At 40.8% G+C, this 68,231-nt stretch overlaps 1 pseudogene; it reads right to left on the reverse strand.

Annotated features, from left to right (window-relative positions):
* Positions 1–32,231: 32,231 nt before the first annotated feature.
* LOC147905362 (cytochrome P450 71AU50 pseudogene) lies at positions 32,232–48,496 on the reverse strand (annotated as a pseudogene).
* Positions 48,497–68,231: the final 19,735 nt, after the last annotated feature.

Below are 68,231 nucleotides of genomic sequence, written 5' to 3' on the forward strand. Positions count from 1 at the left end.
TTATAGGAAAAAAAAGAGAGTTAGATTTCTTAGAGTTGGGAAACAAAAGAAGAGAGAAAAATTCGAGCTTGTGCATATAGATGGATGGGGTCCTGCTGATGTATCATGTCTTGGTAGTTCTTACTATTATGTCACTTTTATTGACAATGAAACTAGAAAACTTGAGTTTATTGCATTCAAAGAAAATGTACTGTCTTTGAAACTTTTAAGAAATGGAAATCTTTGGCTAAGAATGAGGCAGAAAAGAAGTTGAAGGGTCTCATATTAGATAATGGAGGTCATCAATGATCCAAGTCCCATAGAGGTCGCCTAGGAGGGAAGGAAGAGCTCCCTTTGTGACTTGGGAAATAGATAAACCATGTATGCACAATGAGCAGCCGAATAGACAACACTTCTGAGCACTTTGGAAGAGAAAGCAATAGAAAAAAGGAAAGAGACACTCAAGAGAGAGAACCTGAAGTGACCTTCATTACCAATAGAGTGAGGCTCCACTCTAATGCAACTCAAAATACTACAAACACAAGGGAGAAGAAGAGATTTCATATGTACAAACAGGGAGTGGAATCTCCAAGACTACTCATAGAGAGAGAATGAACTAGAGAGAGATGGACTCAAGAGTCTACATAAGAGAATATCTACAAGAGGGAGAGAAGGCTCATGGAAGAGGCTTGAGGAGACTAGAGCTACAACAACATGAGGCCTAATGGTGGAAGAGATGATGAACAAGGGAGAGGAGGGCTCCTTTTATAGAGATTTTGTCACCCTCCACCCATTTACAATTGTTGCCTGTAGATTCCTTTCCCCATCAATCACATAAGTTTGTATGTCAACATCCATGTCCTTTTTGGCTACTCTTGCCATGTGTCCCATCAAAAGATGCTCAAGACTCTTAAAATATTGAGAAAGTCAAGAGTCTCCCCACATGGAGCCCATATGGACCCTCTCTTTTCCATATGTCCACATCCTCCTTATTCCACATGGGAATTCTAGAAGGATTCCTCTTGACTCCACACTCCTCCACATGCCTTCCACATGCTTGGCATGTGATCTCTGTTATATTATTGGAACACATGGACATGAGTGAGAGTGCTCTCAATGAAAGCAAGAATGGAAGAGGGAGAGAGAGAAACAGAGAGCCACACAAGTTTTGGTGGGTGCAAAACCACCCTAATCTTCTTTTTCATTCATTTATATATGTGTTTGAGTATTTTACATAAACGGGGTAAAGGCACAGTGACCTTTAACCCCCACAACCTCCCACTTAAAGGACAATGTGCCTTTAAGGGAGAACAACTAGTGAGCATACTATCCAATGCCAATACACGACAATACTCAAACTGTTGGCTAGGTAGACTCTTCGTGAGCATATCTGTAGGGTTATCATCTGTATGAACCTTGACAAGCTCTATGCGCTTGTCCTCAAGTACCTCCCTGATGAAATGGTACCTGACCTCAATGTGTTTGGTCTTTGCATGAAAGACCGGATTCGGTGCTAGCTAAATAGCACTCATGGAATCACTATGCAATGTCGGTACACCTATATGAATCCCCAAATCTCCCACTAGCCGATCAAGCCATATAGCCTCCTTACAACCCTCTGTGGCTGCAACATACTCAGCCTTTGTGGTAGACAAAGCAACACACTTCTATGCACAAGACATCCACGACACTGCACCACCTGCAAAGGTGAACCTACTATCCACATGCCCTTATCCACATGCCCTGCATAGTCTGAATCTGTGTACCCAAGTACATGCATGTCTCCTTTACCAAAGCAGATGCACATCTCCTTGGTACCCTTCATGTACCTCATGATGCACTTAACTGCCTCCCAATGCCTCTTTCCTGGATTAGCCATATACCGGCTAACAACTCCCACTGCAAATGCAATGTCTGGTCTAGTAGCTATCATAGCATACATAAGACTCCCAACTGCTGATGCATAAGGAACCTTGGCCATCATGGCCCTTTCCTCATCTGATTTGGGACTATCTGTATGACTCAGTTCCACATATGGAGGCAATGGAGTACTCACTACCTTCCCCCCCTCCATATTGAAACGCTGCAATACTTTTGTAACATACTCTTTCTGTGAAAGCCAAAGGAGTTTCCTACTCCGATCACGCGTGATGCGCATACCAAGAATATGACCTGCAAGTCCCAAATCCTTCATATTAAAGGCCTCGTGCAACTTGGCCTTCAATGCATCTAGCTCATAAGTATTCTTGCTACCCAATAGCATATCATCCACGTATAGTGCCAGGATTATTAGGCTATTATCCTTAGCCCTTTTATTGTAGAGACAGTGATCAATTTCACTCCTTCTAAAACCCTGGGACCGAATGAAAGCATCAAACTTTTGATACCATTCTCTAGGCGCATGCTTAAGACCATAGAGACTCTTCTTCAGCTTGCAAACTAAATGTTCTTTGCCCTTTTCTTCAAAGCCTTCCGGCTACACCATGGAAATTTTCTCATGCAAATCCCCCCATGCAAGAAAGCTATCTTGACATCCATCTGCATAAGCTCCATATCCTCTGCTGCCACTAGTCCAAGCATGCATCTAAGTGTGGTCATCTTCACAACCGGAGAGAATATCTCATCAAAGTCCACACCCTTCCCTTGCTTGAACACTTTAGCGACTAAATTGGCCTTGTACCTAGGCACATCATCACCTATGACCTTCATCTTGTAGACCCATTTACATGGCAATGCTTTCTTTCCATGTGGCAAAGAAACCAAGTCCCAAGTCTTATTCTTCATAAGTGAACTCATCTCTAATTGCATAGCATACTCCCACTTGCATTGATCCTCATCATAGCCTCTCTGTAGCAAGAAGGCTCCCTGCAATCAGTAAGCATCACACAGTCTACCCCTGGAACAAACCTATCAGGCGGTCTAGACACTCTAGATGATCTTCTCAAGGGCATTTCAGCTTGCTGTCCCACCTTCATATCAGCCACATTTGGCTTATCATTTCCACCAATAGATGATCCATCATCTACCCTTGATTGTATACCTGTGGGAGTATTTGGTGGTACCATTTCTTGCACATTAAGTGCATGGACAGCTTGCTGTCTATCAACATATGCAGATGGATTCACATCCTGGAAAGTGATTCTCCTCATTTCCACATCCCTCATGGGTGCCTTATGCATCTTCTTCTCATTGAAGACTACATCATGGCTGCATATGATTTTCTTTGCTTCTGGATCCCAGAGACGATAGCCCATCTCTCCACTTTCACCATAACCCAGAAAGATGCATTTCCTAGACTTAGGATATAGCTTCTTTCGAAGCTCTTCTGGCACATGTGCATATGCCTTACACCCAAATATATGCAAATGAGAGTAAGAGGGCTTCTTGCCACTCCATGCCTCTTCAGGAATACCACCATCCAAACTCTTACTAGGTGATCTATTGATCACATGCACTGTAGTCTTCATTACCTTAGCCCAAAAACCACTAGAAAGACTTGCATTGGAAAGCATGCATTGCAACCTTTCTTGAATGGTACGATTCATCTTTTCTGCAACTGGATTTTGCTCTGGAGTACGAGGGGATGTGAGCTCCCTCTTAATCCCACATGTATCACAGAAATGCTGAAAGTCATGAGAGAGATACTCTCCACCATTGTCAGTCCATAGGCATTTAAGCGTTCCACCTGACTGATTCTCAACCAAGGCCAGCCATTTCTGAAATACTTGGAACACATCACTGTTCTGAGCTACAGCATAAGCCCACACTTTCCTAGTTGCATCATCAATGAATGTCACATAGTATTCAGCCCCACCTAATGACCGTGTAGGCATGGGACCACATACGTATGAATGCACCAAATCAAGCTTTTCAAACTCTTTCTTTCCCCTTCTTTTATGGGCTGATTTAGTCTGCTTCCCATAGAGACAGGCTCACAAAATTCAAAATCAGAGAAACTCAAATGCGGTACATAACCCAAACGGCATAAGAGTTTCATTCCATTTTGGCTCATGTGCCCCAACCTACAATGCCATAAAGAAGTGCTTGGCTGCTCGGTTATTGCAACAACATGATCAAATACCCCTGATACATGTAAGGGATACAAAGTCCCACACTTGGCACCTCTGGCCAAAAGCATAGAGCCCTTCTGAATTTTCCAACTCTGAAAGCCAAAAGTGGTGTGAAAACCAGCATCATCTAGCTGACCCACTAAAATAAGGCTCTTGGTCAACTTAGGCACATGTCTCACATGTTTCAAAACAAATGCAGACCCATTTGCAAAAGAAAACTTTATGTCACCTACTCCCACTATGTCACATGCATAGTCATTTCCAAGATGCACACAACCTGTCTTTCCACTGTCATAAGTGGAGAACCATTCCCTATGGGGAGTAACATGGAATGAAGCAGCAAAATCCAAAATCCAATCCTGGGAATATGCATCATATGAAGTGGTAAGCAACTCTGCAGATAAACTAGACATGAAGAGAACGTCAGTCACTATCATGTGTGACTGCATTGATCTCCTCGATCTTCACTTTTCCTTTGTCCTCCCTTGTACTCTCTTCCTTCTGATTTGCACCCTAATTTGCATTATTTTTCTTATCCTTTTGCTCTCTTTTCAGCTTGTAGCAATCCTTTTTCATATGGCCCTTCTTGCCACAGTGGTAACACTCAATGTTTCATGCTTTGGATTTGCTATGAGACTTCCCTCTTTCTTAAGGCTTCCCCCTGAACTGTGATCTACCCCTTTGCACATTTAAGGCTGCATCCTGCTTGTTGCCATTCATAGACTTTCGTCTAATCTCCTCGGCCAACAAGCTACCCACAACATCATCAAATTTCAGTACTCCACCAGGTGGAGAGTTACTGACAGCTGTACAAAAGGTATCCCATGAGGATGGCAATGAACATAAGAGAAATATTACCTTAGTCTCGGCATCAAAATTCATCTTCTGAGCCTGAAGCTGGCTGAAAATAATATTGAATTCATTCAAGTGAGAAGCAATGGAGACCCCTTCCTTCATCTGCAGCTCAAACAACCTCGTCATGAGGTAAACTTTATTAGAGGCAGTTTCATTCTCATAAGTGGCACACAATTTCTTCCACAAATCTTTCGTAGTCTGCTCATTTACTACTGTGAAATAAACTGACTCTGCAAGATGAAGTCTAATAGTAGACTTTGCTAATGCATCCGACTCATTCCAATCATCCTCAGACATATTTGCAAGCTTAGCTTCAATCCCTACCAAGGGTTTAATCTGCTTCTTTTGAATAAGCACATCCCTTATCTGTTCTTTCAATAAAGAAAAGTTTGTCCCATCAAACTTTTTAATGTTGAAAAACTCCTTTTCAGACATGGAAGAGAATGCCATCATGCAAATAAAGCAAAATCCCAAATGCTAGTGCCTGTAAGAGAGAATCACACCAAATACCAGGTGTGCCCAAATGTGTATGCCACGATAGACTGAAATATCACCAAAAGTCAAAGCTCAAAGCATCAAAAGATGCAGCTGACTCATGTGCATGTACTATGCATCCATATGAGCAAATCTGGCCCAAAAGAAAATGCCAACTGCAATGGCAATCCAAAATGCCAATAAGAGCCAAATGGCTCAAGCATAAACACCGTCCATGGGCATATGCATCAATAATATCTCATCCAAGAGAGCATAACACTATCAGTGCATCACCTGCAATGTGTCAAAGCTGTCCCTCAGCATAATATAGCATCCATGTGCAAAGCGTCCATAAAAATAGCATCCCACAGGGCAATCTAGGCCTATCAGCGCATCCAATAAGAATTGCAATGCATCCAAATCGCCTATAAATCATCCACTGCAACCCAATGCACACCAGAGTGACCAGAGTGATCTGCATAAGGTATGCTCAAGAAATCATGGTCCCACAGAAAAGACCGCTACTGAAAATAGAACTTAAGATGCCTCAAAACATGGGCGCCATTGCATAATCGGACTCAGCAAGAAAATCTGCAAATATCTCTCTTCTGTCAGAACTCCAAAATCCCAACCGATGAGTGAGAAATGGGAGTCAACACTTATCCACTGCCGTGTGGCATAAATCTAAGGTTTCAAAACCTTAGAATGAAAAATGCATAATAGAGAGATGAAATCGAATACACAGAGATCTATAACTCTAAAAATACTCCACCGAATTATGCAAGAACTGACAGGTAGGGGTTTTTGGGCGTCCGAAACGCAATGGGACAGGCGGTTTTGGAAACCGTGGTCTCAATCACTGGGTCCAACACATGCACTAAAAAACGTTTTTGGAAATAGAGCTATTTGTAAACTTCACTGGAGTGCGAATGGTGAGCAACATAGAAGTTTTAGGACCTCTTGAGTCCACCGACACTGACAGATCTACAAATGGTTGCTCCAAACTTGAGTTCCAACACCTGGGCAGAAAAAACGCAGAAACTGACAGAGTGAGTCAGAAATCCAATGAAATGATCCCAGATTCAAGAATGAAGGTGTTTCCAAGCTCTTGAAGTGAAGTGGACACCAAAAGCAAGCAATAGTTGCCTCTACAAGTCAATACAGAGTCTTTGTCATTGAACGGAATAGGGAAAAGCTCAAAAAATGACTTTTTCTTTGAAAACACTTAACAGGCTCACACAAGTTTTGGTGGGTCCAGAACCACCCTAATCTTCTTTTTCATTCATTTATATATGTGTTTGAGTATTGTACATAACCGGGGTAAAGGCATAGTGATCTTTAACCCCCACAATGAGCCCACCTCTTTATATGACTCACTCTTCCTATTTTCTAAAAACCCCATAATATCCCATACACAAATAACTCTCACCCCATACTAGGGTATTTAACATTCATACACATGGTATTTACGATGATCCATTCCACTCATCCTATCAATCCCATACAATATCTTAGAATATAGAAATAAGTGAGAGCCGCTAGGCTATCACTTGATACTCAAACTCTTATCAAACATAGAAGAAAGCAATACCAATGCCAAATTAAAAATATCAATTTTTGGCATCACACCACCCTGCTCAAGATCACTAGCATCAATTTACTAAGCGTTGAACAAGGTCAAGTAGTGGTAGTGTCCTCGAAGGTCATCACAAGGATGTAGGCAAAGGCCCTAGGAAAGGAAATGAAGAAGCTAGCAAGGAAGGACAGAACTCCCGCATCTCAAATTCCCAAGGCACCCTAGCCCCCATAGACCAAGTCCAAGAAGGTCACCAGGGTGGGTGAAGGAACGAATCAACCAAGACAAGTCAGATGAGGAGACAACCACTATTGCAACCTCCTCTACATTTCAATGAGCGCCTTCCCTTAGACGATCCTAGTTTTCCCACATATTCGGATGTAAACAAGCTAGTGTAGGCCCAAGGCGTCACATCTCCACCTTCTCATAAGGGAGCCTATTTAGACCCAGTCTTAGGGAACAATGCTTAATAAACACTCAAAACTTGGTATAGGAATGCCAAGAGGAATTTGAGCATAGACTCAAGGTCAATAGAGGGTTAGATACCATCCACTATGACCACTTGACCACTCATAGGGGAGCAAAGGCACTTAGGATGCTAGAGAGAGTGGAAGAAGAGGAACCACGCACCTCCAATAACTCAAAGGTTCTGAACTTGATGCAATGGATGTTTCAAGAGGACCCAGTGCTGCAGAACCTAAGAGAGGAGGAAGACCTCTATGGCTTTGAGGATCCATTATTGGTGGGAAGGGATACCTCCTAGAAACCACCTGATATTGCCAAGTTAATGGCCTTCCTTCTCCACAAACCTGTCAAGATGCCCATTGCATCCTTGTTAAGGGGGAATCCTACCCTCTAGTGAGACCTCTCAAGCTAGATGAATGGGCAAATGTTGGCCCAAGGTCCTACCAACCACACAAGGAGAGCCAGAACCTACTACCTAAGATTCCCATCAATAAGTTAGGCCAATACTTTGAAGATGATGACACTAATGCAGCTATCCCCATAACCTACCAAAAGGTTGACGACATCCTAAATGAGGGAGCAGGTGTGAGTGCCTGCACCAAAGAATGTTGGGAATGTAGGGAATAGCTTCTCTCAAGCGAACCCATCTGGTAGTACAACTAGCCAATGGTGAAACTACTGAACCCTTGGGAGTTCTCACAGGTATTTACATGAAAGTTTTGGCTTCACATACCTATGGTTATGGACTTCAACTCTAGCAGCCCAGATATGAATCCATCCTAGGTAGGCCCTTCTTGCGAATGTCCGGACTCATAGTATCCATCATCCTGAAAGATCAACATAAAAATATGCAACGGAATGGGGTGTGTATGCAGCCAAAGTGATTATATTTGGACTCACCAAGGTGCCTGCGACATTTCATTGCAAGTTGATGATCACCACCTTCAAGGAGTACCTAAGGGACTTCGTAGAAGACTTCTTGGACAACTTGTGCATGAATTCAAAATGGGATGATCATCTGAAATACTTGAAGCTAGTCCTTGAGAGGTGCAAGTTGTATCGAATATCCCTAAATATGTCAATTCTGGGTCAAACACGACCTGATTCTTGGTCACATGGTGTCCAAGAATAGCATCTCCATGGATTACAATATCAAGCTCATTCTAGAGTTACCTCCCCCCATGAACATCGAGGAAGTGCAGTGGTCTACAGGCCATACATGTTACTATTGAAGATTCATCTTGTTATATGTAGACATAGCTCGGCCATTGTAAAAGTTGTCAGTAGTATTTCAGAAGACTGAGGAGTGTTAAAGGTCCTTTGAAGCCCTCAAGCTAGCTCTGGCTACATCACCATTATTGCAGGCCCCATACTAAAATCTAATATTCCACGTCCACATAGATGCCTTAAACTTTGTCATCGAATATTTGTTAGCCCAACCAAGGGAGCACAACTTGGACTACCTCGTGTACTTTTCCAGTCAGCAACAATTAAAAAATGCCGAGGTTAATTACACTACAAAAGAGAGGGAAGGTTTAGCCATGGCTTATGTAGTGAACAAGTTTAGGCATTACTTGCTAGCCAACAACTTCAATTTTTTGTTGATCATCATCAGGCCCTACTATATATGATTAACAAGCCCTACACAACGGGATGCATAACAAGGTGGATGCTAATTCTCTTGGAGTTTGACTTCATAGTCACGGTGTGTAAAGGAAAGACCCACATGCTAGTCCACCACCTCTTACAGAGAAGCTCCAATGGGAGTTGGGGATGACCTCCTGGATGCTCCCTTATTTCTCATTGACATAATTCTGGAATGGGCAGTCGAAATAGTCTACTACCTAGCAAATAGGTTACCTATGGATAAAGTCCTCAAGAAGGAAAGATCCCGCAAACTCAAAAGACGCACTGCTATACCAGCTAATTGCAAGGTAACTCTACTACATGAGCAAGGATGTCATCATGCACAAGTGCGTGTGCAAACACGAATATGTGGACGTGCTCGAAGAAGCACATTTTGAGATAGCAGGCGATCACTTTGTCTGTGGACATTATGGCATGTAAGGTGTTATAGGCATGACTCTGGTGGCCAAACCTCTTTGGAGATGCACTTGAGTTTATCAAGCGATGTGATCCTTGCCAAAGAGTGAAAACTCCACATAAAGTGGATATGATGCCCCTAACAAGAATATTAACCAATCAGCCTTTTGAGAAATGGGGCGTAGATTTTATTGGTCCTATAAGCCCAGCAGCTAAAGGAAGAGGGGCTAGATACATTATCTTGGATATAGATTATTTCACCAAATGGGTGGAGGGACGAGCACAAGGAAAGCTGATGCGCTCTCCATAGCTATGTTTTTATATGAACAAGTAATCGCATGGTTTGGGTGTCCCTTGGAACTAGTCAACGATCGAGGAACTCATTTCCTCAATGAAAATAGTGATCTTGACTAGTGAATTCATGATCATACATAGGAAATCTATGCCGTATTATCCAATAGCAAACATCCTAGCCAAAAGCTCAAACCAAACATGATGCACGATTATAACTTGCAGAGTTGAAGCCAATAGTACCAACTAGGAGCACGAGCTCATCGCACCAATGTGGGCCTACTCAACCTCTTACAAGCGATGAACTCCACCCCCTTCAGCTTAGCCTTTGGGGTGGAGGCAGTTATCCTAATGGAGGATGTCGTGCCTAGACTTTACATCATAGTCAAGGAAAGGCTCACTAAAAATGCTTTGGCAGAGCACTTAATTGATCTTGAATGGCTAGATGAGATGAGATTGCATGTAGCCTATTGCCTTCGAGTGGATAAGGCAAGGCATAAAAAATGGTTCTCGATCACAACCTCAAGAATAAGGACCTGAAGGAAGGGGATCTGGCACACCTCTATAGCATCCCCAACACTAAGCACAAACTTAAATAGAGGGGCATGGGTCCCTACCATGTAGTGGAGATTACTCCCCAAGGCGCATGCCGAATAGCCACCCTAGAGGGAGTCGAGATGGATGGCTACATTAATGGTAGCAAATTTAAAAGATACTATAATCCCCTCACTCTATAGACCCTCCAGGCCATACACAAGGTAAAGGAGCTCAAGGTTGAGGTAGTTCGGATGAAATGCTAGGCCATCGAAGAAGCCAAGTTATGTAATGCCAAAATCAAACAATGAATAAATGGCTTTGTTTAAGGCAATAGTAGAACACTAGGCCCGATGATGAACTAATGGTAGATCCAACTAAGTTGAGTGTCCAATTGTAGGGCCTAGGTACAAGCATCGAGGCACTGGTAGATCCAGGAGCATGCCATAATTTCATCTCCCACGAGGTATGGGAAGCGGTAAAGGTAACCCTAACCCTTAATGTTGCTTTAGTTTGGGTTATCAACGGTCAAATATTAAGTACATTGGGGTATGTGGACTTGAAACTAATTGTTGTTTGCTTAGGAGGTAGAGATTCATTTTTATGTTCTTCCCACCACAGAGATGACCGATGAATAGATGATCCTGGGAAGGACCTGGTGCTATACCGTAAGTTGCCCAATCGATTAGAGAGTGAGAACTGCCACTCTCGCGTACCGTTGGAGAACCTTAGTAATTACACTTTGTAAAGACCATTCCACTTCCCCTACAGTATGACCATCTGCAAGAGACAAGGAAATTTTAAATGAAGGCAATTCCAAAGCTCCAGAGACCTCTAGCACCCCTTGGTCCTATCCCCAGAAGGAAATCCATCCCAATGCCACTTGACGTCCCATCCCTAGTCACACGAAAGGAAAACCTTTGCCACAAACTACTCTCCCACCTCTATTTCCCACACCCAATACTATGAGCATGCCCTAGATATTCCATAAAAAATGGGTGCACAAGGCCGTCCTTCGTGTGCAACAATACTCCAAAAGAGGACAATAACCTTGGAGGACCAAAGCCGTGGAAGGGTTTTTGACCCCTCCTTGCCCCATGCCAACATGGGCAATTCCATCAAAAATCTGGGCCCGATGATGCCAATCGCCTCACCAGCAACAAGGACAAATTCCAACACTCCATGGGAAGAAGTTTCACAAGCATCGGGTATTGATAAAGCTCCTGAAAGCCCAAGGCTACTATCACCACAAGCAATACATTTGGGTTCTAAAGCTTCCAACAACAAAGAATATGCTCAAGATTAGTGGGGTTTGTAAGGTAGTAACACAAGAACCTGTGTCAACTCTTGAGGTAGTCCCACAAGAACTTACCCTCGAACCCAGCACGATGGACCATTCTGCAAGCCCAAAGAATATCATGATTCCAAGTATAGTGCAACTCAATGAGAAAGTCACCAAGGTCATTGACGGAGAAACACAAGAATCAATCCCTAAAAGTGGGGTAGCTACACAAGAACCTTCATTAAATATTGCGTACATTGGGGTATGTGGACTTGAAACTAATTGTTGTTCGCCAAGTGGTAGAGATTTGTTTTTATGTTCTTCCCATAGAGACGACTGATCAACAGATGATCCTGGAAAGGACTTGGTGCTATACCATAAATTGCCAAATCGACTGGAGAGTGAGAATTGCCACTCTCGTGTACAGTGGGAGAACCTCAATAATTCTGCTCTATAAAGACCATTCCAATTCCCCTACAGTATGACCACCTGTAAGAGGCAAGGAAATTTTAAATGAAGGCAATTCCAAAGCTCCAAAGGCCTCCAGCATCCCATGGGGTCTAATCCCTAGAAGGAAATCCATCCCGATCAAAATCCCAGCCCTAATTGCTGTTAGGGAAAACCTTTGCCACAAACTACTCTCCCACCTCTACTTTCCATGCCCAATGCTATGAGCATGACCTAGAGATTCTATGAATAATGGGTGCACAAGGCCATTCTTCATGCACAACACTACTATGAAAGAGGACAACAACCTTGGAAGACCAAAGCCGTGGAAGGGTTTTTGACCCCTCCTTGCCCCGTGCCAACACGGGCAATTCCATCAAAAAGCTGGGCCTGACGATGCCAATCACCTTGCCACCAGCAAGGACAAATTCCAACACTCCATGGGAAGAAGTTTCACAAGCATTGGGTTGCGACAAAGCTCCTGAAAGACCAAGGCTACTATCAAGGTGAGCAATACATTTGGGTTCCAAAGCTTCCAACAACAGAAAATACGCAACCTCAACTCACTGGGATTCGTAAGGTAGTAACATAAGAACTCGTGTTAACTCCTACTAGCACGACAATCCATTCTATGAGCCCAAAGAATATCATGATTCCACGTATAGTGCAACTCAATGAGAAAGTCACCAAGGTCATCGAGGGAGCAATACAAGAACGGACTCCTAAAAGCAGGGTAGTTACACAAGAACCTTCATCCAAGCCCATGTGAACATCATCAGAAGTCACCATACTTAGGGTAGCACCCACGGTGTCACCCGAACCTACTCCTATCAAATCAAAGGCCGCAGTACCACAAGAACCTGCCCCTGCTTTGGGTATAGCCACACACGAACACACACCTTGTTTTGAGAGAGGTCCATCAAAGTGAATGCCGCAAAGCCAATACACACCTGACAACCAGGATGATGGACAAACTCAGCACGTGCTATACCTAGTTGATGGCGAGCTATGCTGCTATTCGACATTCAACTCCATAGCATTTCACATAATTGATCCTTCCTTAAGGTGCACAATCATCAAGCCCATGTCTAGGTGAGTTTGCACAATAGGCATATCACACACATGCACCAGCAACTCACAAGTCTTTGGTATTCCACAATGCACCCACCCACATTCATGCTCAGCATTAGGTGAATACGGCCAATACATTTTTGTATTTTTACATTTTTTGCATCCTTGCATGCTTACCTCATGAGTCTATGCATCCCAAGTCTACCCTGTTTCCTCTTCTGGGCAGCACCCTCAGCATCAGCAACCCCCCCTCAACAACTCTGACAATTGTTAACCCAACAACCCGTCGCTATACTTTCTTTTGTCACCGACTCTTCCTCTTCTCCATGGGTAATGCTCACAAAAGTTCTCATTTTTGCAGTGCACCTAAGTACCGAATGCCTAGAGGATACAACGAAATGTCAGTCGAATAGTTATCAGAAGAAGACATGGAGCTCCAAATACTGGATGCCATGGCCCAACTCCCTTAGGTACTATGCACAATTTTGTAGTAGAGGCAAGAGCACGCCTCCCAACTGTCCTCCTCTCTACTACAAGCACAACTCAAGGCACACAAAAGCCACACCCTCATTTACCAAGCAAACCGACCTAGAAGGAGCAAAGACATTGGCCACAGTGGAGGACCTAGAGTTTACTATTACAAAGCTCAAGGATGATCTCTCTGCTGGTGAATCCCTGGTTTAGACCATGATGGACCAGCTGGACAAGGGAGACTCAAGCCTCTGAACCACAAAAGAGTGACAAACACAAGGAAAGGTATGCAAGGCACAGGGAGGGATTTGACCAATAAATCAAGATGCCTCAAGACCTCCTCACACAGGAGCGAGCCCTCACCATTGCATTGCAAGATGCAAATGAGTAGCTTCACACCTCTAGATGCCCAAAGGACTCCATATTGGAAGACAGAGAGTAGCATGAATTCACAATGTATAGGGAGGTCTTTGCACAGCTCACCACCTACACACTATCCCCACACACAATCCCCCAAATCGATCTTACCACCTCTCTCCCACCAAACACACTCTCAACCATCCTTCGCTGAAATTCGGACCAACCCCTATCACCCCATTCTAGCTATGTCCTACTTCTCCCTAGAGCTCAGCCTCCATCCCTTAGATCTTGCCTTAGCCACCCACCCCATTCCTTAAAATTCCAAGTGTGGTGTTGAGTAACCATCAAGTCCACCAATTATCCATAGGATGATGACATGATGTAGCTAGCCAAGCCTGTGACAAATTGAGCCCATGGGTCTGTAACCAAAGCATACAAGACAACATTGATTGGATGCAAACCTATGGCCGGGCTTTCAGTAGTTCAAACTCAAGGGAATTTGGTTGCCTATCACTCCATGACCTTCCATTGCCTCAGCATCATCATTTTATTCAATAGGTTGACTCACACGAGTCCTTGGTGAGCCATTTTGAAATAATTCATGTAGCATACCTCAAAGTTGTCACCAAGGAGGATGGTTAGGAAGCCATCTCTGTTTTTAATGCTACAACCCCCCATAGATATTCCTAACCTAGATCCCACACACCCCACAAATCCCACCCAACCCCTCAACAACCCTCCAATCCCATCCCACCTCCCCTTCCCTGCACAAACCAGCCTGAATACTCCTCTAACACCTCCAACACTAGTACCACATAGCACAGGATAGCCTGAATACTCCTTTGGCACCTCCAACACTAGCACCACACAACATGGGACCTCCTAGTCCATATCCTTGAATGCTCCTATTGATCTCCTTGATACCCATGCTAAATGTGTTGAGATATAAAGCTCCACTCGCGATATGCCAGGGTGACCGTTGTGCATTTATGTCACCGACTTGTTAGCTGGAGATGCGGTTGGTACACTGCCCACGAATAATAGTTGGATGACAGCTATCCTTATCTACTCTAGTTTGTGGCTCAGTTAGTATGCCACCTTAGTTATTTGAGTTTGGTTTGAGACCCACATATAGGGTTCTTCTATTTCTTTGTACTTGAGTTCTTTTGGCTTTCACAACTAAGAAGAGGAAAATTGTTTTCAGCCTCCACCTTTGTGTGTATTCCCCCATTGTGTATGTGAGAAAGCTGCAAGTGAGACTCCTTCCCTCTCTCCCACTATCTTCACATGATATCAGAGCCTTATTCGTGGTAAGGAGCTCAAGAAAGCAAACCAAGTTCGTGGTGTCCTGGTAAGAGGACCAGTGTTGCTTTCCTATTTCGAGGTTGGGAGCAAATCTCTGCAGGTAGCACAGCCAGAAGTGCAAGAGTGGACTGTCTCAGATTGAGACGCCCTTCGCGGTCTGGCGAGAGCACAATATATGCTGCGGGAAAGGGCAAAGCCCTTAGTGACTTTATTTTTCTGATTCAAGGCCATTTCGGGGCCCGTTTTGAAGGCGGAAGTTCTTCGCAGGCACTCAAAAAAAGGCCTTGTTTTTGCTTTGCGACCACTGCTCGGCTAGTCGGTGAAAAGTTGCCACAGAAATTGCGTCGTATGCCTGTGTGCAGAGATATTGGGAGTCGCAGAATCAGGCTTGTTGCCTGTTGATGCAAAATCGTCACTAGGAAGTGACCGTGTGGTCAAATACCACTTTCGTCAGTTTTGCAGATCTGCCCGTGTGAGGCAAAAGCTGTGTTTTTTGTAGTGACAATATTTTGCAGTGTTCTGTAATGGCATCTGATTCTCTTTCACAGATTATCACTGAAAAGCTTGACAAGAATAACTTCCAGGCATGGAAGTTTAGAATGACAAATTTCCTTATGGGAAAAGGCTATTGGGAGTTCATTACAGGAAATGAAGAAGAACCAGTTCTTCCTAATGTTCCCAATCAATAGGAAATGCAGGCATTTAAAGGATGGCATGAGAGAGCTAGAAAAGCTATGTACTGGCTGTCTATCAGTATTTCGGACTCTATGATTGTGCATATTCAGGATGCAAGTACGCCAAAGGAGGCATGGGATACTTTGGCAAAAATGTACAGCACAAATACGCAAGCCAGGAAAATGCAGCTCAAACAGGAGTTGCACAATGTGCAGAGAGAAAATTTGAGCATAAATGACTACCACATGAAGGTGAAGAAAATTGCAGATGCACTTGCTTCCATTGGGTCGCCAGTGGAAGATGATGATCTAGTTTCTGTGACCTTGAATGGTCTAGGAAAGGATTATGCACAGTTCCGGACATCCATTACCGTCCGTGAAAAATTTCCTGATTTTGAAGAGTTGTTTGCTCTTCTAATTTCTGAAGGGCAGAGAAATGGGGGTGCATCTTCTTCAGGAGGAACTTCAAAAAAAACTGTCTTCTACTCAAATGCTGGAAGAGGTAGAGGCAGAGGTAGAGGAGGCCGATCTGCAGGCCATGGTAGAAATCAGAATATGCAGCAAACTCAAGAAAACCAGTCTTATGCAGGAGGACGTGGTAACTCTAGAGGCAGGGGGAGCCAAAGAGGCTGTGGTGGATGGCAGAGAGGCCAAAATGCAAACAGCAATGTTGAATGCTACCACTGTGGTAAAATGGGTCATATGGCTAAGGACTGCTACAAAAAGCAGAATGACATTATGAATGGAAAATTGCAGCAAGGCAATTATGCATCTTCCAGTAGACAGGGTGATGACAGAAATGAGCATCTATTTATGGTGCAGCATATAACCAATTCTGTGACAAGTGCAGAAGAACGAAATGATGTGTCGTATGTTGACTCAGGTGCTTCAAACCACATGACAGGTCATGTAGAATGGATGCAGGATACAAGGAAAATGGAAAAACCAGGATTTGTGGAGACTGGTGATGATACTGCACATCCTATTGTGCAGATTGGTAAAATTCCTTTGTCTATGTAGGATGGGAAAAAGAAATACCTGTCTGATGCATTTCATGTCCCGAACATCACCAAGAACCTGGTTTCTGTTGGTCAAATGGTTGAACAGGGCTTGCAGGTCAGATTTAATCCTCATGGATGCTTTGTTGAGGATATGAAAAATAACGGTTGCTTGATAGCAAAAGGAAAGAAGAAAGGCAGGATGTTTACGTTGGATGCGGACATGTCTGAATTGAGTGCAACAATGTTTGCACATGGGACTGGTGTAGTTGCAAATATTGATATCTGGCATAAACGCATTGGTCATGTTAATATACAGTGACTTAAATCAATGCAAGCCCAAAATATTGTTGCAGGATTGCCTAAATTCAAGGTTGCAGAAATGCATAAGGTTTGTGAAGCCTGTCAATTTGGAAAACAGGCAAGGAATCCATTTCCTAGGCATGTTCAAGAGAGTAAAAAACCATTGGAATTAATCCACTCTGATGTGTGGACTACTAAAGCTGCATCTATTGGAGGCTGTCACTATTTTGTCACATTTATTGATGACTTCAGCAGAAAACTTTGGGTGTATTTTATGAAAAAGAAAAGTGAAGTGTTTGGGCACTTCAAAGCTTTTAAAGCTATGGTTGAAAAAGAAACAGGCCTGCAAATAAAATGCCTAAGGTCAGATGGAGGGGGAGAGTACCTCTCAAATGAGTTTGCAAGGTTCCTACAGGAGCATGGCATAAAGCAGCAATATTCATGCAGTCATACCCCACAGCAAAATGGACTTGCAGAAAGGAAAAACAGGCATATTGGAGAGGTATCTCGGGCCATGCTAAATGAGAAAGATCTACCAGATTATTATTGGGTTGAAGCAGTTGCTACAGCAGTTTACATAATGAACAGGACTCCCACTGCAGCAATACATGGCATGATGCCAGAGGAGATGTATACTGGTAGGAAACCAGACATTTCTCATTTGAAATTTTTTGGTTGCATTGCCTATGTTCATGTGCCAGATGAGTTGAGGTCCAAGTTGGATCCAAAAGCTGAGAAGTGCGTCTTTATTGGTTATTCTCTGCAGCAGAAAGGGTAAAGATGCTATAACCCTTCCACTCGTAAGTTTACAGTGAGCAGAGATGTTGTTTTTGATGAGATGAGCAGCTGGTATAAACCAGTAAATGTGATGATTGATGTAGATGCACAAAATGGTAATGCTGCACAGAATTCACAACAGTAATCACAAAATATCAGTGGACCTACAGTGTCCTCCAACAGTGGTTCACATACTTCACCATGGACAGGCAGATTGAGATCAGGAGAATCTCCTCAAAGCAATGCAGATAGTGGTACGCAAGTATCACGAAAAGGAAAAGAGAAGGTAGATCAGCTCATGTTTGATGTGAATGCAGGTCACTCTTATGTGGATGGTGAATCCAGTGGCTCATAACAGAGCATTGATGATGAGTTGGGTATTCCTTCTGTTGTTACACCTGGAGTAAGTAAGACCAGGGATGTTTTGAGAGCACCTGGAAGTGAGCCTATCTTGTGCAGGTCTACCAGGGTTAGGTATCCTGTGGATAGGCTGAAATATGATGGATTTACAGCCATTCACTATGCCTATATGGTCAAAGTGATACAGGAACCAGAACCCACTTCTTTTGAGCAAGCCATGGGAAATGAAAAATGGGAGAAAGCCATGGATGAAGAAATGGATGTTTTGGAAGCAAATGCTACATGGGAATTGGTGCCTTTGCCTAAAGACAAGAATGCAATTGGCTGTAAGTGGGTTTATAAGATCAAGCACAATGCAGATGGTTCTGTGAATAGATACAAGGCAAGATTAGTTGTCAAGGGGTATGCACAGACATATGGCATTGATTATGAAGAGCAGCCATTGGTATTATGCTGCTTGTCATTTATGTTAATGATTTGATCATCACAGGTGATAGTGATGAAGATATCCTTCATGTGAAAATGCTATTGAGGCAGAAGTTTGAGATGAAGGATTTGGGAGAGCTGCGTTATTTCTTGGGCATTGAGGTGATTAGATCACCAAGTGGGATACAGCTCTTGCAGAGGTAGTATGGACTGGACATGCTGTCCAAATATGGAATGACAGGCTGTAAGCCTATTTCAGTTCCTTTGGAGCATAATGTGAAGCTGAACGCAGATACAGGTGAGCTTCTGGAAGACCCTACTATGTACAGACGCATAGTAGGAAGTTTGATTTACATGACTATTACCAGGCTAGATTTGAGCTATGCTGTTGGGTTGGTAAGTCAGTTTATGCAGGCTCCAAGGAAACCGCATTTGGATGCGGCTAGACGCATACTCAGGTATGTGAAGTCCACATTGCAAATTGGACTATTTTATGAGGCTGGGGTTCAGATACAGTTGCATGGATACACTGATATGCATCAGTCTACAGATGGGCCAGTTGTCATTTATTGTGACAACATGAGCAGTATACACTTGGCAAATAATCCAGTCTTTCATGCTAGAACAAAGCACATTGAGGTGCATTATTACTATGTGCGGGAGAAGGTTTTACTAGCTCTTATTGATCTAGCTTATGTCAGCACAGAGGATCAGGTAGCTGACATATTCACGAAGGCATTGGGTGCAGAGAAGCTGCGCAAGTTCAGAGACTTGCTTGGTGTGCAAGAATTGGGATTGAGCTCCAGGGAGAGTGTTGAGATATCGAGCTCCACTCGCAATATGCCAGGGTGACCGTTGTGCATTTATGTCACCGACTTGTTAGCTGGAGATGCGGTTGGTACACCTCCCATGAATAATAGCTGGATGACAGCTATCCTTATCTACTCTAGTTTGTGGCTCAGTTAGTATGCCACCTTAGTTAGTTGAGTTTGGTTTGAGACCCACATATAGGGTTCTTCTATTTCTTTGTACTTGAGTTCTTTTGGCTTTCACAACTAAGAAGAGGAAAACTATTTTCAGCCTCCACCTTTGTGTGTATTCCCCCATTGTGTATGTGAGAAAGCTGCAAGTGAGACTCCTTCCCTCTCTCCCACTATCTTCACAAAATGTGGATGATGGTGTTCCTCCCAGCACCTCCCTCCTCACCACCATAAGATGTACAATGGTGGCCTAACCTCCAATCCTTCTAGGACTTCCATGACCGCTCGCATGCATCATTGGAAGGCACAAGTCATAGAGTGCACCCCTCGAGCAGTGGATCCATTACAATCTTGGTCTCACTTTTGAGAGCTCCAATAGAAGATCCCAATATCATATACTACTTCCCTAAGTACAATGTCCCCAAGGAAATGACTCAGGAAGGATTTTTCCTTCGCCTTCAATCATTCAATGATACCTATAGCTCAGTAACCAACCCCATGGTGGTAGCAGTGGTGCACTTCAACCGCCTTAGCTTCTTGTTGCTCTGAGATCTCCCCGCCCATAGCCATTCAATTAACAAGACAAACTTGACAATCTCAACAACTAGATTGTCTTCAACCTCAACATTGACCCCTCACAATTCCAAGACTTATGCCTGTACCTTCGGGTCTGAAATCTTCATGGCCATCACATTTGCATGTTCAAGGACATGCATGCCACCCACTTCCGGAAGCACCGGCCTTATTTCACACGGATCAGCCCATGACAATTGGACCACTATGCAGTACTCTAGACGGTCCTCTCCACTCACTTATAGTGGCACGGGTGATCCAAGGATGGCTCAGCAAATGAAAAGGGGGGCATATTAATAGCCATTGAGCATGCTAACAGATCTGGCTTGTCCAACCCCTATGGGTTTTGAGCCACAAATGGCTCAATTCAAGGTAGTCATTGGGATTGCCACAATTGGCAAGGATAACACAAGAGCCATTTGGATCACATGTATGGATAACACAAGAGCCATTTGAAGACAAAGAGAAGGTTGAGAGAATCAGCATATGACTTGGCTCCATATGGGCCCAAGTAAGTGTAATAAAAGAGAGAGAGTGATACAAGGAATAGGGTTGGCCCTCCCTTCAAAAAATGACATGAAATGCCAAATGGTTGATTTTGGTCTTCATTGTTGTATGCAACCTTTGAGAAATACAGGCTCTCTTCTTGCTATGTGTTGATATTGAGGTTTGCTTGCTTTCCTTGTTTGCCTTTGGTGTTTGTCACGGTCCTCCTTCACCTTCTTCTCCTTCTCCATCCCTTTCCCTTCTTCCCCCCCCTCCCCTCTCTCTTTTTTACCCCCTTCTTCTTGGTGGAAACCCCATTGCAATGATCCAATAGACACTCGAGTGACACAATTGAAGGATTTACTACACAATGCTCCCACAAGGAGTAGCGTGGGAGTGAGGAGCTCAGTCGGCACACTTCTAGCATCCCCACGACACATGTTTTTGCCAAACAACACAGTTCTCAATTGTGAGCAAGGCATGTTTAGGCATTGTAGTCAACATGTGCCATGGAGTATTAGATGTCTCAGAAGTAGACATAATGTTGTCAAATATGGTACTTAGCAGTTGTTGATATGTTAGACTTGGGAAGAACTCTAGAAGACACGAGAGAGCATTTATATTCATCGAATTCTGAAGGATAAATTTTGGATTTTATGCTAATTGTTTTTTTTGAAGAAGTTGTTGTATGTCCATGGTGTCTTGTTCTCAAAATGTAAGGAATGAATTCTTTACAAGTTTCAAATGTTTGCTAGCACAAATAAAGCAACTAGTCGAGCAATGAAAGTAGCAAAGAGACATGTTATAAAGATAGGAGAATACATTATGCATTTGACTCAAATGCAATGACAAACCCAAAGCTATTAACTATAAAACTTCCACTAGGTTTGCAAGTCTTAAGTTTCTACGTGCCATCATGAGGTCTTCTTCATAGAGTTGGAGGAAAGGGGTGCCTAAACAAAATACAATGTCAATGTATGGGCCTCTAATGTGAATCGAGACTTGTTTGCCTCCACGTTGGACAATGTCTCCAGTCAAGCAAGGAACCTGGATAATTCTTTGAGGGCCTTTGCATGAGAAGCAGTAAGGACAAAGGGGATCTCGGTGGCTAACACAAACACCTCCACAAGCCTCACATATATGCTCAAGCAAATTTTCATTAACGTTGGTGAAGTGCACAATTCCAAAGACCTACAATTTCAAACAATTTATATGTCAATGTATGCTCTAGACAAAAGAAAGACACATTCCAAGTAGAGGTAGCTACCTTAGTTCCATAGCCTAGATGATTGTTTATTTTTTGCAAGCTTTTCTTGGGGGACTAGACTTTTTTGGTCATTTTTAGAACATTATATAACACAACTTTTGGGGGACTTCACATGATATAAGAGTCACATATCTTGAGCAAACATTATAACACAACCCTTGATCCGTGATCATTAAATTGAGAAGTAACGTAAGTTGGCAAGGTTCTAGGACATGGATTTAGAGGAGTGTAAAAGCTCAAGAAAAGAGGGTAAGGGTTTCAAATGGTAGATTCTTGTGTGGTTCAATGTTCAAAGTATTCTAAACATGCATTAATCTTTGAAGCAATGTAGTTACTAAAAGAATTTGACTAATTGGAAGCTTGCACATCTTCAAAGCAACGCAATGATTGGAATGATACATTTTTAATATTATGAAGGTAATCATTTCAAAATTGCATTCTAAAAAAAACCTTCAAATGACTTTCATGTATCTGTAATCCTCAAACCATGTCACAAGAAAATCATGAAGATACTATTTGGATCTCTTAAAACTGATGAAAGTCTTTATGCCAACAAGATGTCCTAGCCCCACCTAGCTGTTTAGGCTCTCTAAATCATTTCACAAGACAATTATGAACATATTCTTCAAGGTCTCTATGGACAAGAATCTAACCTTTATGCCAATAAGGCCTCCTAGTTCCAGGTAAAAGCTGCCAATTATAAGTGTTCAATAGAAAAGTTAAACTAAAACTGTTTAATTATATAGAATTTTAACAATCTAACAAAAGAAATGGCTTTTTCTTTATATCACTTCGATCGTTTTGACTATATGACCATCTTTGGAGTAATATTATCCAAGTTATGGTGAAATAATACTAGCTGTCCAAGCCTCCCAAGCACTTGAGGGGCTGCGTCGTGCTTGAGGAGCTTGGACAGCAAGTCTTATATTGGCCATACCTTGGTCAATATGACTCCAAACATGTTCATGCTTGTAGTCAAAACGATCGGTGTGACATGAAAGAGCCATTTCTTCTGTTATAGTATCAAATTTCTAAATATTTAAAAACATTTTGTTAAAATTTATTTGTTTCATAAGAGCTTCAACTTATCATGCTACAAAGGAACATAATGTTTTGCCAACTATCACTGTATATCAATAGTTTAAACATATATACTTAGTAGTTATTAATATTCAATAATTTTAATAAGAGAATAATAAATGATAGTAGAAAGGCATCCTTCTTAGCTTCACATGAAGGGGAAAATTGTACTAAGCAAAGACAAAAAAAAGGAGCCCTAGAGCTTGGGCAAGGGCTATGCTAACAATCATTCCTTCATCATTTTGTGTTCGAAATGGATCAATCATATGGATAGCAAAAATTCAGTGAGCTACAGAAACTTGTTTCATGGGCAATTCGATAGAAGGAGCTTTGTGGGTCCCCCGATTTCATTTCATTTTTTTTTCACTACACAAAATTTTTACTGTAAGGCTCAAATAAAGATAGCAAGAAAACCTTAAGCTCACAAAGGTGTATGTTTTTAGTATTTCTTCTCGTGTCTTTTCCATTCACAACTTTAAAAAAGCTCACAAAAAAATATCCCCCTCATGAGACTTGGCTATAACAAAAGCTACTTTCAAGTCGTCCTTGATTGGGCCATCTGGAACCTCTGCCAAAATGGTAAAATCAAAGACACAAATTGTGCCTTTCGCCTTCAAGAACACGTTCGTCAAGATGTACACTACCACACCTTCTTTATTGAACTCTTGTACGAGCTAAGTGAGAGTGGATTTCTTTCATTCATGAACGACAACTGCACCAAAGCAAATCACAAAGCAAAATAAGAAACAATGATTAACCATAGTATGCCAGAAGTAAACAAAGCAAGCAAGGAACAATCTAACGGAATGGACCACATGTGGCTCTATCTTCATCACGTGGACCATCTAGAACAATGATTAAATCTGCCATGCCCTAATGAATTGCAACTTTGATGATCACAATTGCAAGTGTTACCATCATACTATATTGACAATTTTCCAAAGTTGATCATCTCAGAAGCCGAAGGAACATATGTGGATAATGAATGAGTAGGCAGTAGCCAAAGATTTTCCTTGAGAGGTTCCCCCTCTAATCATGCATGTAGTAGCATCAATGAGTAGAGAGAATTTAGAAGTTCCACCTTTAGATGTCCCTCTTGGCATGACACTTGCCCCCTTTACTCTATAGAACTCTCCAATTTGCAAGAAATTAACAAATTGGTGAATGTAAATAGAAGGTATCAGCAATGTCACTATGTGAGGACAAAACCTATCGGTAAAGTCTCCTTTCAAGAATGTGGGGTATTTTGGATTTACGACTCTGTAGTACCATATTTGCAAAGTAATTTTCCTTCAAAAACAAATCTATGAGGTGCACAATCGGATAGCTGAGTTATGCTTAGCGAGACCAATGAATTACCCCCTCCTACAAAGTTCTCTTTGGATAGGATAATTGCTTTTGCAATGGGTCTGAAATTATGGGGTGATGGTTGCAAGTTATTAGCATCATTAGGTCCATTGTAAGAATTAACTTCATCATTTTCTTCCTTGGACATAAGTTTCTTGCTTGCTGCAAATACAAATATGAGAACATATAAGGTTGTAGAGTAGGAAAATGAAGAATTTTGTACGAAGAATTATACTTGTAATTCTCCTACTTTATGTTTCACAATATATTTCTTTGTACCATCAAAATAAATATGTAAGAGCATCATGTTTAATCATTGTTCAAAGCACATGTACATTGGATTTTATTGAAATTAAGATACATTGAGAAGAAGACAAACACGAACTTCACTTCTTCTTAAATGTTCAATAACGGTACATTATCTTCAAATGATACAAGAAGAAGATTCTATGGGAATGCATCAAGACAACATTAATAGTTTATATTGTGGTTTTGGCAGAAACCACAATATAAACAACAAGTTAACAACAACTCCATATTCAATCGTAGACTTAGTCGGAGTCAATATTAATAACATCGGTCATGTCACTCTTAGGTGGGGATGGCTTCTCCTCCAACTGTCTCACATGCTTACACTTACTTGCATGTTGCACATGAGAAGTAATTGTGGACCTAAAATTAACATACTATGGATTTTTGTGTATGAGCTTCTTCATTGAATACCAAAGGAAAGAGGGCGACATATTATAAAATAGCACTTACCAAAAACATAGAACAAGACAAAGTTATTTCTTTACCTTGAGCGTAAGCTTCCTGCGCCATGTCATGGAAAGAGTCCTTCAATGAACGACGTGAAGTCTTTGAGTTCTTGAGCAAATTTGCCTTAGGATGTTTGCTGCAAAAGCATTCACCAACATTAGGCACTTTATAATCAACATCCTCCACCACAGAGGTATCGATTTCCACATCTTCTTGGTCTTCCATTCTTAATCCCACTTCAGCTATAGAGGGTTGCTCCTTATGAAAATTTAGCTCTTCTTTAAAAGCAAGTACCAAGTTAAGCAATTGGTCAAGTGTTATGTGGATCTTTGAGTGCAATAATTCTCTGAAAAACTCCTCTTGCCCTCCTTTACTTTTAGGCTTCACTTTAGATTCTTGTACTTCATCCTTGATCATCAAAATCTACTCCCTTTAGTGCTTCATTTTCTTCTTCCTTACCTTCAGATTTCTCTTTACTACTTCGAACTATTTTTTGGTTCCTGTCCGATCCAATCCAGCTACCTATCAAATTCTCCTTCTTTATAGTTCACGAGATGAAATCATGGAGCGCAGCTCTGGCTAAATCCATGGCAAATAATGATGACTAATGGACTAAGTAACTTTTGAGGGTGGGAGTTTCTATGGCTCTCTAAAAGTGAAAGTGAGAATGTAATGTAAAAATGGATCTTACCCCTTTATATATATCAAAACCCTAAAAAATAAAACTAATCATAAAATCCACAAATTTTTTGAAAAACATTTAACATGAACTCAAAGGAAAAAACATCAAAAGAAATAACATGTCAATTTAATTGTCCACCATCTTTTGAAACAAGAACTAGAATTTTGCAAAAAATTAAATGCTGCACTAGTCAAACACATTGTTAACATTTTCAAAGTTCAAGGAGGAATAAAATTGGCACTATGCATGCATTTCATTAGGGTCTAGCAAAGGTTCCTTGGATCTAAGCTCTAATGTAAGAGGAGGGTTCTTAAGGGTTGGTGGAGGACCTTGAGATTGGAACTTAGGGCCTTTAGAACCAAGCCCTATGGTTAGAGGATGGTGATGCTCGATAGTGATGTCCTCCATGCCTCTTGAGCTTTGTCCCTCTGCTACTATATTAGAGCCTTTCGCTATAGCTTTTGGTTTTGCAATAGAGGAGGAAAAATCTAGAAGGTCCATGATCATCCTTGCTCTGAAGTAAAACACATAATCTTCATCATAGCTAGCTTCAATCATCTGCATAAATAACATTAGAAAATGTATCAAGTTAATGGTTAAGCTTAATGTTATCTATGAAATTTAAATAAATGAATGGAAAGTAATGATGGTACTTACTATTTTATCCTTTACAAAATATGACTCAATTAAAGATATTGAGCATTAAGAAGTACCCTCCACCCACAAGAGTGGGCATCGTATTGTGGTGGTGTCTATAAACCATGCACTAGATTGTTAGTTGGAAGCTATTTGGATTTATTATAAAATAGTCTCAAAATAGTATTGATAGTAGAAAGAAGTTTGAGTTTTACCTCCATGTGCACTGGACTAATTTCCCAAACTGAGTTGTGTTATGTGGGCAAACATCAATTGCAATAGCTAGTCTCGTTAGAGCACTAAAAGTTACATTTATCGATGTTAATAGGTTTCTATAAAATAAATTATTGTTTATTTTCAAAGATCAACTACCTCTATAAGGCAATGTACGAGCACTCACAGATCTATCTCACGATGAGTTTGAGCAACCAAGTTGAAGCAAAAACATGCTTTAGTTGGTAGGTGGATGGAAGCCAAACTCCAATGTTTACTACAGATGACAATCCTTAAAGAGATTAGCCTTTGCGTATTAAAAAGAAGAATTAAACTCTTTCTGCAATGTAGCCCAATAATCACTTTCTCTAAATGGTATTGTATGATAATAAGGTAGACTTCATTAAAGTCGCAAAATGTGAACCACCATGCAACTTGGTCTATTGGATCCCTAGGGTTTCTTAGCTTGAATGAGATAGCGGGGTCAACAATATGTACAAGACTTTGGTTTGACTCATCTAATATTTTCTTCAACAAGCTATAAATGAATTGAGTAATTCAAAAATCTTTAAAAAAGACTCTGATGTATCAAGAGATATATATGAATATAAAATCTTACCTGAGTGCTGCAAGGATAATCATGTCGATAACCTCTCCTTCTCTAACTCTAAGCACCTTAATGCATCTTTTGTTAGGTTGAACTCTTGTATTGAATCTTGATCTTAAAAACTGATATGTACAGTTGGACCCAATACATTTAAACGTTCCAAAATCTTTAGTTCTAATTGTCTAGTCTCATCTTTATAAGAATAGGTAATAGGATCACTCTGCTCCTTCATTTTACTCTTTTGATATGCCTTAAAAGTAGACTTTCCTCTTGTGTCTTTTGAGTGTGTCACTTCCCTTATCTTCAATTCCGTCACTTCCTCTATCTTCAAGGCATCTTCTCTTGGAGTACATGCAGGAGGTATCAACAAAATTTCCCTCATCTTGATGTCACTCATGTTTGTGGCCTTGAGTAGCTTGTCATACCTATATCTCACCATCTTTAAATTGTTGAGAGAGAGAGAGAGAGAGAGAGAGAGAGAGAGAGGAGGCGAATGAAAATACTAGTTTGAAGAAATGTAGAGGTTTGGTAACAAAGCCAACAAGAGAGAAATGGAGTGAGCGGGAGAGGGAGAGTGGGGAGAGAGAGAGAGAGAAAGAGAGAGAGAGAGAGAGAGAGAGAGAGAGAGAGAGAGAGAGAGAGAGAGAGAGAGAGAGAGAGAGAGGGGGGGGGGGGGGGGGATGGAGGGAGTGGGAAATCACATTTCAATATGTGATATTTTTTGAATAAGACATTGTCAGACTGAGAATTTGTTCTATATCTCAAAAAAGACTTTTTTATTTGTACTTGATAGTTGTTTACACATAAAATATTAGTTCTTGGTCTAACATTTTGGAATATTTTTTATTTTTTCTAATTTCCACCATATTACGTTGGCCCTCTTGCCATTGGTTGAGAGCTAATTTTCATTTTCCAGCCAAAGGGACCCAAAATGAGCTCCTTTTTTCCTAATGCAATATTATGTAGTGTAAGGAATACTAAACATAGATTGAAGGATCATGGTATGGGTCCCTATAGGATCGTGAAAATCACTCCACAAGGGATGTGGCAAATTGTGACAATGCGGCTGTAAGCTTAAACGCTACTATGGCTTGCTGACTTAACAAGCCCTCCAAACCATCCATCCCAAAAAGGAAAAAAAGAAGTAGATGATGATCTTGAAGAAACAAGCACAAGAGGAGGCTAAGGCCCAGAATGCCAAGCTTTTCCCAAACCCAATTATGCCCATCTATAAGGCTACTCTGGAAAGTGATAACACCCTAGATAACTAACATTCAATCCATCTAAGTTGTATGTGAACCTATAGATCTCTATTATGTTGATCACTCCGCAACTCATGTGTTGGTGGAGCTAGGGGCTATCCTCACTCAAGAGGTATGGGAACAACTACTAGAGGTACCTCTCACACCTAAGCCTACTACAATTAGAGTTATAAATGGTCAAACTATGCATGCTATGTGTTATGTTAACATAAAAATATGTCCACACCCGTAGGTGAACTACCTTCTTGGCCCAATGCCGAGTCTCTGAAGATGACCCTGAAGCTGATCCTTCCCGAGTGCCTTGGTGAAGATATCTACTCCATTTTGCTCTGTTGGACAGTAGACCAATTCCACTATCCCATCCTCAATCAAATCACACACATAGTGATACTGAATCTCTATGTTTTGTGCGCGTAGCTTTTCCGGTGGTGTAACAACACGTTGGTAACTTATACCTTCATTATCCGATATTTCCTCCTCCTTTATAGCTCCTGGGACAGGTCCATAGTGAATTACCTCTTTGCTTGATGATAAAGTGGAAGAGCTCTTCTCTGCCTCCATTGCATGTGGCTGCTCCCTGAACACCACATCGCGGCTCACTATGATCTTCTTTGCCTCTCTGTCATACAACTTATAGGCTTTCTTCTCATCACAATAGCCTAAAAAGATACATTTGGTGCTTTTTGGTTGTAGCTTATTTCTCTCTTTGTCTGGTACATGCGCATAGCATTCACACCCAAACGTTCTAAAATGGGAGACATATGGCTTCTTACCACTGTAAGCCTCATGTGGTGTTTTACCTTTGAGTGCCTTTGTATAGCTGTGATTAAGGACGTAAACTGCAGTATTGATAGCCTCAGCCCAAAAATAGTTTGGTAGTCCAGCATCTTTCAACCTACACCTCCCCATCTCCACGGTGGTCTGCATTCGGCATCCAACAACTGAATTTTACTGAGACATCTCGTGTTGTCGTTTGTCGCTTAATCCCTTTGCTCTTGCAAAAATCTCCAAACTCTGTAGAAACAAACTCACCACCACCATCCGATCTTATTTTCTTCACTTTTCTCCTTGCTTCATTTTCAACAAGCTGTAGCCATTCTTTTAATTTACCAAAATCTTGAAGCCTTTTCGCAAAGAAAGTACACCCATATCTTCCTATTATAGTCATCGACAATCAATAAAAAATAGGAAGATCCCCCCAAGGCCTGTTTAGGCATCTTACCGCACAAGTCAACATGCACCAACTCTAGATGAGTGTTTGCTCTATTCTTGCCTTCTTGTGGGAATGCCTTTCTCTATTGCTTACCCATCATGCAAGCTTCACACGGTTCTTTGATTTCTACTACTGCAGGTAAGTGAGCAACCATACCTTGCTTCTGCATCTCCTTCAGCACTGCAAATCTGATGTGCTCGAATCTTTCATGCCAAAGTTTGCTTGTGCCCACTCTAGCGGTGGCTGTAAGAGCACTTAGCTCATACAGGTTGTTCCTCCTCACTCCTGCGCCAACAAGATTGCCAGCACTATCCAAAATTTTCGCTCCTGTCTTGTTGAACCTCACCTCATGGTCAAGGTCAGTTATGGAAGCAAATGATAGCAAATTTCTCTTGATTTGTGGAACATATAGCACATTAGATAGTTTCTAACATCTCCATTTATAGAAATAAATGAAACCGTACCTATACCCTTAACAGGGCATTTTGCGTTATTACCAACTGTCACCGTGATGGGTTCCTGTAGAGGCTACATTGAACAATATAGATCTTTCTTGCAAGTCATATGATGGGAGGCACCACTATCCAACACCCATGAATCAGTGATTGAAGCTTCTTGAACTGAGGAACACTCTTCCTCAATGGCCAGAAATAGATCCAACTCTACTTTTGCTGTGTTAGCTATCTCTTTCCCCTTATCTGTCTTCTTCAAGGTACCATTCTTTTCATCTGCTTTCTTGACCCGCCAATCTACAATCACATGGCCCTTCTTCTTGTAGTAGAAGCATTCTCTCTGAAACTTCTTCTTACCACCCTTCTTCTTTTTGTCACCACTAGTAGAGGACTCACCTTTAGTGAAAGAACCACGTTTGTCTTTCGCAATGGGCAAAGAACGCAACATCCCCATTGCCACCTCCATCTCGAGCTTTAAGCCTCAATTCCTCCTCCATAAGTAAAGCACGGAACTCCTCAAATGACAATGGTTGGGGTCTCACCTAAGTGTTAAGCATTGTTACCAGTCCAACAAACCTTGGTGGACATATCCGAAAACACCGCCGAGCTAGCTCTTTGCTAGTTTTTTTAATTCCAGTACTAGCCATCTTGTTACACAAATTTTTGATTCGGGTTATGAATGCCTCTGCTGTCTCTCCTTCATTAAACTTCTCAGCTGCGAGCTAATTCTCTAGGTTCTGGATCCTTTTTTGATTCCGCATCTCATACTGACTCTTCAATATGTTCCAGGCCACTGTTGCCTTAGATGTATGCTGAATCAAGGTCAAAACACTATCAGTAGTACTTGTAACCAGGGCACACAGAGCATTTGTGTTCCTGCATTTCCAAGCTCGTAGAAGGTCGGCATTAGGAGGTATCGTACTCTCCGGATTTGCTGGGTTGGGGATTCCTTGCGGTTCTGGGTCAGTCCTCAGTATTGTCTCTAGAAGCTCATACGAATCCAGAATAGCAGTAATTTCAAACTTCCATAGAGTGTAGTTCATACCAGATGTCTTGCTTGCCTTTAGTGAAGGCTAGTGGGCGAATCCTCAATGCCTGGATTATTGGTGCAGCTGCTGAACTTGAGCCGCTTCTTGTTGCCATCACTCCATATGCTATTGAAGCCTTCGCCTCTCTTCTACTCATCGATCATTAGAGCCGCCTGGGCTCTGATACCATGTTAAATGACACGGTGCAGCGGAACAAAAACTGAACAAAGAATAAAGAGTACACAGCAAACCAAAGAGGAATAGAATTTTCCTTCAATACTGATGCAGTACAGACGATGGCTCCATCCACCCATGTGCTCCCACAGTGGAGCTTAGATGGCAATCTAGACAAATACTAGATGAAGAGCTACTAACTGGAAGATCTGATCTGATCTAAATTGATCTGATACAATGGACTGGGGACGTCGTCTCTTTATAGCTATGAGGGCGATAGTCAGATCAATGTAGTCAGTGGAACTGACCAATCAACCTAGTCGGTGGAGCCGACTAGTCAACCTAGTCGGTGGAACCAACTAATTGTCCATGGAATATTCAGGAAATATTTCCTATACCGTCGCCAGGCCCCAGCAAGAATAAGGGACTTCCACACAATCATCTTTCTACCATCAATGGTCTCATTGATAGACCTCATCTGACATGCAAGTCAAGATCCATTCAGTGTCCCAGGCTCACACATGGCTTCTCCTCATATGGGAGCCTTACAACTTGAGCAGCTTGGACCACTGCTGGTTATCAGGAGGGTGGGGCATTGAGCATATCTAACAATTGTTTCATGTCCACCAATGACAAATTTTGAAATACATCAACAATATTCTCATATCGTTTTTGTCCTTTTTTCACTTTGATCATGCATGTAGTCATACACTAATGATCATCTGAATTATATCCATCAACATCCATAAGCATGTCATCTTGAATTCCACCTACAAGCAATAATAAGCATGAATTTGCAAGCGCAATTGTAATTCTCTTGAATCTAAAAACAAGGTTTAGATTTAGAAAATGATTTTCATCTCAAAAAGAGCTTGATATGATTACCTTATCCTCTTCTTTACGGTGGCTTCATCTTCCACCAAGATGAAAGGAATCCTTAACATGATCCCATGCTTTTCTTTCTCCTTTTTATAAATTTTAGCGAAATATACCCATGTATACTTGGTACAAATTGAGTGGCAAGTCTTTTCGCTTTCTTTGTTGTTGATAAATAAGGTCCATTGAGATTGGAACTCAAGAAGACATGTAATCTTGGGCCTGCCGAGTCCCCACATTCTTGCAGCCTCAAATATTACCTTTGTATTCTCACTGTATCTTTGTCCTGTACTTGACTTGATTATGTTTGTAGCAACATCTTATATAGAAATTACCATAAGGCAAATTTACAACCAAACTTGTCCAACATATGGGCTTCAATTATATTGTTGCAAAACCTTTTTATATCTTTTCAATTGAGAGACTCTATGCTGGCTTCTCTTAGAGTCCAAACTCTTATAGAAAGAATGGCAAGCTGAGAATTTTCCCACCATAGTTGCATAGAAAGGCTATTGCTTGCCTTTTAGTAAAAAAGTTACATTTTTAATCTCACTCTTTGTAAGAAAATCCTCTCTTATTCTCAACCTTGTCTTCTCTATATAATCTCATTCTAAAATCAACAAGTTTAACTATCCCTTTGCAATGGTGGCATGTAAATCCTTCAAGTGGCTTCCGATATTGTGAAATTTTCATGCAACTTATGTGATGAAAGCATCCATCCACATGAAAGTCATTACCTCCATCATGTTAACATGATACTCTATAAAACAATTCTTTCCACCACATTGATAATCTAAGAAAGGCTTTATCTTAACACATTTCTTGCCTACTATACTTTGATATCATGGTTCCAAATGCCCCAATACAACAAGTTGAGATTTACAAAAGAACTTTAATTCTCTTTAGTATGATTTGAATTAGGAGAGAAAGCACATGTACACGTGCTTCCAATTTTTGAAAAAAAATATCTGCATATACCAAATCCACACATTCATATAACTTGCACACAACTTATCGTGCATGATACAAAATGCATGTCCAAGAAAAAGAAATATAAAACCACATCCCTCTTTGAGAGAGCCCAAGAACCTGCCCTCAAGAGTGGTCCCATCTAGTCCCAAAACCTTGAGGGCATAGGGGCCAAGAACCAATCCCTTGGCTAGGCCTTTGATGGAGCTCAGAAGAAGACTAGAAAAAATTGCCTCTCAAGTTTAAGCAATGAGAATGAACTAAAGAACCTTTTATGTAGAAATGAAAAAAGCCGTAAAAGTCTAGGGGCATGTCCTTAGAAGTAGTCCCATGTAGCCCCATTGCCTGATGGGCGTAGGGACCAAGAACCATTTCTATAGCCAAGCTCTAAGTGGGGCTTAGGAGAAGTGAGTAAAATGCATATGAGGAAAGTTGGTATCATTCTTGCAAGAGGCACTACATAGAGTCTAGGCCATTCAAAAGAAACCTAGGCTAATGTATGTGAAATCATACCATATGCAAATTCCATAAATTTATTGGTTATTGTTAATGATATAGAGTATCTATATATAATGGAGTTTAAGTAAATGTTTATCAAGATTTAAATTAAGATTATGACAATCAACAATCATACAACAAAGTGCATATAATGACACTCCCTCTAGCCAAGTCAAAGCATCATATTTTAAAAAAAAATCGATCATGTTTAGTCTAAATAAATAACCATGTGTCTAAGACTAAACAACTATTCCATGCCATAAGCTACAACAACACCTAAATCCAAATGAACAACCAAGTGTTAGCCTATTTATTTAATATCTATGTACCTACTAAGAAACAACTTTAAAAGCCAAATAAACGACCAAGTATTGGAGCCTTCTAATATTGATGAATGATACATATAGTCAAATGATATGACCTTATGAAGCTAATTCAAAATTAATATAAAGGAGCCCTTAAAATGACATTAAAAGTCGAGTATTACGACCAAGTGTCGAAATGCAGACTTACTTATCTAACTACAATTGCAAATGAGTTATACAACCTTGTATAGAGCGATAAGCTCCCCATCTTATGCTATGTTGGAAAGCTTCCCAAATGACCAGGTTCACTCCTCTTCTCTCTTTCCTTGATTCTACCATCCTAACCTCTTCTCTCCCCACCTAAACGTACCATGGATGATTCCAAGACCCTATCGTGGCTTTTTACAGACGGTGGGAGCACTGGTTGTATATGACATAACCAGGAAGCAGGCCACGCTCTGCCCATACGCGTAGCTGGAAGTGCTGCCATCAGGATGGCAACTTTGAATGGACCGGGAATGTTGAGATAGACATTGATTGTTTCGTAAGAAAATCTATTGAAGATTCGTCAGGTGGGCTTTTGTCACTGTAACTCAAGTTGGTGTAGCTAATCTAGATCTTGCTAAATCATTCAAGAAGGCTTGATGAGTAGAAACAAGGACCAAAGCACTTCTCAAAGTTCCAATCCGTCTTCTTTCTTCATGTAGTCCAATTTTGCCAAGATTACGGGCAACAGAACCGAGCTTCCAAGATGTTCAACTTCTTGGAAAGCCTATTCTCCGACCTCCCAAGTAAATTCTGGAACAACTGATCCACCCGTTGGTCTGTTCTGCACCACGATGTATCCAGGCACCCCTGACGCCAAAGTCAATTCGGTGTACTATATTGACATGGAGCAACGTCCTTCGATGATAGTTGGCTCCCCTCGTATGTCGCACTCTCTACTCCTACGTCAACGATGACGAAAGACAACAAGCACAAGCAGCAAATTCTAGAGATGAAACCCAGAAGCGAGTGGATTCACAATGGAAGCTTGAGGAGTGCAAAAAGGGCTCCAAGCATTGGGCTTTGGCTCCATTGGTATGTCTTTACTCCTACAACGACGAAAGACAACACATAGAAACCCAGAAACGAGCAGTGGAAGCAGCTTGAGGAGTTCAAACAGGGCTCCAAGCATTGGGCTTTGGCTGCGTTGAGATCTCTCTACTCCTACAACGATGTCTTTAAAAGCGAGTTGATTTGCAGTGGAAGCTTGAGGAGTTCAAACAGGGCTCCGAGCGTTCAGCCAGTGTACATCTCACAAATGGTCGAGTGCTGCTCCTTCATGACGTCTTGCTCATTCGAAGTATATGAAAGAGCCTTGTTTCTGTTGCGTCCCTCACGCTACGAGGAAGAGAATCAGATGTGGATGTCCACCTCTAATGAGAACCATCACACGTTAATACCTCGTACCTATATGATCTCAGAAAACAAGTGGATCCTCAATCCTAATCACAGTACGCAACATCAACATTTCAGGTCACACTGAATGATCCCATTGAGCCTCATGATTGCAGGTGCATGAGAGCTCTTGAAAGAGTCAAGCTAGGGTGGACGCCAACAAGCCATCGTCAAAACTAGCCCACTCAATAACAATGAGCGGACTTTAGAGGCGATAGTGTTGTATTTTCTCTTCAGCGTAGCTTTCACTCCAAGCTACAGACTCCAGCAACAACAAGGCCACTACCACTTTGCCCTCGGCAGGATCACCCAACCTTATTGCAGCCTCTCAAGAATTGCTCATTTGAGCCATCTTCATTTCGGTCACCCGATTTTTTAGACCATCTCGAGGCTTGCCAGTTCCTAGCATGTTGCTGCCCTCCAGACTGCGCCCTGCTCGACCTAGTTGTTAAACGATTAAACAACGGAGAGAGAGATCGACCAGCCTTTAAAAGACATATAAGGTGATCTTACTTATAGGCAAACACGAACCGAGAAAGCCAATCCACACAACTTGAGCAGCCACCAGAGTGAACAATGGCCACTGGGCTGCGCCCGCCCAACCCATGGCGAAGCGTCAATTGTTCCACAAATCTCGCACTCTGCGGGCAAGACTCCCTGGGACACACGTTGGGATTTGAAGTCTGAACCTATTGCCACATACGTGCAAGTCTTGTCCACCAAACTATAGCGGTATATATACTAACTTCCCGCAGCGCAGATTTTAATACATCTTGGGCCTAAGCTAAACAAAGAATCTTGGGAAAGATCCTATCCAATATTCAAACCTCACGTGACATGCAACCACCCAATCACTACCATAAAGAGAGCTTTGAAAAAGCCATCCATATTAGGTGGCTTCCTCCACTAATAACTATAAATTCCATTTAGGACCTATTCTCCAACTCCATAACTCCATGCTAATCCTGTGTACAACCATATCCATGACAACTCCGAGAGATTTTGGCATTGTCCTTCTAACTAATCCACCACTAGATGCCACAAACAACAAGATGATATTTTTAGGCATTGTGTAGCATATATAGTATCTCAAGGAAAGCTACAGTCTAAAGAAGCTAGCAATGATCTTCTTTAATCTCTAAGATATCATACGTAAGAATCTTCTTTAGGCTCTTAATATAGCAGACACAAGGGCTTATGTTCTCCCAACATAGAAATAGATTTATTCTTTAATCTCTGAAGGTAGAATAGGTAAGAGTCTTCTTTATGCTCTCAATGTGTAGACACAAGGGCTTATGTTCTCGTTTACTTTGATTTGATCATGTTCACCAGATTCTAGTTCGAACTATCACCAATATTGATGCTTAAGGTACTTGCTAATCTACAACTCTTGGCACAAGTGTGTGAGAAACCCTCAAGCATAATGGGATTCTCACTCAATGCCGAATTTTCCTTTTACTTTGATACCATGTTTGTATAGGGATATTATTTTTTTCCAAGTGCAAGAAGTCTTTTGAATAGGGATATCTAAAGATAAATACCTTACTTCTTTATTCTCCAAGGTTCTATCTGGTGGATTTAATTATAGAAGAGGCTCTCCACAATCTATCATCTTTTAAAGAATAGATCAATTGTTTGGGAGCATGAACGGTCTTGTATGCTCATTTATTTCTCTACTTTGTCAATTTGGTTTGCTAGTAAACAATACCATTCATACTATCCTCTACCTCCATAGCTATCTAAACCCTAAAAAATGTAGAAGTCCACTTGTTGAAAAGTATAGAATCTGAAGATGGTCTTTTGTTTTTATTTTTTTAATTAACAATATTCTTAAAGTGTTCGGTCCATTATTTTTTAAATTAATAGGCATGGTATTTACAAGAGATCACAACTTATCATGTATGCTCTCATTATGCTTCCCATAAATTTTCCAAATTTAAAATTAAAGGTGACAAAATTATTGCGAGCTAGTGACCACATGTCCATTGAACGTGTACACTCACATTCTTTCTACTATAAATTGAAGAAAGACATTCTTAGCTAAGAGAATGGCAACACCATCATGATGACCTTTGCTGAATGGAATACTAAAATCCCTTTCAATAAGATGCCACTTCTAGGCATTGTGCAACATATATGCACTTTTTTAGTGCTTTTGGAACTCGAGATAAGAATTTTGAACTCCAATCATTTTAAATTTAAGATCCAAACTTTTGCAATTTTTGGATCTTTTCCCTCTCTATTTCCAGCATTTTCTACATCTTTCATGCACACCTTATGAAGGAAGACACATAATGAGTGTGTTTTCACCCAAGAATATGGATTTGTGCCAAAAAGGGTTGAGCAAAACTCAAGTTCAAAAGTACAGATCTTCACAAATTTTTTACTTAAGTCTCTCCTCTTCATGTCCTTATTCCCCTTGCACAACCTTGGCAAGTTGCATACCATTTAATTTGACTTTTGATCTCACATGTTTTTTCTTCCATTGAAATAGCTCAACATAGTAAGGAGCCTCCAATGCCCATGTAGAGACATGTTTTGACCCCTAGGGATTAATTTCACAATGCCAGTATTTATGCTCCTAGGCAGATAACCCTTGTGAAAATAGTGATGAACTGAAGCCGCTATCTTGGACAAATGGCTGACGGTGGCTGACAAATACCTTTGCAATCTCTCCTTCATAAATTAATGAGGTTAAATGTCCCCCTAGATAACTTTTAATGGAAATTCAATTAAATAGATCCCTCCCCTCCGTCTCACGAATCAATGAGGTTAAGCTAAACAGGGGATCTACTGGTATATGTGCAATGCCCACCTTTCATATGTAACCACCAATGTTCCATAGTGCTCTTTTGTAAGGCCCCCATTATGAGGAGAAGCCATGGTGTGAGCACTGGACATTGGTAGGATCCTAGTTTTGACACTAGATGAGGTCTCATGGTGACCGTTTGATGGTTAGGAGATGATAGAAGGATCAATGTACTCCTCGGGGGTTTGGGGGTAGCGCCGTTGATGGGGGTACGGGGACAACGCCCCCAACGGTGGGGTCTGAGACCTACATTGCATGCGCATGATCATTCGGGTGTGAATTTGTAGTCGTGCACGTGATCGATGGTCGGTGGTCAATGGTCTTTGGCCGGTGGCAAAAGCCAAGCAATATGTGCCATCGTCCTCGCACTGTCACACACTGTGCTAAGTCAATATGCATCTGCTACCGCCAATCCACCTTTGTGGTGGAATTTGTCTACTACGAAGGGCTATATAAGGAGGCCACTTCTCAAGCCTCAACATCGAATGCCAATACCCCTACCTCTAGTCCTTCTCCATTTAGAGTCTATCTAGATCGCCATCGAAGCTCTACTTGAGAGCGCATGGGTGGACAGCACCAATAGTTGTATCTGATACGAAATTTTTATTCAACTCTATTGTGTCTATCCTCTTGTTTTGTCCTATCGTTGTTGTCAAATGATCTCTTCGTTGCATTGTATCTCTATAGGATCTACCCCTAAACCGTTGCTCATGCTTGACCTTGACAAAACCTTTCATTGCATGCCTTTTGATTTTGGAATTCCAAAATCTTCTTGGCAGCTTAGTAGGACTCTAAAAATCCACTTTTGCCAATTTTTAAGATTCTAGAATCCCAAATAGAGCTATTTTGTTTTTTTACAACCAAATAAAGCTTTAAGGTTAGGATCCAAATCCCAATCTTCATATGAAATGGATTTTGGAATCCTAATTTCCTTTAGACTAGTTCTAAAGAACCATTTCTTGAAAATAAGACTTCCAAGGTTTGGATTTTGGGATCCTTTTTTTTGGTGGTTTTGGAATGGGGTACTCCGATTGAGAATTGGAAATTTTCTTTTTTTTGGATGTCGTCTATTGTTTTCGTGTAAATGTGTTTCAACATTTATGAACAATTGACCCAAATTTTACAAACAATATTTATCTCCTTAGACCTCACTCTATAGCTCAAATTAACAAAAACTTGTTTCTTATCTTTTTCAAATATAGGAACTCTCATAAAAAATATCTTTGTGGAATCCCAAAACATGAACCCCAAATTACATAATGTTTTCTAAAAAACTATATTTTTAGAATGGAAACTAAACAAGACAAGTTAAAGACCAACCTTCACTTAAAACTTGTACAAAAGGATTTCAAAAAAATTAAAGGTTCTTGCTAGTGGGACACACACATGATCAAATTGATCAAATGTTCAATAGATTCTCTCTCAAATTTGCAAAGAAAAGTGTTTAATCTTCTACGAATTTGCAATGTGTAGCAAGATGCATATGTTTCAATGCCTACCATAGAAGTAGTTGAGGAGACATATGGTTTTAGAGCACATGCAACTAGCAAAGGTATCTATGACCCATCCTTTATGCAGCTCAATGATCATAGCTTTCATCATAAATTTAAAATAGAGAAAAAGGATGAAAAATACTCTCATGTGGAGCAAAAAATATTCCAACTCTGAAACATGGCTCCCACAAGATGGACTCAAATTTTTATTATCCATTCGAGTACATGGAATAGTTTGAGCTAAGCACATGCTACTCTCTTCCACAAGTGAGACAACAAGGTACCAAAAAGATAATTGTTTGATGGATTGTCTTCAATGCTTGAATGAAATTTAGGAGGCAGTATGGGGTGTACATGAAAGTACACTACAATGGTGGCACAATTTTTTGCACAGTGAGAGAGACTCATTGAGGAGAAATGATGCAATTCAGCTCAATGTACCCATTTGTGTAGCGTGAAATTGAAGTTTATAACACAAGCAATATGGATTGTAGTGCTGCAGTCAACGAAATGCCAATTGGAGAAGAGTTATTAATAATGGTCCATGGAGAAACTAGGGAAATGTATGCTAGCCCTAGGAAATCAACCATCTGATGACAAGATTTTAACAAAGAGCAATTCGCGATTCGATTGAAAATTATGCATGAGAGAAGGCTCATTCATGTTCAATGACAATGGATCTCCACCATTGGTGAGGCTTTCTTCACCTCCACAGCCTCCTTGAAAACCAAAATCAACAACACTTGGGAGTTCTCTTGTGACTCGTTGGTGCAGTGGGTTTTAGAAACTTATTGTGGGTGGTTTATCCTTGACCTTTGGTGTTGAGTGATGTTGTTGCTTGATGTTGTTGAGTCCTCTATGCTTTCAGCATTTCAATAGGAGTGAAATTCGGCCTTGCAGGAGGCAAACAAGAGTGATTCGGCTCCGTCATCCTACATGGCTTTAACAACGACGCCCTACCATGTGGAGCATTGGTGAGAACACCGTGGAATCTCTTTTGCAGTGCCAGGAGAGTGCAAGGAATCGTCAAAGCCCAAGAGGTTCTTGGAGCGTGGTCTTTCAAGGAGGATACATAGTGCATCTCGATCAAAAAAGATCGTTGTTTGAATTTGCGCTGACTCAGGATTCCATTGGGCACGTAGGATTGTGGGCATAGTCGACTAGACTTTCCAACATTTGATGCTCCTCCATCATCATTGACAAGCTCATTGCAGTTTATGACTATCTAAATCTACCTTTGAACATAGCAATCTTCAACAAATCGTGTAAAGGAATGTAAAATAAACACAATCAAACAAACCCTCGCCATTCCATGGCAAAAAGAATGTGTCTTGGCAAGAAAGACCTTCTAGCTCTAAACTCTCAAGCCCATCCTCCTCACAAAGTCAATCACCCACTCCACATTCTCATGATATCACATGCACATATTGTTATAAAAAGGGCCATTATTGTGATGGTTGTTGGAAGCATGCATTTGATAAGCAACAAGTATGAGAGCACGAGTCACACTTTGCAGAAGTGGAGAGGGAATATAGTGACAAAGAAGACACTAATGAAAATGTTGGTCTCCATTTTTGATACTCTCTTGCATTGCTTCTTGAATAGGTATGCAAAGTGTGGATAAAAGGAGACGATAAAAGATGCAACAATTGCATAAAAGCATCTCGAAAGGTCTACCGAAAAGGCACTACAAAAGAAGAAGCTTGAGCTTGCAAAAATAAAGCTTATCTTAATTTTGAAGTGAAATTTTAATTAATCCAAATTTTCCCTTTAGAAAAAAGGGGGAATAAAGGAATGTAAAATAAACACAATCAAACAAACACGAAGAGGCGCAAGCCTCTCTCTATAGATTTTTGTTTTGTTTTGAACACACCCACACCACACCCATGCAGCCGTGGTCCTAGTGAACAATGGGTCCACAACTGTGGCACTCACACACCACACACACGCACCCAACCACAAGCTAGGACTCCATGCCCCAACCACCAAGACTTGAACCCATAACCTGAAGGTTGGCAGCCCAACACTCAAACCAGTAGGCCAAAGCCTTGGAGGCTTCTCTATAAAACAATTTAGTCAATAACAGAACATCATAATCGATTCAACAATCTACGTCTCATCTCCTCGATCTCTCCCATCTCCTGCTGCCTTCTCTCTGTGTATGAATGGTGAATTCCATATTTCTATATCGTGTATCTCTTCTCATTGTAGAATTATAAGTGGGTGCATTGAACAGCATTCCACACAAGGACCTTACTAAGACAATCTATCGAATTGACAAGTGTCTGACCATGATGGTTATCTGGTTCTGTGTAGTCAAAATTGTTGGCGTGGGAAACTTGAGGTAGCTTGAGAGTGTTGAAGGCTATATGGATTTAGACTATTGAGTTGATGGATTAAGGAGAGGATGGAGGGAACCGTTCCAAGTCAAATGTTGTCAAAGATGGTGACCAAACAATCTGAGACAAGCAATGGAAACATGAAAAAGTCATTTGGCCATTCGAGAAAACTTTTGCTTGATCGAGCAGCAACGCATTCGAGTAAATTTTCATTTGATCATTAACAAAACACAAGGAGGAGGACATAATTTGTTAATGGGTTTAGTGAATCGTCTGTCGATGGCTTTTAAGAAAACATGATGGATCAACTGCCCTTCCGACATCGCAATTCTTCATGGATCAATTGGTAGTTACACACTCAAATCTCCCATGACCTTCTTCAGATAATCTTCCATGCCATGTCTTGTAGTAAAAGTATAATCTTAATTAAGCATAGGTTCAACCTTGTCTTGCATGTAGCAGAACGAAATCTACAGATGGGGTTCTTGCATTTTTTATGATTCATAGAGAAACTACAACCCGACTGATTTGTCTGAGTTGCAACATCTCCCCACTTGAGTTTTGGACTACAATGCTACACGCCTCAAAGCGCACCCCCAAGGAATAGATCCAAAGAGTTGATTGTTGTCCATCAGCAGAGTTTTTAGATTGGAGGAGTTCCCTAAAATTGGCAGTAATGCGCCTCGAGGGCGCCTCGCTGAGATGATTCAATTGCAGGTTCAAATTTTCAAGTTTGGTAAGCTCACCCAGCCGGTCCGGAATCACACCCCCACCTCGTTCCTATTGAATAGAATGTCCATAAGCAGAGTACAGTTGTCAAGAACGATAGGGATGTCTCCTGTAAATTGATTGCTCATCAATACAATTTTTTGGAGTTGGGTTAGCAGACTGATCTACAGTGGAAGGATCTATTTGGGTAGGCTTTTACTAAGGTCCATCTCCACCTTTTTGGAGAGCTGCTTGCTGCAAATTTGTAGGAAGCTAACTTGTAGGCATATTGAGCTATGAGATCATCATGCTAGCCAAAAGTGGCAACACCATTAAGGCTTTTTGCCATACCCACAGTAGCTGTGGCACGCTCGCCATAGCCATAGCCAGCAACACCCCTAGCCCCTTGCGCCTGGCTCTCCCTAGTCTTCTCCTCCCATACCCCCTGTTGTTGACACATACTCCCATCACCTTTTGAATCATCCCTCCTTCCCTCCCCTCCTCCAGTGAGATCTTTCTCCCTAGCAACGTCACAGCCTCAACCATCTTTCCTTTCGTAATATTGTCTTTGGCATCACACCCATGTTAGCACTGCAAAGCCCTGGCCTATGCTTAATCGCACCCACATTAGCAAAGCGGACTTGTGGTCACATAAGTGTCATAACTAGGATCTTGGTTGACAAAAAGACTTAAGATCACAAGGGTGTGTGAAAGTTTGGGACACAAGAGTGTGAGAAGGGGATTTCATTAGGATCACAAGACTATAAAAGTTTGGGACACAAGAGTGTGGGAAGGGGATTTCATTAGAGTGAGAAAAGGGGTCTTAGGGCCTATTCCCATTACCAATTAGGAGCACTAGTTAAGGCTCTTAATGGAGTGTCCACATTATTGTGCATTCCCATTAGCATGTTTAGAATGTAGTTAAGTTAAATCTCCTAACTGCCCATTAAAAATGTTTGTAAATTTAACCCCTTCAAACTAGGTGCTTTAAGGACTTTTAAGAAGAGAAAGAAGTTGGAATGTGAAAATTTAATGGTTAACTTAAGGATGAGCAATGGGAATGATACTTTAAGCAAGATTCTTTTTAAGAAAACTTCATGGTTTGGATACTCGTTTGAAAGGTCTTAAAAAGAAGAATCCATTGTGACCTTAACTTTAAAGAATTGACATTGGATCGATGAGATAAACCATTTTGTATAAAAAATACCCTGAAAGTTTTATTTAAGACCACTTAGTGCATAACATAATGGGTTACCAATGGGAATGTAATTTCCATTTTAAGGTTAACTTTAACTTAACATAACTAGTTATGTTAAGCTCACTAACATGACCTAACTACTAGTGGAAAAGGGCCCTTAGTCAAATTGAGGTGACAAGGAGACTTTTGGTTACCCTAGCTTTTGAAAAAAAGAGCTTGGTGTCCCCATAAGTTTGGTGCAACAAGGAAACCTGGTGTTATGGAAACCACTTGTTACGCAGGCTGATGTAGTTTAAGCTGCAGGTGGCAACTAGCTCGTTAGTGGCAAGCTACATGCGATGCCTTTGGTAAGCTCTAGGGGAGACTACCAAGTCCGTCAACTCTGAGAAGGTGTGATAAGGATTTTAGCACTGAAATGCACCAACAATATTGAGAAGCACAAGGACTTGGAGAAGATCCTAGATTTACAAGCTAGTAGCAATTGGAGCAATGAGTAACGTTCAATTTGGATCTTGCATGGCAATAGCGATCTTGGATCTTGATGCCTCCATGAGTGACATAACACCTAACTAGATTGATTATGACAAGCCACAACCCATCACCAAAAGATTGGGTGTCAACGTATCCTCTAAGTTTTGGCTTTGAATCCAATGATCCACCTACTAAAGGATTGAGAAAAGCTAGGTTTTGCAAGTCCTAGACTACCAAATTTAAATTTTAGCACCCTCATGTGCTTTGCTCATTTTCTATTTGTGGGCACAAGTTAGCGTGGGAATTGTTAGAGAGATGTGAGCTTTATGGCCGATATGCAAAAATACAATCACGGCTATTGAGATCCAGATAATATGCTAGTATCTTATCCATTCGTGAGACTTATTTTCGACGCTTGTATTCTCGATACTTAAATTCTCAACATTAATATTCTCGACACCCAGGGAAGGGCCTATTCCCTCGAATTATAACTCTTTGGGGAAAAGGAAGCACATCGCCTACCTGCCCACACTATGTGTGGTTATAATTATTATATTTTATATATTTTCATACAAATATTTTCAATTTCTCGTCCATTCAAAATTGCTTGTTTTCTATCTAGATTCTTACAACATTCCTGTCTTTTGATGCATGTTCTCGATGCGAGGAAGCAAGCTAGATGCAACATCGAAAGATATCACCTCCTTTATTCATATGATTATAGTCCATGTCACAATATTGGATACTATGCAATGAGGATTAGTTATGAGCTCTTGTGAGCGTCACCTTATTTATGTATTTGTTGCGCTTCAACTCTCAAAATGCACAAACAATATGGACATCACCAAGCCAATAATATATCACCACCCCTGACATTTGCAAGGAGGATCGGATCCTTACGGACCTTATATCGTGTCTCATGTCTAAATTTTTACTCATTCTCATTTTTTATTTTATAAATTGATAAATTGATAGGATTCAAGTTCAATTTGTAGTTACATGCTTCATGACGAAAAGGCTACCAACCACACATTTAGTTTTCAATTTGAAAAATCGAACTCTTTTTGTAATTCAAAATTTTAGACGTTTTTGGGTCATTGAGTTAAACATATGTAACATTCTATGCATTCTTTTTTATATAAGTAGCAATTTTTAAAAAATGTTTCACATGAAATTATTCTTTTAATCCCCAAATATCACTTTTTGGATTTTTTTTCCAAAATGGAGTTGAGCTATCATTTGCATGATTTTGTTGTCATTTTTTATGACTACTTGTTTGAACTTCAATAGGACTTCAATTGTAAAAGAGTGGTTTTATGACAAATTTAAATCTTGTAGCCGAATAAAAAATATTCAAGCATCGCTTAACACCTAGCGAAAATAGAATAACTCTTTTGGTTCAAAGAATCCCAATGTGTTTTTCAAAGACAAGGTTGGAAAAATGACTTAGTTGAGCTTCCCAATCATTACTACTTTCTTTGCCTTGGAAAAACAAAACACTTGGTTTCTCCAATAAACAAACCCCATTGTGTTGGAACTAATAGATGCATTTACAATAGTCCTAAATTTCATCATGTGTATCTAGGACATGCACACAATGAAGGTCATGGAAACATTGGGCATAAACAAACAAATTTTCACGATTAGTTGAGTTATTGCATGACAAAGAACAACCGACATAAACGTAAACGATGATCCTTAAAGTAAATTCCATAATCGAAAGATTACAATCTCCTTGCATGCTTGTATACAATTTATGTGCAAGGATTGATCGCAAATTGTGAAAAATTAACAGTCACTCAATTTCCCTCAAAAGCTATTTGAAATAGAGAAGATAAAGAGTTCATCAAGCGATCTCAATCGAAGTTCACTCCTTCTAACTAATCATACCTGATGGCAATCTTTTCAAAAATCTCTCATAAAAAGATTGTGAATCCTTCAATGAAGAACTCACTTAACTTTAGAGGGAATTTGTCATGTGCAACCGAATCAAGGGGAGTGGAATAGAGGCAATGGTTAGTGAGCAAAGAGCAACATGGTCATCGATGTAATCAAGATATAGGACTGGAAGGGGTTGATGGACCTCTTGCTATGACAAATCATTGCTTATGTATATAGATCGTAGTCTTATTTAAAACTTATCTATTGATAATAAGCAATCCAATGATAGCCAATCTCTAGCGACAGGCACCCTTAGCAAGCGAGCTTTGCGAGTGATCCCTAATTTAGCTTAACATGGCGTTCTACCTAAGCAACGTTATTTAAAAGTTACATGCATCCGAACCTCCACTCTAGCACTCCCTCTAAGAAGGCACTAGAGCTAGGTGGTGGTTTCACGTCTCCGGACTTTGCCTTGGCCCAAGTACTCTAGTAAAGAGTACAAGGCAATAAAACAAACCTTTTACGCATAGAGTCACACCATTCACTTCTCTCATGTCCAGCTCTAGGGCACTCATTCCAACGGGAAGCTCCCAATCGAAGCTATGAACAAGATTTGACAGAGTCAACGCTACCATCGACAACCCCAGTGCCATGCCTGGACAGCTTCGCCTCCCCGACCCAAAAGGAAGCAGCTCGAAATGCTGCCCTCTCACATCCATATTCTTGTCTTGGAACCTCTCGGGCCAGAATTGTTGTGGGTTCTCCCAGACTTTAGGATCTCTGCCTATTGCCCATACATTTACAAACAGTCTGGTGTGCTTTGGCAACGTATACCCGGCCACTGTGCATGCTTCCATTGATGCATGAGGAATCAAAAAGGGGGCCGGGGGGTGCAGACGGAACGTTTCCTTGATGGATTCCTGAGCAGCTCTGCCATCGCCCATTCCAGTGTGTTCGATGATGTGTCTATGCCAGCGGCCAGCAGATCCTGCAAATGTATGATATTATCTCGATAGTACCACCGCTCTGCGCACTGCTACAATTCTTCATCGTAAAACGTCCAACTATTTCTATCGAAAGCAGCAACATGAAAGAGAGTAGAGATCTTACAAGTATTAAGCCTTTGACAGTGGTCTTGTCAGGTACTTTGCCACTACCCATTATGGAAGTGGACAAAAGCACATCAAGAAAATCCCTAGGGGCCTCCGTGGAGTTCCTGTCTCTTTCCTGTTGCCTCTTAGTCAAAACGTCCTCCAGAAGCACATCAAACAGGCAGTGAAGTTCATCCATAGCGCGCTTGACTTTCACGTCTAACCATCCAAGGTAAGGAATGAAGTCTCCTATCACTGGGGTTGCAAACAAGGCAGACGTCCGGTGAATGAGATGCTTGACCGAAGAGCCGCCTTGCCCTGATCCGCTGTCGGATATACGATCTGAGAACACCATCCGACCGACCACATCCGACATCAAAGCACCTAAACATTCACCCAAGTTGATGGGTAGCTTCCCTCCCTCCGTTCTGATGTCCTGAAGCTTCAGAAGCGTTTTGGAAGAGAATAACTCAAGAGTACACAAGCTCCGTAACTTCCTCCACCGAGCTCCATACGACGCAAAAATGAGACCGTTCTCCCGTCCGTAACCTCCCCGTTTGGTGAGCTCTAGTGAGGGGCGATCTGCAAAAGCTTTGTCATGGGTGAGCAGGAATTCTTTGGCCATGGTTGGGCTGGAGACGACGACGGCAGGCATGTAACCGAGGCGAAGGAAGAGGAGGGGGCCATAAATGTTGGAGAAGCGGGCGAGGGTAAGGGGTGAGAAATCGGCGAGGAGGTGGAGGTGGCCGATGATGGGCAAAGCAGGAGGGCCAGGTGGTAGTTTGGAGGAGGCGGAGAAGATCATGGAGGTGGTGATAATTAGCAGGAGGGAGAGGAGGAAGAGGAGGAGGAGGAGCCATGGCGAGGAAGACCAAAGCGGCCACAGCCATGACTCCATGGCGAGTAGGTCGTAGGAAGGATCTAGCTTTCACATTTGCAGAGAAGACAGTGGGTTCTCAAACATTTAAAAAACAACATATCATAGTCTTGTCACAAAACCAAACTTTCTTAGCTGTCATAGTGCAAGTTTTTTCCCTGCCTCTATAGGGTACGGCTTAGTAATCTTTCCCCTCTAAAGCGAAAATAAGATGGGGATCCCACTAAGGCCTTGCCTTTGGAATGCCAGTATCACTGTAAGTGTAAAGTAGCTTGATAAAAAGGGGGGGCGTTGAGAAATGTGGTTCCATAGAGTACTTCAATGATGTGAGAAGGGTACAGCTTAGTAATCTTTCCACTCTAAAGCGAAAAAAAGGTGGGGATCCCAGTAAGGCCTTGCCTTTGGAATGCCAATATAACTGTAAGTGTAAAGAAGCTTGATAAAAAGGGGGGGCATTGAGAAATGTGGTTCCATAGAGTACTTCAGTGATGTGAGAAGATTGATATGGACAGAAATTATATGATTGGTAGAGTAGATTGCATCAATAGGGTAATGACATACGTACTGATTGGTAGAGTCGATTGAGTAATGACATATGTATTGGGAAAAGATAATTTTAAATTTAAGAACGCAGCCTCTAATGGAATGGTAAAGATGATGTTGAATTTAAGAAAGCACCCTTTAATGGAATGGTATCGCTTTGTCTTTCACCTTCTATCTTTCACGTTGTTTCCTTTTGAGCCTCCCTAGGATTTTTATCTAGGTAGATGAGTGAAAGAGAGAGAAAAGAGGTGAAAGAGGTGTGTATGCATGTGTGTGATGGATAGACCATTAAATAAAAGTGGGAACGTGGCTATTTTGGCAAGAGTGGTGTCATATAAGAGGCAAAGAGAGTCTCCATCTGTAGAGAGAAATACCCAACAAAAGAAAAAAGCATTAAGGATCTCCACAAGAGGATAAAAACTTGATCCTAACAACACCCTAACAACACATTAGGAGCACATTAGAAAGCATTAAGCAATCACTAAACCAAGACTTAAACTGGTCAAATTGACCACATGAACTGAAAGAAGTGGGATGGACTTGATTAGCAAACAAGGTGGGGATCCCACAAGGGCCTTGCATAATGGAGGACTAGTGTCATGGACGAAGCTGGATTGTGTGATGTCCTAGTAGATGTAGTGTATGCTATGGAATGGTTCGTCAAGTAAGCATAGGACTCTTTCGGAGAGAATGTTTCTAGAGGGCATGTTGCTCCACACATGGCCTAAGTGTGACCTGTAAATGGTGGTTGGCTTTTGAAAGTGCATTTTGAGGTCAAACATCCACATCATTGTTTCTAGATTGGTTGATTCCGGTGAATTTTTTCCCATGTATATGTGAACGTCGCCTACTAGTATTGTCAAGGAGTTTGTATCGATTGTGTTTATGGAGTGTTTATGAGTATGTTTTGAAGGTAGGTTATGAACATATTGTATCTTAGAGATGGTGGCCTATATATATTAAAAATGGATAGCCTTTGTTCATTTATAGTTGTTTTGATGGTTGTGATTTTCACCCCTTGTTCTACGTACATAATGACACTGTTTACTGCAAGTCTTTTTTTCAGTAGCATGCATTTCCCAAAGTGTGTGTAATCTTCAACCACATCAAGGGCCCTACCACAATGTATGGGCAGGGGTTTCGTGTTCTTGTTTCTTGTAGGCATATGACATCGGAATCCATTACTTGTGTTGTTTGGTTAATGTTGCAAATGTACTTTGGGAGTGATCTTGTGTTCAAGGATGTAACTAGCAATTTGTAGCTTCCCTTTCTTTTTAAAAGCAATTGGGCCAATGTTGTCCAAGATTTTTCAGTGAACTTGTTCATTTCATTCTTCACATCATTCTCAACTTGGAAAAATTTATCATTCTGAACTGGTTTCAACAAGTATAAATTTTCAATTTCCTTGACACGTGTATGCCAAGCCATGTTCACATACTCCTTTTGGGAAAATGCAAGCCTTTGTAACGTTAGTCCTTGTGCTCGATGTATTGTTCTTGTTGTTGCTGGTTGAATATGGAATTGTTCTCGAGTAGAATGCATGTTTTTTATGGCCTTATCTTCACTTGTTTTGAAATTCCACATGGGGGTGTCCATTCTAGTTTAATATATTCTTTATCAGCATTATTGATGTTATCTATTTGAGCTTGTATCCAATCTCTTTTAAAGAAATAGTATCCAAACTATGTCCTTCCCCATGTAGATTGACGTTGTCATGAAAATTCCATCAATGCCATTGACCATTCCATCTTGTGATTGAAATTCCCTAAAATATAACTCCACTAGCATACCTTCTTTTATTTCAATTTTGGTATGTAGGTCACATGTGTTTTTCGAATCATCTAGCATTTTCCCCTTGTTGTATGTTGTTTGAGAGAAGTCATCTATTGCTATGAGCACATGTTTTCATCCCGTGCAAAGTTGCGTGCATTTTCTAAAGGAGTTGAGGGCGTCGATGAATCTGCTCTTGCTTTGATGCATGGTTGACTTCAATTCGTAGCATTTCAGCTTTGTGTGCCAATATGTATTGGCAAGACACTCCAATTCATTATCATGCATGTTGAAAACCCAAGAGTCTTTGATTGGTTTTGCTTGGTAGAAATCTCCACATGTAATGAAGGATTACCAAAAAGCGAGCAATAAAAAATAATAAAATATTTATAAATACTCCATTTGAGTAGCAAAAAATAATAACTTATTCAAAAGTCCATATGTTTCCTCAATGCTAGAAGGTTAAATATGCATGTAACTTTAAAGTCAGTAACACTAATTTCACATCATCCATGAGGCAATTTGTATGTTTAATTTCCAAGTCATTGTTTGTATCAAAGACAGACCCTACTGCAATCAAGTTCTCTCTTTCCACTAGAGTAATTGAGATCATCAATGCAACCTTCCACACAAGGGTCTTTCCAAGGACTCCTTGCATGGATTAGTCTAGATTCCATACATATGTAAATGCTTAGCTTTTTTAACTCTATTCACTCTTGGAACAAAACCCATGTTTCTTTGTTACTGCAAAAATATCCTTTCCTAATGATTTACTCTTACCTCCGACTAATCTTACCAATGCAACAAATTGACCACAATTTCAAATTTTGGTGCATTAAAGTTTACTAAATGGTACACAAAGACATGATAATCATCTAAAGTACGCCTTGCCATTTGATTTGATATGTAACATGACCCCGTTTAGACTTGTAAATCAAAAGATACAGGGATGTGAAAATGTCATCTTTTGGGCCAAAACAACGCGCTCCCTGTTTTGGCCCAAAAGAGGGCATTTTTACATCCCTATATTTTTGCAAGATGTCAACATTTGATTGTTTTGGCCCAAAAGATGAGTTTTTAACACCTTTTGATTGTCAAATATAAATGGCATAATGTTACATATCAAATCAAATGACAAGGCATGATTTAGATGCCTTTTTTCACAACTGCTAAAAAAATTATGTGTATTAGAATATGAATTTTATGAAATTCTGTCCAATTTCTTGTACCAAATTTAAAGCAAGGTTTTCCATAATAGGGAGCGAGAAGACACTGTCTATTTTGGGGAAAAAAAACCAAATTTTAACATCCTCTACCTTTTAATTGCACTCTGGGGATCACTCTTCATAAACCCATAAAGCATGTGCAAGCAAGCATGTGTTGAAAATTACCCCTTTTCTTACATCTTTACATTTTCTCATATAAATGGTTAAACCCTTGTATGTGTTTACAATTTCAATCTTAAAATTGTGATACTCCTTCATAAATCTACATATAAAAATTACATTATGTCCCCCCACTAAAACATAGCCCTCAATGCACTAAAGTGCTATGTTAAATGTTTTTGAGTGACCCCCCAGGGTAATAGTCAAACCCAAATGGGGTCATGTTACAATAGTCCTTAATTTTAGACTACTCAATTCCTTAATTGCCAAACCCTTTTGAATACTTTCTACTTCAACCAATTATTTTATAGAAAACTTAGATTCTTTCTTTGCTTGCTTGATTTTCCAACCACTTCAACTAATTGTCGCTCGCTTTTTTGGGCTTGCTCGCTTTTTCTCATTACAAAAATTTTGGACTAAAAAAGAGACCCTTTGGAGAATGCCTTGCTGTAATTTTCTAGTCATGATGTCATTCTGCTTTTTATAGTAGTCTTTAACCATCTGACCCATTTTACCATTGTAATAGCATTCAACATTGCTGTTTGCATTTTGGCCTCTCTGCCATCCACCACAACCTCTTTGGCTCCCCTTGCCTCTAAGGTTACCACGTCCTCCTCCATAGGACTGGTTTTCTTGAATTTGCTACATATTTTGATTTCTGTCACGGCCTCCAGATCGGCCTGCTCTACCTCTGCCTCTACCTCTTCTAACATTTAAGTAGAAGATAGTTTCTTTTGAAGTTCCTCCTGAAGAAGATGCACCACCATTTCTTTACTCTTCAGAAATTAGAAGAGCAATCAACTCCCCAAAATCAGGAAAATTCTCACGAACGGCAATGGATGTCCGGATTTGTGCATAATCCTTTCCTAGACCATTCAAGGTCATTGAAACTAAATCATCATCTTCCACTGGCGACCCAATGGAAGCAAGTGCATTCGCAATCTTCTTCACCTTCATGTGGTAGTCATTGCTCATATTTTCTCTCTGCACATTATGCAACTCTTGCTTGAGCTGCATTTTCCTGACTTGCGTATTTGTGCTATACATTTTTGTCAAAGTATCCCATGCCTCATTCGGCGTGCTTGCATCTTGAATATGCACAATCATAGAATCTGAAATACTGATAGACAGCCGATACATAACTTTTCTGGCTCTCTCATGCTAGCCTTTAAATGCCTGCAACTCCTGTTGATTGGGAACATTAGGAATAACTGGTTCTTGTTCAGCTCCTGTAATGAACTCCCAATAGCCTTTTCCCTTAAGGAAATTCGTCATTCCAAACTTCCATGCTTGCAAGTTGTTCTTGTCAAGATTTTCAATGACTATTTGTGAAAGAGCATCAAACGCCATTACAAAACACTGTAAAAGTATTCTATCAGTGCACAAAACACAACTTCTGCCTCACAAGAGCAAATCTGCGAAACTGATGAAAGTGGTATTTGACCACACATTCACTTCCTAGTGATGATTTTTCATCAACAGGCAATAGGAATGATTTTGTCACTCCCAATATCTCTGCGCACATGCATACGATGCAATTTCTATGGCAACTTTCACCGACCTGCAGAACAGTGGTCACATAGCAAAAACAGGGCACTTTCCTGAGTGCCTATAGAAAAATTCCGCCACCAAAATGGGCCCTGAAATGGCCTCGAATCAAAAAAATAATCTCGCCACACCGCGAAGGGCGTCCCAATTTGAGACAATGCACTCTTGCACTTTCCGGCTGTGCTACCTGTAGAGATTTTCTCCCAAACTTGAAAAAGGAAAGCAACACTGATCCTCTTACCAAGACACCGCAAACATGGTTTACTTTCTTGAGCTTCTTACCATGAACCGAGCTCTAATACCATGTGAAGAGAGTGGGAGAGAAGGAAGGAGTCTCACTTGTAGCTTTCTCACATACAATTGGGGGAATACACACAAAGGTGGAGGCTGAAAACAATTTTCCTCTTCTTAGTTGTGAAAGCCAAAAGAACTCTAAGTACAAAAGAGTAGGTGAACCCTATATGTGGGTCTCAAACCAAACTGATCTAACTAAGGTGGCATACTAACTAAGCCACTAACTAGAGTACATAAAGATAGCTGTCATCCAGCTATTATTCATGGGTAGTATACCAACCGCATCTGCAGCTAACAAGTCAGTGACATAAACGCACAACGGTCACCCTGGCATATCACGAGTGGAGCTCGATATCTCAACAGATATGGCACCACAACCTTGGCAGTGGATTTGCTTGTGCAATGATTCTAGCTCTTAGGACCAGGCACTCATTTGCTGAATGATTGGCCATGCAGTGTGGACACCAGACATTTTCTCGTCGTGGATATGTCTGAGTTGGCAGCTAAGACAAGTGAAGTTTTTGTTCCATGGCCTGCATCACGTCTTCTTTTAGCTTCATGGTCATGGCCTCTAGGCGATCTTCATTTGATGTTTCGGTAGTGGACTTGGATTTGCCCTTTTTAGAGCGCTTTTATCTCGTGCACTAGATCTGCCATCATCACTGCTAGTGTCAGAGTCAGTCATGCCATCCTCAATGCCAATGGCTGCAGCATAAGCAGCACTGAATGTTTCATAGCTGCTAGTCTTTTTCATATCCTTTCGAATTTTCTTCCTTAGTCCCGCAATGAACCAGGCCATCAGGTACTTTGCATCGGGGCGTGGGTCACATTTGGCGATTAGTCTTTTCATCTTGCCTAGATACGTGTGTACATCTTCTCAATGACCATCATGTTAATAATGTGCCTAAGATTTTTCTACATGTGTAGGGAAATGTGCCGGTGTAGACGGATCATCAATCGGAGGTCTAAAGATACGAGCGAATTAGTGCGAAATGAGGCCCGCACAGGGGTGTGAATGAGCAAGTGCTAGGGGTGCCAAAATGGTGTGCAATGGGCTGAAAAAATGCCCCATAGTGTGGTGTTTTTGTGTGTGAAATTTTGGTTCAAACGGGGTCCAGTTTGGGTCCCAAACGGGCGCGATACGAAGTGTTGAAGTAGGGGTAAAATTGGCCTTTTAAGGGGAGGCCTTGGTCTTAAGGTTGGTGTGAATGGACTTTAGTCCAACTGGGGGGTTTGAACCAAGTAAATTTCAGTAAGTCTAACTAGCCTATAACCCCCTAACTACTTTCACTAACTAGAGTTGGTCTACTAACTGAAGGTTAGTTAAGCTAACCTAGCTGTTAGTAACTAACTCTAGAGTTAACCTAACTAACCTAGGTAAAGTCAAATGTAACCTAAGTTAAACTAGCCTAGCCTAGGTTAAACCTAACTAGGGTTAGATATAGGATTAGGGTAGGTTTTTTTTATTTTTTAAAAAGATAATAATTAATTTAAATTAAATTTTCTCTTTTTTTTAAAAAAAATTCGGGGAAGGGGGCATCGCGCTGCAGCCAATGGGAGGCATCTAAGAGGGGGGGTTGAACAGAGGAGGGGAGGGTGGAGTGGACGGGAAGTAGGAGGTGTTGTCGAGGAGGAGGCCGTGGGTGGATGGTGGAGGGGGAGAGTATGCTAGCGGAGGTGGGGCAGGGGAGGGGCCGATTGCCCTGGTGGGGCAAGCGTTGTCGTTGAGTGGCAGGCGCCATCACTAGCTACGCTACCCTTGGCGAGCACTACGCGGGTGCCGCTGCAAGGGTGGGCATTGTGGATGCACCACTCGGGTTGGCATAGCAGCTTTGCAAGGGCTCCTTAGCCCTTGCTTAATATAAGCGCTATAGCCCTTTGTTAGGTGTAGGTTTCTTTCTCTATGTGATGGGATTGTTGAGGACCAATGGATGGTGGGTGGATGGCTAGGTTACGCTACAAGATGGGCTCGAAGTAACCATGTGAGGATGGTGGTTGATGGAGAGGGAGGAGTGTCTTACATAGGGCTCGAAATGGGGAAGCAGATGGAGGCAAGATGTGAAAGAAAAAGTATGAGGGGGATGGGTGCTCTTTAATAGGGAAGGAGGGGGAGCAGTGGATTTAGTCAAACACATGTGTACCTTTGAATTTGTCCACTTTTGAGTAGTCAAATACATGTGCAGCTTTGAATTTATCCACGTTTGACTTGGCATTTAGAACCTTTAATCATTGATTGCCCATAACTTTTGGTGGTTGTGTCAAAATGTGCTTCCATAAAAAGGAGAAATGTTCAAAATTTCAAGCTCTACACTCTGACAACCATCACATTGTCTAATTTATTCCTTAAGGTGCTATTTTTCCAGAAACCATGCATTTTCCTAAATTGTTAACGAAGAGTTTCAGCTAGGGTTTTTTTTTTAAAAAAAAAAACTTGAGTTGGGAAAATTTTAGCTCTCCTAGCTCTTGAGTGATATGTTCATGAAAGTTCGAAGTAGTTTGTTTTTTACACATACCTGTGTATGTTTACTCATTACTTGAGACACTGAATGGGAGAGGGAGAAGGTGTAAGAGCATGGGGGAAAGAAGAGAGAGGAGGGAGGAGGAGGAGGGAGGAGGAGGAGGAGGAGGAGGAGGAGAAGGGAGGAGGAGGGAGGAGGAGGAGGGAGGAGGGAGGAGGAGGAGGAGAAGGGAGGAGAGGGAGAGGATGGGTTGCAAGGTTGGAGGAGAGGGGAGGAGGAGTTGCAAGGTTAGGACATGCTTTTGGACATGGAATGTAAGGAAGCATGGACACTTGAGACAATTGCTTGGAATACCAAAGTAGAACTCAACACAATGCCCCAAAGAGTCTGGGCTTCATTCCATTATGGGGTATTTATACAAGTTGGAGAGCTTCTCTCTCTGCATGTAGGAATTGTAAGACATTCTCTCTCTACATGTAGAACTTGCATATAGAAGTTGCATGTAGGAGTTGCAAGTTGTTTGTAGGAGTTGCATGTTGCATGTAGGAGTTGCATGTAGGACTCGCATGTAGGAGTTGCATGTAGGACTTGCATGGAGAACTCGCATGTAGAACTCGCATGTAGGAGTTGCATGTAGGACTTGCATGTAGAACTCGCATGTAGAACTCGCATGTAGAACTTGCATGTAGAACTCGCATGTAGGACTTGCATGTAGAACTCGCATGTAGAACTCGCATGTAGAACATGCACGTAGGAGTTGCATGTAGAACTCGCATGTAGAACTTGCATGTGGAACATGCAAGTTGGATTTCTAAGAGGGATTATTTCTAGCCTTATGCAAGTACAAGCGGAGCTTTGCCGCTACTCTACACACACATTCTGTTCTACCTAAGTCCATGTTGGCACATAGACAACATATTCTTATACAAAGCATCCATTTCTTCATTCATACCAGTTTGTCATTCTGGCTTGTCTACTGCGTCTTCGAAGTACACTGGTTCTTCTGTAGCCATGATGGTAGTCATAAGAGCATAGTTGGTGGTTTCATCTTGAATTGCTTTGCCTTTTTGAGCATATGTCAATCTGGCTAGAGGTCTGCTTTCCCTAGTAGACCATCTAAGCTGTTGTGGCTCTACTTGGGGTGTTTTTGGAAATTCTTGCTTTTCTTCATCAACCATTTCTATAGATGACTGTGAAATTGGTGCGTCTATCTCCTATGTGTTTGAGGCTTTTCATTCTGATTCCTCATCGAAGATTATATTTTCGGAGATAATAACCTTGTGGTTGATGGGATCATATAACTTGTATGCTTTGCTTTCTTCACTGAAGCTAGCCATGATGCATTTGCATGACTTTGCATCCAATTTCTTGTGAGATGATCATCATGTATGTGGGCATATTCTGTGCAACCAAATATGTGGAGATGCCCAATGTGTGGCTTGTGTCTAGTGAATGCTTCATAAGGAGCCATACCCTATATCTTGACCTCTAGCCTGAGCTGTAGTGAAGTATGGATGGCCAATTCATCGAGGAGATGTCTCAGGATCTTTTGTGTCAGACATCTGCCTCCATGAACATGCTATAAGAATTCAATGCTCCCGTAATGTGCCATCTTCCTCCATGCATTGGGTGCGACTCAATACCAGTTGCCACCTTCAACAATTGCGCAGATAACCTACTGCAAATTATGAATCCATTGGTGCAAATTTCCAATAGTGAATCGAATTCTACCACGGGCACTCTTAGCATTAGACATTTGTTGCACAGACTGGAGCGTTTGAACATCACCGCACAATACTTGGATTTGCTACTATAGACATTGGATGCTCTCCCTTTTTGAAATCGGTGGCACCTCACTTCGCATCACAGAATGCGCATTGTCACCGTCGTACTTGCATGGAGAATCCATTCTCGTTCTTGCCGCATTTCTCATAATCAACGTGCCCAATTGATTTGCAGAATTGCCAGTGTAATAGGTAGTGACATATTCAGAAAAACTACCTATTAGAATAAATAGAGGGCCATTGAAAACATAGTAAGAACTTCTAACAACAGACAATTGAATTCGGAATTCAAAAACAAGCAAAGATCAAAATGAGTAATACTGCTTGATTTCCATGTCATTACTATTCGAATCTAGTACATAAAATAGGAAACATGATCAAAACTAGACAAAATGATGATCTGTAACATAGAGAAGATTTCCTCATTCGGAACATCTGAACTTTTGAATCAAGATGCATTAGCAAAACTAGTCCTTTGTTTATATATCAATTGTAACCTCTAGCATACACGCTCTAGGAGTGGTTGCCTTCTAACTACCCCTACTAAGGTTTTGTATAGTCCTATTATTACTTAGCAAAATAGATATATCACAAACACCCACGTGGCACTTGTCCACAATTAGCCAATCAAAGAGTTGAATGTGGGTGTGGAGAAAAATAAAACAAAGTCAATGAAGAGTTGTAAAAAGAGCTCATCAATATAGCACACTAAGTATTTTGAGAATTCAATGACATATTTGCTTCAGAATACACAGGTCTAAGGAGGATATCTCCTTCAATATCTGACCACCCAAAGTCCTCCAATTATAGATATGAAACCCATAAAGTGGCAATGATATGAGTCTCAACTACACCAAATCGGTAGATTACCAAGCACTGAATACATCAACCATTATGCCCCCTATCTTCCCCATTCGTTGACATATCCTATCTAAAATGGCACTGCACAAAATGTATTCCATCATAGATGCATGCACAAGAAAGAGAGAATGTCATTTGAGTGGGAGCAATGAGCGGTTCATAGGTATTTACAATGTATTGTGTTGTGATATGAGCTAAATTTTTTCTATTTATGAAAGAAATGAGAGTCAACACACTCGCATTAGCTAGCAAGAGAACATGAATTAGAGTATGCATAAAGTCTTGATGGAGCTAGATGGAGCTCATCAACAAAATGAATTTTCAACCCTCCCAAAGCAAGGACATCCACTAAGCATGAATTCAGTGGAGAAATTCCTGTGCCATTGCACCAACCAAGCTTCCTCTAAGAAGTTGGCAAGTCCTTCATAAGAGACTTGTTATGGAGATCGATCTGAGCATCATATTTTGTAGTTAAAGAAGTCAAAAGCCCTAGGAAGATATGCCTTGCACAAATAAGCAAACCTAATTTAACCAACCACCTTTCAATTAACCAAATTAATTTACTCAAGAAAAGCAATGGAATTTTCAAATAAATCTAATCAAACTACAAATACATTCCAATTAAAAAGATATACATTATCTTATTTATATTTATTGCCTATAAACAGAAACCCACACCATAAAGGATCCGAGGAAGTTTCTTTCCACACCTATTAAATAGCACAAGATAGGCACATGCACATGCACACCACGCAAATACCATGTTATATTTGAGAAAACCCTTCAAAAATACTCCAAGGCATAGGCTGAGTGCACGACAAAAACCATCCCTGAAATCATGCACAAGCACGGTGCAATCAATCAAATCAAACTAAGGATTGAATCTAGCCCAAAAGATCTGTTAATGTAATCAATCTAAGAAAACCATTAATTATACCCTCTCAAGTTAAATTAATTAATCACCCGTAAAAAGGCACACAAGAACTTTCCAAACTCCATGTGCCATTTGAGAAAACCTTTCAAAGAGTACTCCAAAGACAGTGCACGATGCAAAACAACAAACAAAAAGGCGCATGTGCACCACATCAATTCCATGTGCCATTTGAGAAAACCTTTTAAGGAATACTCCAAAGCACAGGAAGCGCACGCAATGGCACATGACAAATAGAAGCACAGTTAGAAATAGTATGCTTGGCTAATAGAGTCTAACTGTGGGATAAAGAGGAAAAATAGGAGAGAGGGAGAGAGAGAAAAAGAAAAAGTGAAGAGATCCTTGTAGCTTTTTAAAAGAACATCATAGTTCCATGACAAAGTGGAATAGTCTCTCATACAAGCATGTGCAAATTTTATCTTGAAGCAATCATTTATCCCAATAGTGGAATTTGTAATTGAAGGAGCCAAGGCCCTAGAGAGATATATCCTCTTTTTTTCTCGTGTCAAATAACTAGCTTGGAAATTTTAACACCAAGTGCATACAAGTGGGCGTACATACTTATAGCCAACACCATGTTACTCAAGTAAGAAAACCTAATTAAACTAATCACCGTTTAATTAGCCATTAGCCAAATTAATTTAATGGAGGAAAGAACTGAAATCACCAAATTAATCTAATCAAACTAAGAATTCAATCTAGCTAGATCTGTTAATCCAATCAATCTAAGCAAACCATTAACTATACCCTCTGTAGCTAGATTGATTAATTTAATCAATCACGACTCACGAGCAAAAACACACACAAGCACTGTGCAAACCCCATGTGCCATTTGAGCAAACCTTTTAAGGAGTACTCCAAAGCACAAGAAGAGTACACAGCGTGAAACAATAAACAAAAACGCACACATACACCATGCCAATTCCATGTGCCATTTGAGAAAACCTTTTAATGAATACTCCAAGCACAAGAAGAGCACACAATGGCATGTGACAAATAGAAGCACAGTTAGAAACAACATGCTTGGCTAATAGAGTCTAACTATGGGATAGAGAGGACAAAAGTGAGAGAGGGAGAGAGAGAAAAAGAAAAACAAAAAGAGATCCTTGTAGCTTTTTAAAAGAACGCCATAGCTCCATGGCAAAGTGGAATAGTCTCCCATGCAAGCATGCACAAAGTTTATCTTGAGGCAAGTATTTATCTTAATATTGGAATTTGTAATTGAAGGAGCCAGAGAGATATATCCTCTTTCTTGCTCGTGACAAATAACTAGCCTAGAAATTTTAATACCAAGTGCATACAAATGGCCTACATACTTATAGCCAATGCCATGTTACTCAAGTAAGCAATCCTAATTAAACCAATCATCGTCTAATTAGCCATTATTCAAATTAACTTAATGGAGAAAAGCACTGAAATCACCAAATCAATCTAATCAAACTAAGAACTCAATCTAGCTAGATTTGCTAATCCCATCAATCTAAGCACACCATTAATTATACCCTCTCAAGCTAGATTAATTAATTTAATTAATCACCGGCCAAAACACACACAAGCACTATGCAAACCCCATGTGCCATTTGAGCAAACCTTTCAAGGAGTACTCCAAAGCATAGGAAGAGTGCATGGTATGAAATGATGAACAAAATCATGCACAGACATTGCGCAAATTCCATGTGCCATTTGAGAAAACCTTTCAAGGAATACTCCAAAGCACAGGCAGAGCACATGATGGCAGATGACGAACAAAAGCATAGTTGGAAACAACACGTTCGACTAATACAGTCTAGGTATGGGATAGCGAGGGAAAAAGAGAGAGAGGGGGGGGAAAACAGAGCTAGAAAGAGGAAGAGTAAAGCATTGAGTTAACTAAACAATTAAGATAATTAAAAGATCAATTAATATTAAGAGTACTAATAAATCAATTAATTAGAGATGCACTTCTTATTTCACAAATCTCTCTCTATTTCTTTTTAGAGCTATAGTCACAACAAACTTTCCAAGCATATGGTTTTTTACCTACAAGAAGTCCATCCCACACGAACGAGATCTTGGCTAGCTAGTGGCAAGACCAGAATTCTTCAATCAAGAACTCTCCATAGAACCCATAGTTCTCGCTAAGAGGGGAGGAAAATTATTCTTGATTCTGCCCACAATCTTCCTCATGGTTTTAAGTTCCCATTAAGCCGTATAAAAACTAGGACTATTTCTTAATTAGCCTAATCAAAATTATCTATTAATTGGTGGAAGAAGGGATTGAGAGGGGGATAAAAGAAGGCACTGAAGGGATGGTTACTCAATGCTCTAAGAAAGCAATAGAGCTTCATCAAATAGTCTCACACTAGCAACCTCACCCCCTTGGAGTACAAGTTGTGAATTCAAATCCCTTTAGTGCACATGAAAGAATACTTAACTTCTTCAATTAGAATTTGACCAGCCTTGCCCTCCCTTGGTTACCTCTATTTTGCACTAATATGCAAAATCCATAAAAAATTTAGATATAGAATGGGAGCTATAAGATATGCATTTTTCCATGAGGCTAGTAAGTCAATGATGCACATCAAGTTAATTGATTAAAGTAGTATAATTTTTTGTGTCAACATTATGAAAAGAAGTGGGATTCCAAGATCATAAGGCATGGATATAGTTACATTTACAAAGTAGTATACAATAACTGATTTGTGGTAGCTCAAAGTGTCCACAAGTTCATCACTTTGAGGTCACTATATGACAAAATATGAAGAGAGGAGAGGAGAGGAGAAGAGTGGAGATGAGGAGAGAGGGCATAGCTAGAGAGCACACCACAAATGACTAACTATACACTAGATTTAGTTGAAAAAATAGAATATATACAAACCCATTTAGGGTTAGGGTTAGGGGATCTAACCCTTTCCTTTATAGCACCCTGTAAGGTTAGTGCTCTACACATATGATCACGTGATTGTGCTATGCACACATGATCACATGATGTTGAGCGTGAACTCTCAACACCTTCCCTCAAGATCAACATCATGAAGTAGGCCTTCCCTCAAGATGATGATTCTGGGGAATCAAAGAAGGACTGAGCATTACATTCCATCACACCCCTTTGATGGGAATGTCCTTCCTCTGCGTCAACCAAGAGCTAGTCGGTGTTTCTCGAATAGCTCTTTATCGAGTGGTTTAGTAAAGATGTCTGCAACATTCTCTTTGCGATCACAATGCTGCAGTGTGATGTCACCAATTAACACTCTTTCTCTGATGACGTGCTCTCTGACAACAATGTGCTTTGTCCTGGAGTGATATACTGGATTCTTGGCCCATGCTTAAGCCGATTGATTATCACAGTATACTGTTGTTGGCTTTGACTCGTCAAAGTAATTTGTTTTTGACAATAGTCTTCTGAGCCATATAGCCTCATATGCACTTATAGTGAGTGCTCTATATTCTGCTTCAGTTGAAGACAAAGAAACAGTTGGCTGTTTGTTTGACAACCATGATATAGCACCTTGACCAAGGAAAAATGCATATCCCTGTGTCAATCTCCTGGTCTCATGACCTCCAGCATAGTCACTATCACAGTATCCATGCAACCATGGATGACTTCCTCTGTATTCTATCCCAAACTGTCTTGTACCTTTGATGTATCTCAAGACTCTTTTGGTTGCATTCAAATGAGACTGTTTTGGATTTGCCATAAACTATGCTAGTGAGCTTACTGCATAACAAATATCTAGCCATGTGATTGTGAGATATATAAGAGATCCGATGAGTTGCCTATAGTATGTGTCATTGACTGTAGGCTTTTCTGAATCTTTAGTAAGTTTCAAACTTTGTTCCATGGGAGTGGCTGCAATCTTGCAATCTGCCATATGAAACTTCTTCAGGAGACTATCAACATACTTGAGCTGACTCATGAATGTGCTATCTGAATCTCTCCAGAACTCAATTCCAAGACAATAGTGCATAAGTCCAAGATCTTTCATGTTGAACTCTGCAGATAAGTCTTGTTTCAATTTTCTGATGAAGCTATCCTTGCTTCCTGTCACAATCAGATTATCTACATACAAAAGTGCAATAGTAATGTCTTCCCCTTGAACTTTGTAGTAGAGAGTATGATTTGCATTGGATTTCATGTATCCCAGATCAGCAAAATACTTGTCAATTCTGCTGTACCAACTTCTAGGTGCTTGCTTTAAGCCGTAGAGACTCTTCTTGAGATGGCAAACCTTATTCTCCTTTCCTGGCTCAATATAACCTACTGGTAACAGCATGTAGACTTCCTCGTCTGATAATCATTGAGAAATGCATTCTTGACATCAAGCCAGAACACATTCCATTTGCTGAGTGTCGCTAGTGATATCAAGAACCGTATGGAATCCATCAAGTTTGCTACTGGAGCATAAGTCTCATCATAGTCCTAACCATATTGCTATGCAAATCCTTTTGCAACTAGTCTGGCTTTGTATCTTTGAATACTACCTTCTAGATTGTACTTCACTTTGTATACCCATTTGTTTGCTATGGCCTTCTTTCTTGGTGGAAGGTCACATAATTCCCAAGTATTATTCTTATACAAAGCGTCCATTTCTTCATTCATAGTAGTTTGCCATTCTAGCTTGTCTATTGCGTCTTCAAAGTACACTGGCTCTTCTGTAGCCATGATGGTAGTCATAAGAGCATAATTGGTGGTTTCAACCTGAATTGCTTTGCCTTTCTAAGCATATGTCAATCTGGCTGGAGGTCTACTTTCCCTAGTAGACCGTCTGAGCATAATTGGTGGTTTCAACCTGAATTGCTTTGCCTTTCTAAGCATATGTCAATCTGGCTGGAGGTCTACTTTCCCTAGTAGGCCATCTGAGCTGTTGTGGCTTTGGTTGGGGTGTTGCTGGCAATTCTTGCTCTTCTTCATCAACCTGTTCTGTAGATGATTGTGAAGTCGATGCTTCTATCTCTTGTGGAGGTGAGGTTTTCCATTCTCATTCCTCATCAAAGATTACATCTCTGGAGATAATGACCTTGCGGTTGATGGGATCATACAATTTGTATGCTTTGCTTTCTTCACTGTAGCCAACCATGATGCATTTGCATGACTTCGCATCCATTTTCCTACAATGATCATCATGTATGTGGGCATATGCTATGTAACCAAATATGCGGAGATACCCAATGTGTGGCTTGTGTCTAGTGAATGCTTCATAAGGAGTCATACCCTGTATCAGTTCGATAGGAAGCCGATTAAGCAAATAGTTTGCAGTGGCTATTGCTTCTGCCCAATACTAATTCGGAAGATGCTTTTCACTAAGCATTGCTCTAGCACTATCTACTAAAGTCCCATTCTTCCTTTCAGCTCTTGCGTTCTATTGAGGAATATCTGCACTTGTGAATTGTCTTCGAATGCCATGATTTCTACAAAAGTTCATGAATGCTGAAGACATGTATTCACCTCCTCTATCTGATCTCATGACCTTGATCTTTCTGCCTATATGGTTTTCTACCATGGCTTTGAATTCTTGAAATTTGGAAAGCACTTCAGATTTCTCTTTCAGAAAGTAGACCCAACAATATCTGCTGTAGTCGTCGATGAAAGTCAAGTAGTAAAGTGAACCATTGATGCTGCAGGTCTGGGCATAACCTTATACATCTGTATGTATCAAATCAAGAATACCTCATGCACGAGAGGTACTTCTACCAAAGTTGGTTCGCTTTTGTTTGCCGAAGCAGCATGCTTCGCAAACTTTTCCAAGAAACTGTAGCTTTAGAATCCGAATTGCCATATTCTGATTCCTGAGATCTAACAAGTACTTGAAATTGACATGACCATATCTCTTGTGCCATTTTGCAAATAGTGGCATCTGTTGCGGTTGAGCTGACATGGCATGTTTATCTGGTACTGTAGCTAGCATTTTGTATAAGCATCCTTCCTTGACACCTTTTGCTACTAGCTGACATCTTTTGGATTTGCTCTGATAGTGCATTCATCACCGTCGAAGATGACTTTGTAATTGTGTTCCATCATTTGACCTACTTACAAAAGGTTTTTGCTGAGCTTCGGAACATAGATCACATCTTTCACTAATCCTTTCATACTAGTGAAATTGTTCATAGGGATAACACCTGTCCCTTGAACTGGATTTGGTGTATTGTCTGCTGTGTAGATGACATTTTTATGTCCTTCTAATGGCTTCGTTTCTGTGAACCATTCCTTATGATTTGTCATGTGAGATGATGCACCGCTATCAATGTACCAAGGATTCTATTCCACTTGGTCAACTTGATAGCTGTAATCTTGTTTGGGATTGTAATCAGTGTCTGGATACACTGTATTAGTCTGATAAATTTACTCGCTTGCAAGAAACATATTTCCATGTTCATTTGCAAAATGACTGTGACTAGAATGTCCACCACGATGATTTCCTCTGCCTCGAAAATTCCCTCGATTGATCGCCTTGGTTGTACTGCTTCTTGCGGCAATCTCTTTCATAGTGTCCAAACTTGTGATACTAGTTGCACTGGATGTTTGACACGTTGATGGATGCATTCCCTCGTCCTTGAAATCTTCCTCACTTGGAATTATTTTCTCTTTGTTGATTTTGATGTTGCTGAGGATGATGCTAATGATGTTGTTGATGCTGACTTTGATTTTGTTGATGATGACCACTTTCCTGATATGATCTACCTCTGCCTTTGCCTCTACCTCTGCTTCTATCTGAAGCTGTGAATGCCTCATCATTAGAATGACCTTTACGTGCTTGAATTTCCTGAGTCCTGAGTTCTTCACCAAGTAGGACTGACTAAAGTTCTTCTAGTGTCGGAATTTGCCATTGGATGGCAATACTCTGGACTAGATTCTCGTATCCCTCTCTGTTGACTCTGTGCCAACATGGACTTAGGTAGGATAGAATGTGTGTAGAGTAGTGGCAAAGCTCCGCTTGTACTTGCATAAGGCTAGAAGTAATCCCTCTTAGAAATCCAATTTGCATGGTCTACATGCAAGTTCTACATACGACTTGTACATGCGAGTTCTACATGCAAGTTCTACATATGACTTCTACATGTAGAAAGAGAATATGTTACAACTTCTACATGCAAGTTCTATATGTAGAAAGAGAATGTGTTACAACTTCTACATGCGAGTTCTACATGTAGAAAGAGAATGTGTTACAACTTCTACATGCGAGTTCTACATGTAGAAAGAGAATGTGTTACAACTTCTACATATGAGTTCTACATGTAGAAAGAGAATGTGTTACAACTTCTACGTATAGAAAGCCAAATGTTGGCTCTTTCCTACGGCTTTCATAGGAAGAGCTAGGTATTCTCAGTATGCTGGGTTCTGAGGCTTTTGGTCACCTACAGATATATTAGAGTTGTCGATGTAGTATATGTATAGCTTAGGACCTCGAGTCATGTTCCAGTGAGAGACGTAGGCTTAAGTGTGGTAACCAGATATAGTGCATGCATGTGTAAAGGGAACGTGAATCATCATGGTTGAGGTGATGAAGGCTTTCAACTTCATTGGGGGTTTTAGGGTTTAGGAGGAGTTTAAGGGTTAGGAGGAGGTTCCAGGGTTTAGAAGAAGTTCCAAGGTGTAGAAGAGGTTCTAGGGTTTAGAAGGAGTTCCAAGGTTTAGAAGGAGGTTCCAGGGTTAGAACGAGTTCCAAGGTTTAGAAGGAGTTGCAGGGTTGTAGAAGGAGTTCCAAGGTTTAGAAGGAGTTGCAGGGTTTAGAAGGAGGTTCTAGGGTTAGAAGGAGGATCCAAGGTTCAAGGTAGAGTACATGGTGGAGAACTCGTCTCCCTTGTAGATCATGGAGTTTAAGGGTTGAGGAACAAAGGGTCTAGGGGGAGCATAGGAGTGGGAGAGGAAGAAGGTGTAAGAGCATGGGGGAAAGTAGAGAGTGATGGGTTCTCTTACACCTTCTTCCTCTCCCACTCCTATGCTCCCTCTAGACCCTTTGTTCCTCAACCCTTAAACTCCATGATCTACAAGGGAGATGAGTTCTCCACCATGTACTCTACCCTGAACCTTGGATCCTCCTTCTAACCATGGAACCTCCTTCTAAACCTTGCAACTCCTTCTAAACCTTGGAACTTCTTCTACACCCTGCAACTCCTTCTAAACCTTGGAACTCCTCCTAACCCTGGAACCTCCTTCTAACCTTGGAACTCCTTCTAAACCTTGGGAACCTTCGCTACACCCTA

Source organism: Dipteris shenzhenensis, chromosome 1, assembly GCF_047967505.1.
Source record: "Dipteris shenzhenensis isolate YYH24624 ecotype China chromosome 1, Dip_SZ_1.0, whole genome shotgun sequence".
In the NCBI taxonomy this organism is placed as follows: domain Eukaryota; kingdom Viridiplantae; phylum Streptophyta; class Polypodiopsida; order Gleicheniales; family Dipteridaceae; genus Dipteris; species Dipteris shenzhenensis.